We start from the raw sequence: 72,089 nt of genomic DNA, 5'->3' as shown, positions 1-72,089 counted from the left end.
CCTGTAACACCTTGCCGGTTTAATAGAAGGCATTTTTTTGGGATCTTTGCAGTCAGGAAAAACATCTGAACTTGTGTATAGTGGTACTGTGCACAAGTTCAGATGTTTTGCCTGCCTCCAAAACCCCCCAAAAAATGCCAGCAAAAACACACCTGGGCATTTTTTTTTTGACGCTAGCGTTTTTTTGGCATTTTTTTGGGTTCTTTTGAGGCAGGCAAAACATCTGAACATGTGTATAGGGGGTATATATACACATATATGTCTGAATATATACCCCTAGACATATATAGGTGTGATAGTAGCAGAAATATATTACTGTAAATGATTTCATTAGCGCAAGCATTTATTTCTGCTACTATCACACCTATATATGTCTAGGGGTATATATTCAGACATATATGTGTATATATACCCCCTATACACATGTTCAGATGTCATGTCTGACATCAAACATGTCCTCAAAAAAGCACTGGCAGTGGCAGCCCCTGCAGCATAAAAAATGCTTGGCTGGTGAGAAGCCATATGGGTGTGCCGAAGCAACTCAGAGAAATGATCATTTCTCTATAGCGGTCACCCTGCTATGGAGGGGTTTTGTCACCCTGCCATAGCAGTCACTGCCAGTTAACCCTACACTACACTACGGTCCCCTGACACTTCATTCTTTCCCTACAGAAACTCAATTTTTGAAGCTAACTTAAGTGTAAAGGAGCACTCTAACTACACTAGATATCCCTTTCCTTACACTAATAAATAGCTAAATGACACTTTTAAAGTAAAATTCACAGAACTGCTTCCACTCTCTTCCATGTCCAATATAACAATGCTAGGAATATGGCGGGGCGATCTTATATACTGGGGGGCCTATTCACTAATGATTGGTCTAGGGACCCCCTAGTCACTCCAATCACATTCCTAGCATTCTCCTGCCCCCTCAATTGGCTTTTGCTAATGGTTCTGGTCCAATCACGGGCTTTTAAAGCCCATTTCCTGAAGCATTGCATTTTGGGCGGTTCTGGTTGCCGAATTCCGAACTTTTTGGGAAAAAAGTTCTAAATTCGGCCGAACCTCGAACACCCAATGTTCGGGCCAAACCGATGGTGGACCCGAACTGTTCGATCATCCCTACTCCTAATCACTGCAAACCACATTCATACTGAGACAAACACTTTTGATGTGCTCCCTTCACCACATTTCCCAATTATCCTAGGACTCCCTTGGTTACATCTGCATCAACCTAAAATTTATTGGAACAAACAAACATTATCATTCCCTTCCCACTACTGTGAAACCACATGTAAACTCCAGTCTTATCCTAAAAACCTCCTATGGTATCTAACCAAATCACACCACCCTCATGTTACCAAGATTTGCTGAGGTCTTCCTAGAGAAAAATTCTCAGGTATTACCTCCACATAGAATTTATGATTGTGCTATTGATTTACTTCCAAACAGCAAATTACCATTCGGTCATGTGTACCCCCTATCTCAGGATGAACTCTCTCATCTTAAAGAATATTTGGAGGAAAACCTAGCTAAGGGATTCATTAGACCCTCTACATCTCCAACAGCTGCAGGACTTTTCTTTGTCCGCAACAAGGATCAAAGTCTCAGGCCTATCATTGATTATAGGCAATTAAATAATATCACTGTGAAGGATCGTTACCCCTTACCCTTAATACCTGAATTAATTGAACAGGTGCGTGGAGCCAGCTACTTCTCCTAACTAGATTTAAAGGGTGCATATAACCTTGTGCGTATTTGTGACGGGGATGAATGGAAGACGGCTTTTAGAAACAGGTATGGGTTGTTTGAGTATTTGGTAATGCCGTTCAGATTATGCAATGCCCCCGCAGCGTTCCAGCGATTCATTAATGATATCTTCAGAGATTTGTTGGATGTCTGTGTGGTGGTATATCTGGACGACATACTTATATACTCTCAATCCTTGCCTAAACATGTGAAACATGTACGCATAGTCCTTTCCAGATTACTGACACACAACCTTTATGCAAAATTGGGGAAGTGCCTGTTCCATATGGAAGAAGTCCCATTTCTGGGATATATCATATCCAAAAATGGCATCAAGATGGATAAAAGTAAAATCTCCTGCATATTGTATTGGCCTACACCTACTACACGTAAAGCATTACAGCGGTTCCTTGGCTTCTCAAATTTCTATAGCAAATTCATTAAAGATTTTTCTACCATAGTAAGACCATTACATCAACTTACTAGTATGAAGAAAACTTACAGTTGGACTGAAGAAGCTAATCAAGTTTTCTGCTTGCTAAAATCAAGATTTACCTCTGCTCCCATACTGCGTCATCCTGACCCAGCTCTGCAATACATCTTGGAGGTGGATGCTTCCAACACGGCTGTGGGGTCAGTCCTCGCCCAAAGGCCAACAAGTACAGCTCCTCTCCATCCAGTAGCATTTTTCTCTAAAGCACTAAGTGCTCCTGAGGTCAACTATTCAGTGGGTGAAAAAGAATTACTGGCCATAAAATTGGCCCTTGAAAATTGGCGACATCTACTTGCAGGTACTCAATGACCAGTGATTATATATACTGACCATAAAAATCTTCAATACCTACAAACCAACAAGACCCTTTCTCATCGCCAAGTTCGCTGGTCCTTGTTCTTCCTACGGTTTAATTTCCTTGTAACGTACAAACCAGCAGAGAAAAATAAAAAAGCTGATGCATTATCCCGTTTGGCTGAAAATAGCTGTGTAGATTTCCCTCCTCGGTCTATAATACCTCAAGATCGTATTGTTGGGGTAGTTCGATCTTTGAAGGATGAAATCCTACACAGATTAAAATCAGATTCACCACCACCTCAATTACACCCTGATTCAGAGGGGTTTCTTTATCTTGGTACTAAGCTCTATATACCCCCCAATGTTCGTACAAGAATTTTAGAGCTAACACATGATGTACCCATGGCAGGACATATGGGGATGACCAAGACATTAAATCTCCTCACTAGACAATTTTGTCTCTTGTGAAACCTGTGCTAGATCCAAGTCTGACACTACAAAACCATTTGGATTACTTTGTAGTCTACCCATACGTACGGTTCCATGGGAGGTATTATCCCTCAATTTTATAGTCAAGTTACCTCCTTCTAAAGGTTTTACTACAATATTAGTGTCTGTAGTGTCATTTAACCAAGATGGCACATTTTTTTCCTGTTCGGAGGTTACCCTCCTCTAAGGAGACAGCCGAGTTACTCGTAAAGCATGTATTCAAATTACATAGTATTCCTAAAACTCTCATTTCAGATCGAGGGTCACAATTCATTTCATAATTCTGGCAATCTTTATGTCGTATCTTATGCATTGAACGAAAATTAACATCACCATACCATCCACAAACTAATGGTCAGACTGAGCGAGTTAACCAGTGCATAGAGCAGTATCTGCATTGTTATACTTCATACCTGCAAGATGATTGGGCAGATCTTCTCCCTTTGGCAGAATTTGCCTATAACAATGCAGTTCATAGTACTACCAAGCAAAGCCCTTTCTTCCTCAACTATGGGTTCCATCCAACACTTCTCCCTCCTCATATTCTACCTTCTAGTAATCCAGTAGCTACTGATTACCTAACACAAATCAAAAATTCACTGGATCTACTCAACACCACCATTTCTCACGCCCATAGTCAAGAAAAACGTTACTATGATCCCCTCTTCTCAATATACTATTGGTGACCTTGTTTGGTTATCCACAAAAAATTTAAGATTACGGATTCCCAGTAAGAAACTTGGACCTTTATATTTGGGACCCTTTCCTATTGAAAAACTTATTGGAACATCTGCAGTTCGTCTTACCTTACCAACAGACTTAAAGATACATCCCATATTTCATGTATCATTACTAAAACCCCATGTTCCAAATCAGGGTATTAGAAGTACAGCCATACCTTCACCACCTGTGCAGGTAGATGGAGGTGAAGAATATGAAATACAAGAGATTTTAGACTCTCGAAGTTATAGAGGGAAACTACAATATTTACTAAGATGGAAGAATTATGGTCCCCAAGATGACACCTGGTTGGATGCCTCAGGAGTTCATGCACCTAGGCTTATTCAGAGGTTTCATACCAAACACCCTGAGAAACTGAGCTTATAGGCCTTCTGGAGCCGGCCTTATGGGGGGGGGGGGGTACTGTAAGAATTCCGACTACCTCTTCCTGGTTGCGTTCCACCCCTCGGTCAGGTGGAACGCATGTGCGCGTCATGACGTTTGACGTCGCGCGTGACGCCATTCTCGGGCGCCGCTCGGGCGCCTATTTCAACTAGCGGTCTGCACAAACAATTTGTTCGTGCAAACGCTCATAGCAGTCACCTTACCGGACGTCTCTACTGTGCCTACCCAGTGACCCCACACCGCTGACTTACTCATCGGACCGGAGCTTCTCTTACCAGCTGCTGCCAGTCTCCTCTCCTGAAACCCTGCTTGCCACTGCCTCTGCAAGATTACTACTACTGATAAGTACCCCACAGGGGACCCTCTGCAAATACCATTGCTTCTACCAATATTACACCTCTACCCTGCTTACATGCACTTTGCACTCAAGAAGGATACATTCCCTTGTAATGTCTGCTTGCTAATCTGTGTGCATATCTACTAGTTTGTATGATCAACCAGTACTACCTGCTACTCACACTGCTGCATATTATCAACCATTACTACCTGCTACTCACATTGCTGCATATTATCAACCATTACTACAGTGGCAGAGCCAGAGGGCTAGCTGGGGTGGCAATTGCCACCCCAGGCGAAGTCCTTGCCACCCCTGTTGCCACCCCGCTGAAAACATTACACTGTTTGATTTAGGGCTGAAACAACGAATCGATTAAATCGATAGTAATCGATAATGAAAGTCGTTGTCAACGATTGTCATTATCGATTAGTTGCTCCGTCGATTAGTTGCGCTGCGTTCTGGACTTTCCCTGCCTGTCAGCGCCGTCTCCTCTGTAAAGCCGCCGGCTGCACTCACTGTGTCCTTGCCACCCCTTTGCCACCCCTGTTTTAAAAGTCTAGCTCCGCCACTGCATTACTACCTGCTACTCACACTGCTGCATACTACTGTTGTGCTGTGCTTCTGCTAGCATTTGTGCTTGCGTGTCCATAAACAGTTTCCAACCACTGTGATGAGTAAGGAGAGTTAAGTCGGGTGATTTAACATAATCTCTGCAATACTACTGAGTGGTTTCCTGCAGCTGAAGATCCAAACCCCTAATTATAAATAGCAGAGCGTTACACGCATACGTGTAGCTCTCTCAAAGCTGTTTGTATATAGATGAGAATTGTAACCAAGAGAGCTCTCAGTTTGCTTCAACACATTACATGTTGACCTTTGTTTGACATGTGACATTTTCTGAGGTTTGTTATTGAAACATTTTGCAAAAGAGTTCCGTGGTCGAGATTTTCTCAAAGCTAGATGCAGAAGTAAAATCGCGTAAAAGAAGAAATTGTTACAGTATCGACCTTTTGACAAAAAATATCCTTATTCAGAGACACCAGGAAGATCTATGGTGGTCATTCTAATGCAGAAGTATTTGTTTCCCAGCCTGACACAGATATTGTATTCTGTTAAAGCAGAAGTTTATTGGTCATTACATAGTTACATAGTAGTTGAGGTTGAATAAAGACAATAGTTCATCCAGTTCAACCTGTGTAGGTGTGTGTGGCCGTAATCATCTCACATACCGCTGAATGTTTTGATCCTTGAGATGTAGAGTCTTTTAACCACTTAAGCCCCGGAAGATTTTACCCCCTTCCTGACCAGGCCCTATTTTGCGATTCGGCATTGCGTGAATTTAACGGACAATTGCACGGTTGTGCGACGCTGTACCCAAATGAAATTGACGTCCTTTTTTCCCCACAAACAGATCTTTATTTTGGTGGTATTTGATCACATGTGCAATTTTTACTTTTTGCACTATAAACAAAAAAAGAGCGACAATTTTGAAAAAAATAACAATATTTTTCACATTTTTTTATATGAAATTCCCCCAAAAAATGTAAAAATCAAAATTTTTTAACATTTTAGGCCAATTTGTTTTCTGCTACATGTGTTTGGTAAAAAAAATTGCAATAAGCATATTTTGATTGGTTTGCGCAAAAGTTATTGCGTTTACTAACTAAAGGAAAGATTTCTGTCATTTTTGGTGTTTTTTTTTTAAACGAGTAATGGCGGCGATCTGCAACTTTTTTTGCGGGACTGCGACATTGCGGCGGACAGATCGGACCCTTGGCATTTTTGACACTTTTGGGAGTACCAGTGACATTACTGCAGTAATCAGTGCTATACATATGCACTGTTACTGTAAAAATTACACTGGCAGGGAAGGGGTTAACTTTATTGGGAAAGGAGGGGTTAAGTATGTCCCTAGGGGTGTGTTTCTAACTGTGCAGGGATGTGGCTGTTTGTGTAACAGCAGAGATCTACGATCCTACATAGCAGGAGCGTATGATCTCTGCTGTTACACAGGGGAGAATGACAGGCGGCTTTGTTTACATTAGCCGCCTGCCTTTCTCCCTCTGTAACTGACGATCGCGAGTGACCGGCGGACATCGGGTCCGCCGGTCACTCGTGCTGAGGTGTCCGTGAACGAGCGGGGGCGGGAGCCTCCGGCGGCGCGCGCTCGCCCCCTATTGGCTCACAGGCTAGTGATGTACTGGTACGTCACTTTGCCTGCACGGGGCTGACCGCCTGTAAGATCCTGGTACCTGCGGTACCCTTCCAGCCTATTATTTGTACATTACGTTCCACCATATAGATAGGTGGAACACATCTAGTACCTGTCCCTTTAAATTCCATGACCTCATCAGTGAGTGCCGCTCTGAGCGGCTATTTCAACCGCCGGCATTCACTCACATGTGTTCGTGCAAACCGCTTGCTACAGCATTACCTAACGCTGCCGAATCCTCCAGCTATTCCCTAATACCTGGATTGACCGAAGACTTGCTACAACATCTTGTATCTCGCTACAAGATCATTACCTCACCGCCGGAACCCTCTCCTTACAAACCTACCAGTGATAAGTACCCCACAGGGGAATACCTTCCTAATCTACTTTCACTACTACTCTGCTTACTAAAGACTATTGCTACTCTAAGAACTATACTGTTACATCTAACATCTGCACCGCTACTTAGATTGCAAGCTCTTGAGCCTATTACCATCTTGTCACTGCACTAGCCTAGCATCTCCTGTACACTTCATCTGCTCTTCACTACCACCTGTTACCTGTACATGATTGCTATCCTAAGTGCTTACTATCACCATCTGTTACCTCTTACCATTGCTATCACTATCCACGCCTGTCCCCTCAGTATCACCTCTATACTTTCACATATAAACATATCACTCCAGGAACATCTTTAATGAGTGTCTGTGTTTGTGTATGTGCTTGCTGAGACAGGCTGATGCACAATGATGAGTCTTGAGAGTTGGATATGGTAGTTCAACACATCTCTACATGACTACTGAGTGTAACTTCCGCAGCTGCAAATCCACACCACACAAATAAACGCCGGAGCGTTACAGATTGCACGAACCAGAAAAATGGATTCAGCGGAAATAGCTACACATGTGATACAACTATCACAAAAGGTAGATTCATTAATTCTTTCACTTACTGAAGTGAAAAATGAAAACCAGACCTTGAGTCAGCAGATAGCCCGTGCTTCACAGCTCACTGCTGCCCAACCCCGTGAGCCCAAAATAGACCCTCCACAAGTGTGTACGGGTGATCGGAAAAAATTCCGTGAATTTAAAAACGCATGTCAATTGCTTTTTAATCTAAAACCTCGTACTTACACTACAGACCAATTAAAAGTCTGCACCACTATATCATATATGTCAGGTGATCCATGGGCTTGGGCAGACTCTCTTATTGAGAAAAATGACCCTCTTCTCAACTCCTATCCTACGTTTTTAGCAGAGCTCTCTAGCCTATATGAAGACTCTAATAGGCAGAGTACTGCTGACAGCCAATTGAGGGCTTTAAAACAAGGAAGGAGACCTGTTGAAGATTTCGTAGCAGAGTTCAAGAGATGGACCCTTGATTCAGGGTGGAATGATGCATCTCTGCGAACCCAGTTCAGGCTTGGGTTATCTGAAGCCATAAAAGACGAGCTCGCCTGAGCAGATTTACCTGGCACCTTGGATGCCTTGATACAACTTAGTATCAAAATAGACAGACGATTGCGAGAGAGGAAGGCTGAGAAAATGGGAATCCCATTACCCAACCCTTCTCGGGAGTCGTCCTTCGATCCTACTCCTATGGAGGTAGGAACCATCCGCCCACCAATATCGTCTACTGAAAAGGCCAGGAGAAGAACAGAAAATCTCTGTATGTACTGCGCCTCCGCCGAACATTTGATAAGCGTTTGTCCCCTTGTCCACAAGAAAAAGGGTGAGTGTTCACAGGTCTTGCTGGGGGGATTAACGACTTCTTTTACTAATCCCTATCTCTTTATTCGTTTAATCCTACAGTGGGACCAAATTAGGATCACCACCAAGGCCATGATCGACACAGGATCTTGTAGGAACTACATTGACACTAGTTTTGTTGCTTTAAATAAAATACCTATTATTTCAAAACCCAAACCTGTCTCTGTTAGTTTGATTAACTGTATTCCATTATCTTCTGGTCCAATTACCACTCAGACACAAGCACTCCTTGCTACTGCTAACGAGTCTCATGTTGAGACCACCACGTTTGATGTGTTACCCTTACCACATTTTCCCATTATTTTGGGACTTCCCTGGTTACATATACATCAACCAACTATTGATTGGAAGACAAGGTCCCTAACCTTCCCTTCTCACTATTGCGAGACCACGTGTAACCTCCAATCTCAAAAGAAAATCCTGTCCATGGTGTCAGAGGAAATTACACCACCACCATGCTATCAGGATTTATCAGAAGTCTTCCTTGAGAAAAATGCTCAAGTGTTGCCTCCCCATAGGGACTACGATTGTTCTATTGACCTACTCCCTAATAGTAAGCTACCTTTCGGTCATGTTTATCCTCTTTCTCAGGATGAACTTTCTCATCTCAAGAAATACTTGGATGAGAACTTAGCGAAAGGGTTCATTAGACCCTCTACTTCCTCTACAGCTGCAGGACTTTTCTTTGTCCGCAATAAGGATTTAAGCCTTCGGCCTATTATTGACTATAGGCAATTAAATATTATTACGATAAAGGATCGCTATCCCTTACCTCTCATCCCGGAACTGATTGAACAAGTGCGTGGAGCCACTTACTTCTCAAAGTTAGACCTTAAAGGGGCTTACAATCTCATCCGCATCCGTAGTGGGGATGAGTGGAAGACGGCATTCAGAACTAGATACGGACTATTCGAATATCTAGTGATGCCGTTTGGGTTGTGTAATGCTCCCGCAGCATTTCAGCGGTTCATAAACGACATCTTCCGAGATCTACTCGATGTCTGTGTCGTAGTATATCTGGACGATATACTCATTTACCCTCAATCCTTGTCTGAACATAAAAGACATGTAAGACTTGTGTTGTCCAGATTGCTCGCACACAACTTGTACGTAAAACTGAAGAAATGCCTATTCCATAAGGAAGAGGTGTTATTCTTAGGATACATCATATCCAAGAACAGCATCAAGATGGATATGAGCAAGATATCCTGTATTCTGGATTGGCCTGTACCAACAACTCGTAAGGCCTTACAACGATTTCTTGGATTCTCAAACTTCTATAGGAAGTTCATCAAGAACTTCTCGTCTATTGTGAGACCACTCACACAACTTACAAGTGTTAAGCAAACATTTAAATGGTCTGAAGAAGCAAATAAAGCGTTCAGCTTGTTGAAATCAAGCTTCATTACCGCTCCCATACTACGCCATTCAGACCCATCCCTCCAATACATCCTGGAGGTAGATGCGTCAAATATGGCTGTAGGAGCAGTTCTTTCCCAATGACCTACGAATACTTCACCACTTCATCCAGTTGCCTTCTTCTCTAAATCACTAAGTAACCCAGAGGTGAACTCCCCATTGGGTGAAAAAGAGTTACTTGCCATGAAGTTGGCACTGGAGAATTGGCGACATCTACTTGAGGGCACCCGGTTGCCAATACTCATATATACAGACCATAAAAACCTCCAATATCTCCAGACCAACAAGACCCTTTCCCACCGACAGGTACGTTGGTCGCTATTCTTCCTAAGATTCAATTTCTTAGTGACCTATACACCTGCAGACAAAAACAAGAAGGCAGATGCGTTATCACGGTTAACCGAAGATAACTGTGCCGAAATTCCTTCATTACCTATAATACCCCATGACCGTATTATTGGTGTTGTTCGTCCCTTAAAGGAAGAGATTCTGCACAGTCTAAGACTGGATTCACCACCACCTCAACTAAGTACTGATGCAGAAGGCTTCCACTACTTTAACGACAAACTCTACATACCTCCCGGTATGCGTACCAAAATCTTGGAGTTATCCCATGACGTACCTATGGCAGGACATATGGGTATGACTAAGACATTTAATTTGTTCACTAGGCAATTTTGGTGGCCTGGGATGAAGACGTCTGTACAAAAATTCATTTCTTCATGTGACATCTGTGCAAGGTCCAAAATTGACACTACAAAACCTTCTGGTTTACTTTGCAGTCTACCAATACCCAAAGTTCCATGGGAAGTTGTTTCTTTAGACCTCATAGTGGAATTACCACCGTCCAAGGGATTCACTACCATCCTAGTGTCAGTGGACCATCTGACAAAAATGGCACATTTCATTCTTCTTTTCCTTCATCTAAGGAAACAGCGGAATTGCTAGTAAAATATGTGTTCAAACTACATGGAATTCCAAAGACTCTTTTATCTGACCGGGGCTCGCAGTTCATCTCTAAGTTTTGGCAAGCTCTATGTCACATACTGCGCATTGAGCGAAAACTTACTTCCCCCTATCACCCGCAGACCAACGGACAAACTGAAAGAGTCAACCAGTGTATTGAACAATATTTGCGTTTCTACACCTCATACCTACAGGATGATTGGGTGGACCTCCTCCCTCTGGCAGAATTTGCTTATAACAATACAACCCACAGTACTACTAAGCAAAGTCCGTTCTACCTGAACTATGGGTTCCATCCCACAATTCTTCCACCACGCATCCTACCATCAAGTAACCCAGTAGCCTCTGACTATCTCACCCAAATAAAAGACTCTTTGGGCTTACTTAACACCACCATCTCACATGCTCATAGCCAACAAAAGAGGTACTATGACCTCCGCAGAAGACCTTCACCTCAATATGCTATTGGGGATCTTGTTTGGCTATCTACGAGGAACTTGAGGTTGAAAATTCCTAGTAAAAAGCTTGGACCTCTATTCCTGGGACCTTTCCCAATTGAGAAGCTCATTGGGGAATCTGCAGTTCGACTCACTTTACCGGCAGATCTTAAAATACACCCCACGTTCCATGTATCTCTATTGAAGCCACATACACCCAACCAAGGGATTAGACCTACCATCGTGCCTCCACCTCCAATACAAGTTGAAGGTGGAGAAGAATTTGAGATTAAAGAAATTTTGGATTCTCGTATCCACAGAGGAAAGCTCCAATATTTCATAAGATGGAAAAATTATGGTCCACAAGATGACACCTGGTTGGATGCTTCTGACGTCCACGCACCCAGGCTTATACGAAGGTTCCACTCCAAATACCCGGAGAGACCAGTGTTATAGGCCTTCCGGAGCCGGCCTTAGGGGGGGGGGGGTACTGTAAGATCCTGGTACCTGCGGTACCCTTCCAGCCTATTATTTGTACATTATGTTCCACCATATAGATAGGTGGAACGCATCTAGTACCTGTCCCTTTAAATTCCATGACCTCATCAGTGAGTGCCGCTCTGAGCGGCTATTTCAACCGCCGGCATTCACTCACATGTGTTCGTGCAAACCGCTTGCTACAGCATTACCTAACGCTGCCGAATCCTCCAGCTATTCCCTAATACCTGGATTGACCGAAGACTTGCTACAACATCTTGTATCTCGCTACAAGATCATTACCTCACCGCCGGAACCCTCTCCTTACAAACCTACCAGTGATAAGTACCCCACAGGGGAATACCTTCCTAATCTACTTTCACTACTACTCTGCTTACTAAAGACTATTGCTACTCTAAGAACTATACTGTTACATCTAACATCTGCACCGCTACTTAGATTGCAAGCTCTTGAGCCTATTACCAACTTGTCACTGCACTAGCCTAGCATCTCCTGTACACTTCATCTGCTCTTCACTACCACCTGTTACCTGTACATAATTGCTATCCTAAGTGCTTACTATCACCATCTGTTACCTCTTACCATTGCTATCACTATCCACGCCTGTCCCCTCAGTATCACCTCTATACTTTCACATATAAACATATCACTCCAGGAACATCTTTAATGAGTGTCTGTGTTTGTGTATGTGCTTGCTGAGACAGGCTGATGCACAATGATGAGTCTTGAGAGTTGGATATGGTAGTTCAACACATCTCTACATGACTACTGAGTGTAACTTCCGCAGCTGCAAATCCACACCACACAAATAAACGCCGGAGCGTTACACCACCGCAGTATATGTACTTGCGGCGGTCGGCAAGTGGTTAAGACCATGGTGAACCCAAAGACTTTGCCAAATTTATTAATGGGGCCCATCAAGGTTTGTAAAAAGAGCCAGCCATATCTCTGAGATATAGTAAGGATATTTTTTCCTCTAAAGGGCTCTTACAAAAAACTACTATGGCAGGGTCATTACCGATCAGAATGGTTAAGGGTTCAACAGCTAGTGCGAACATAAAGGGAGACAATGGGCACCCTTGAGGAGGGATTGAGAGAGAGTGATTGATGCGGAACCTAGCTCAGGGTTCAGAATAAAGGACTCATACCCAATTAATGAAGCTTTCACCCAGCCCAAACCCAGCCAGGACCTCCTAAATTTAAGGTCATTTAACATTGTCAAAAGCTTTGCTGCATCTAAAGAAAGAAAGGCCCTACCTTCAGGATTATCCACTGGTACCTGTAAGTTGGTACCTGTAAGTTGAGAAACAACCACCTATTATCAGCTGTTGACCCAGTAGGGATGAATCCTGACTGATCCCGAAGTATTAGTTTACCAATAACCTTAGAGAGTCTGGTGGCAAGAATGAGAGTGTAGCACCCTCCTAGTCAGGTGCTAGGTAAAAGCATTTGTTTTGCTCCATCTGCTTATCAGGGGAGCCTGATCGTTAGTTGAGCCTGCTCATTGTGCTCAGTGTGTATTCATCTGGTCTGAGGGAGTGTCCCCACTGTATCCAATAGGGAGCCCTGTTGGACAGTGGAGGAAACCTGGCCAATGTTACACAGGCTTTTGTAACCATCCCAGTGGGTTGGCACCTGGAGAGGTGCATCATGGGAATGGAAATAAAAGCTGAGAGCACATGAGGCAACGTGTCTTTGGGCGGGAAGCCAGGCCCAGGAGGAGGGTGATGGCTGTCTCTCCTCTTGTCAGGTTGGAAAGTGGTCACAGGCAGTTGGCCTTGTGGACAAGAAGTGTGGGGCTGAGCTGTGTAGTCCGGTGGAAACTGATAGTGGAGCAGTGGTAGAGATTCCTGCGAAAAACAGTGTCCATGAGTACCAGGGAGCTTGCCAAGGGTCTGCCCAGGAAGGAGACCACTCTAGGGAAAGTCAGTGGACAGGAGCCAGCACACACAGTGAGTAAGGAAAGGGGGTGCCCAGTTAGACCCTGAAGAGAATCTCAACATATAGTTCAACTTTGAAATCTTCACCTCAGTGGCAAAGCGAAGCAGCGGCCTTGCCGCAAACACCTCAGATAGTTGTCCTCAAATGTGTGCATAGTTGCTAGTTAGAGTATCCCACTCATTCCTTTTCCCATACCAGTTCCAAATAAATACAAAACAACCAAATCCCCTGGACTGTTCATTGACTGAGCCGAGGACTTAAAGCGATAAGTTTATTTGCCTGTTGCTATGGGTGACCCAGGGGAATGCATTCTCAGCAGCTCCCACGGGGGCAGTGCTACACGAGCAAGGAGTTTCACGTCCGTATTCTGTAATATGTATGAGTCCAGGAGGAGTTTGTCCTTCCCATGTTGGGGATAACTACTACAATGACCTGGAGGGAGAAGGACAGTTCCATATCAGGGATATAACTCCGCTGGAAGACCATCGGAGCCTCGGGACTTGTGTGGGGGGCACCGGCCAAAGCGGCAGCCAATTCTTCAATGGCAATAGGAGAATTCAATACAGCCCTGTCAGATGAAGACATTAGGGGAAAAGGGCAGTATTGTAAAAAGAGTGCCATTTGAAGGGACGTAGCTTGAGTTTTAGAGGCATACAGATTTGTATAAAAGCGATGAAATATGGAATTAACAGTATGTAAATCTGGACATATACTTTATCGAATCAATAGTGATTCTGCTGCGCTCTAGCCACCAGGACCAGAAGGTGTCCAGCATTTTCTCCCTCCTCAAAATAACTCTGTTGAAGGAAATATTGATTTTTCTCCTCTGCTGACAAAACCACAGAGTTGTAAAGGGACTGGGTCTCAACCCAACTACTGTGAGCAGCTGGAGTAGGATTTGCCACCAGCTCTACCTCCCTACACTGCATTTCATTCCAGACAGCATTTTCTCACTCCCTTGACCTTCGTTTGATACCAGTATTTCTCGAATGATAAGACCTCTTAAGAATGCCTTGAGTGAGTCCCAAACAATGGCCTCAGTAGCGGACCTTGCATTAGGCTGGAGGAACTCAGCCAATGCTTTAAGGACAATATCATGGGTTTGGAACAACATTAGCCAAAATGGATTAACTCACCACAAGGGCTAGTAGAAAAGTCAGCTGTAGCCAAATGCACCCAGAATGAAGAGTGATCTGAGAGGAGGCAAGGTTCCTATGCAGAATCCAATACATAAGGGAGCAGGGCATTATTACCTAAACCAAGGTAAATTTGAGATAGGCCACCATGCTATGCCGAGTGGCAGGAATAACATTTGGCATCTGCATGTCTCTCCTACCACAAATCCATCAAACTCAACTCAGAAAGTAGATGAGCATAGGCAGTTCTACAAACAGTTGAGGATGCCTGGCATGGGGTAATAGACAATTGATACAAGCGAGGGTTGAGAACATTATTAAACTAACTCAGAGTTAATACAGGCACACTGGGGTGCAGGGTAAGAAAATGAGCGGGTTTGTTATCCACTTAAGCCCCGGAAGATTTTACCCCCTTCCTGACCAGGGCCTATTTTGCGATTCGGCACTGTGTGACTTTAATGGACAATTGCGCGGTCGTGCGACGCTGTACCTAAACAAATTTGACGTCCTTTTTTTCCCACAAACAGAGCTTTCTTTTGGTGGTATTTGATCACCTGTGCGATTTTTTGATCATGCGCTATAAACAAAAAAAGAGCGACAATTTTGCAAAAATAACAATATTTTCACATTTTTTTATATGAAATTCCCCACAAAAAAAAAATGTAGAAATCTATTTTTTTTTAACATTTTATTCCAATTTGTTTTATGCTACATATGTTTGGTAAAAAAAATCTCAAAAAGCGTATTTTGATTGGTTTGCGCAAAAGTTATTGTGTTTACTAACTAAGGGAAAGATTTTTGACATTTTTGTTGTTTTTTTTTTTAACGAGCAATGGCGGCGATCTGCAATTTTTTTTTTGCGGTACTGCGACATTGCGGCAGACAGATCAGACCCTTGACTGACATTTTTGACACTTTTGGGGTTACCAGTGACATTACTACAGTAATCAGTGCTATACATATGCACTGTTACTGTAAAAATGACACTGGCAGTGAAGGGGTTAAATTTATTTGAGAGGGAGGGGTTATGTGTATCCCTAGGGGCGTGTTTCTAACTGTGATTGGCTGTGGCTACTAGTGTAAGAACAGAGATCAACGGTCCTACATAGTAGAACCGTGTGATCTCCATTCTTACACAGGGAAGAATGACAGGCGGCTTTGTTTACATTAGCCGCCTGCCTTTCTTCTGGTGTAACAGAAGATCGCAAGTGCCCGGCGGACATCGGGTCCTCTGGGCACAGGCGCGGGGGGTCAGTGACCGTGCGGGAGTGCGCCTCCGGCGGCGCGTGCTCGCTCCCTAGAGCCTCACAGGCTAGCGACGTAGACCTACGCTGCTTTGCCTGTGAGGGGCTGACTGCCGACGTAAATCGTCGTGCGGCGGTCGGCAAGCGGTTAAAAGGGTGCAAGGAAAAGCTTAGTGGAAATAATACATATAAAACCATTTAATTTGCAGAGCAAAAGGACAAATCTCCTGGCCTTGTCAATCTGCTGCCTTAAGCATACAAGATAAATTGTATTGGTAATTAGTACACTCACACCTCTAGGGAAAGAAGAGTAGGTAGAGTGAAATCGCACAGGAAATTTACATGAGCACAGCAGGTGGGCAGTATCCGGTTACAGATGTATCTCTTGTGGACAAACCAAGTGTGTTGCAATCTAGAAAAATATATAAAGATCCCTCCACACTTAGTTTTGTCACTCATCCCTCTTTAGTCATTGCCAGAAGTAAGAAAAGCAATGTAGTACGTAGACTCAGGTTTACTATATCAACTAGGAGCAAGGAAAATAAGGGTGATGCACCACCTAGTGGTATACAGGAGAGCAGTCAGCAATGGATATGGATATAAAAGTCCCACTTGTTAATAGAGAAAAATAGTGCAATCTGGCCTAACAGGGCATAACAAACACCCCAGTGGTGGGGGAAAATGGTCCACACAGGACCAAAAAGTGGAGGCACAGATGTAGCCCCAAGGGCATACTACCCACAGAATGCGAACATGTTCTACATCACTGCTGGCCAAGTAGACCAGAGTAACACCAGCAGAACAAAACAAGAAAAAAGAAAAAGTGTTCACGTAATGGATGGGGAAACAAAACAGTCTTGACAATCCCTTCCAGGTAGTAGAAGATCATTAAAGCACCATTGAAGGAGAAGGGACATCTCACCATTACGAAGGTGGGTGTCTCGCCAGATTCTGTTCCTCTCTGTTAAGCCAGTACATAGCCACCGTGGAATTAGCAAAAAATTGTGAGTTGCCATTAGCAATGACCTTTGGCTTAGCAGGCTATAACATAAAATATTGAACATCAAGGGCTGGCAGCCTTTTCTTGATATCCAGTAATTTCGCTCTCTGACTCTGGACCTCCACTGAAAAGTCCAGAAAAAGGGAAATTTTGGCATTATCCACTCTAAGATTTTCAGTCGTCCTGGCTTTGGACAGGATAACATCCATATCTTTATATTTAAGGAGATGAAACAAAAAGGGACGTAGCGAAGCTCCTTGTGGAGGGGGTTTGCTGGGACCCTGTGAGCTCTTTCCACAGTATCTCCCGACCAAATGTATCAGTCAGCCATGCCTCAATAAATGCCAAAGGGTTCTTGGCTTATGCACTTTCTGGGATAGCGACCACTCACACATTATTCCTGCTGGAGTGATTTTCCATATCTTCCAGTCTGGCAGCCTTGGCAGAAGCCACTGACTGGACATATCTCTCTGCAGGGGCTGCCAGTTATCCTTCAGGGTACTGAGATGCTCTTCTTGGGCAGAGGTGCGTTCTCTTAGTCTTTGCATGTCCTACCTTACCAGGGCTATCTCCACCCGCATGCCCTTTACTTCTCCTGTGAGGTCAGCAATAGATGAAGTGCAGGTGGTGACAGCAGCTAGGAAATCCCTGAGTGTAGGCTCAGGATCAGAGTTAATATGATGTGCAGCCAATGCCACATTATCATGATGTGCAGCCAATGCCACATTATCATGATGTGCGGCCAATGCCACATTATCATGATGTGCAGCCAATGCCACATTATCATGATGTGCAGCCAATGCCACATTATCATGATGTGCAGCCAATGCAACATTATCATGATGTGCGGCCAATGCCACATTATCATGATGTGCAGCCAATGCCACATTATCATGATGTGCAGCCAATGCCACATTATCATGATGTGCAGCCAATGCAACATTATCATGATGTGCGGCCAATGCCACATTATCATGATGTGCAGCCAATGCCACATTGGCATCATGGGGATGTGTACTCACATGTGGGACATCTGGATGATCAGTCATCTGCAAGGGAGAAGCATCATTCTCACCAGGATCCACATCCAACTTAGCATTGTCCGGCATTTGAATCAGCGGTGGATCTCTGTCAGATGCCTTTGCAAAGAGGCATTGTGTTGCCTCCTTTACTGAGTGGGCCAGAAGGCCGACATCTTGGCCGGGAGTGTTGGGTGGTAGTCTAAGTCCTTGTCTTCTCCTGGGCATAATATTGCCACAATATTACCAGAAGAAAGGAGCGGGGACTCAGCGGCAGCGGGCAAGCTTCTTCCTGAGCCAAAACAAGGTAGGATGGCAACCAGGAGGACTGTGCAGGATTCACAGCAGAGTTACCCGGAACACGTCCTACTGCATGCCGCACTTGGCCATGCCCCTATGATAGATGAACATTAATTGCACTTTTTTCTATGAAAGGACTTGTATATTTACACTTTACATTTGTTTGTGGAATAGTAGGGGTACTCTATATACCTTTTACTTTTTCACATGGGCGGGGAGTATTGGGGTGTACCCTTGTTTTTAATGGCTAAGACTGGCCATACATTATTCAATTCGCTTGTACAATTTTCCTTTAGATTTACCAAAACCATATAATATGAGGTCAAACCTAAACAATTTGTTTGCAATCAGGCAGACCCTCACATTACATAGTTGAAGGTAAATCTAAAGGAAATTGAATAAGAAAAGTGTAAAATGTATGGTCAGCTTTACTTTCAGATTCCAGTGAGCCCCTCACCCACCACCTCAGAGAAGTGGGATTTATCTTTTCTAGGAATGGTGTAGGTCGCGCTGAAAATGGGGTACCTGCAAGATTTGAAAGCAACTTTTTTGTGTGTTATATGGTTTAATTTGTATATTGGTCCTTATAGCAGCACCAACCTGAGAATTGTGTGTTTATGGTTTGCCCCCCAATATCTTTGTTATTTTCTTTTATTTCACCTTTTATTTATTGGCTCATCATTCAGGACTCATACTTTGGTACTCTAAAGGTAATACACAATGTTTCCAAAGTTGGACCCCAGCTGCCCAATTTCCGATGTTTTCTGCAGTGTAAATGCTGCATTGTGCCCCAGATTCTGCAGCCTATTCCAGTGTTCCAGAACTGTAAGGGCTCATTCAAACATGCGTCTATAGTGTCGCGTCTCTGAAAAGTGTTCTGTGGTGGATCATTCTTCAGAAGGCATTTTACAGGCTGAGAGGAAGAACCACCTTTTTTAACCATCAAAATGCCAATCCCCTCCACAAGCGCATACTTTGCACAGAGTTGCGGGGCTGTTGCGGCACAACCCTATTAACTTGAATGGTTAAGAGTTAGATGGTGGTACCGCCTGCCTAATGTAGCATGACATTTCATTTTCGCTGCGGCCATGAAGCAAAGCATCATGGCCACTGTACAGGTTTAGCCCTAAACCACTGCATTTCTGTGTTTAGATGGGCAGTCAGAGGGCTGTAAAACCGTGGTTCAACCACTTTTTTTTAAATTGTAGGTGTAGAAACTTAGGAAAAAACTGCCCACTGGTATAAGTGGGGGTAGGGTTTTAACCCCTTGAGCTTGAGAAGGTTTTTACCCCCTTCAGGACCAGACCATTATTTTGCTATTTAGCACTGTGCTACTTTAACTGGCAATTACGCGGTCATGCAAATGAAAATGTTATCTTTTTTTCACACAAATAGAGCTTTCTTTTAGTGGTATTTGATCACCACTGGGTTTTTCATTTTTTGCTATATAAATTAAAAAAGACAGAAAATTAAAAACAAAAAACCCTTCTGCACAGGGACCCTGAAGAGGACCAAAAATGCTGGTGGTGCAGTCGCTACAGACATATATTCAAAAATGTAGGTGGCCTGGATTCAGGAACCCCTCCAGGCCAGCTTCAAACTACTGACTCCCGGGGCAGAGGGACGACCTCGGGAACAACAACCTAAAGTCCCAGCAATTCAAAGGATATGGTCACACCAAGCCCAGTGGTAGCTGCCTTATTAACTGGCAAGAAGTTCCATGCCTGATTGGCACCGGGTTAGAGGTCAAAGTCATGGTGTATGATTTATCTGTGCAGAGATTTAAAGCCCAAGAACAGTTAGACCCCAGCTGGCTATCCCTCCACACGGCCAACAATCTACCCATTTCGGTTGAAGGCATCACCTGGGTAAGGATCCAAGTAAAGGCCAGGTGGTGGAGTGGGTAGGGGTAGTGGTTGACATGTGGCTCAGTCAACCCAGCAGTGCCTGTCACGCTGGGCATGAATGTCTTGAAAGAGCTGTATTTACCCTACCTGTTGGTCAAATATAAACATTTCGGCTGGCAGGCTTTGTCCTGCGAGCTGTGTGGCTCTGGGTACTCCAGGCCTACGAAGCCCAGAGCAGGGCCACCAAGAAATAACTGGAGCAATTAGAAGTGGTCTGTACACCCCCCAGACAAAAGTTAATCTTGGCACCACTACAGGAAGTGGTATGGTCACTCCCGATTGGGGCCTACCAAAAATTACAAGGGGCCACTATTATGGTCTTGGTGCAATTCATCAATCTGGGAACCACACCAGTACGACGGCCCAGACAAGCCAATTTAGTTAAAAGTGATTGAAACCCAGGTATTGAGGATTCTGGATTAGAGAGTCAAGATAATGTCGTCAGTAGAGATGGGGCGAACACCGCCCGGGGCAGTTCACAATGCGTTTAAGCTCAAACGTTTGCGAACCGCAAGTTTGCGGCGAACCCCTTTGACTTTAATGGCAGGCGGACTTTACAAACCTACAGGTCATATTTGCAGCCCCCAAATACTTCCTAGCTGTGCACACATAGTCCCACCGCCTGGACAATCATATAACAGAAGTATTTAGCGCATTTGTGATTTCATAATCTCATATTTTGTGTTACAGAAAAAATAAATTCTGCAGTACCCAAATACACTATTCTAAAAAGTATATATATCACCCTGCTGGTTCTCTAAGCCCTGGTTCTCCAAACTCTGGTTCTCTAAGCCATGGTTCTCTAAGCCCTGGTTCTCCAAACTCTGGTTCTCCAAGCTCTGGTTCTCCAAGCCCTGGTTCTCTAAGCCATGGTTCTCTAAGCCCTGGTTCTCTAAGCCCTGGTTCTCCAAACTCTGGTTCTCTAAGCACTGATTCTCTAAGCCCTGGTTCTCCAAACTCTGGTTCTCTAAGCCCTTGTTCTCTAAGCCCTGGTTCTCCAAACTCTGGTTCTCTAAGCCCTGGTTCTCTAAGCACTGGTTCTCTAAGCCCTGGTTCTCTAAGCACTAGTTCTCTAAGCCATGGTTCTCTAAGCACTGGTTCTCTAAGCACTGGTTCTCTAAGCACTGGTTCTCTAAGCCATGGTTCTCTAAGCACTGGTTCTCTAAGCCCTGGTTCTCTAAGCACTGGTTCTCCAAACTCTGGTTCTCTAAGCCCTGGTTCTCCAAACTCTGGTTCTCTAAGCCCTGGTTCTCTAAGCCATGGTTCTCTAAGCCCTGGTTCTCCAAACTCTGGTTCTCTAAGCCCTGGTTCTCTAAGCCCTGGTTCTCTAAGCACTGGTTCTCTAAGCCATGGTTCTCTAAGCACTGGTTCTCTAAGCCCTGGTTCTCTAAGCCCTGGTTCTCCAAACTCTGGTTCTCTAAGCCCTGGTTCTCTAAGCCCTGGTTCTCCAAACTCTGGTTCTCTAAGCCCTGGTTCTCTAAGCCCTGGTTCTCCAAACTCTGGTTCTCTAAGCCCTGGTTCTCCAAACTCTGGTTCTCTAAGCCCTGGTTCTCTAAGCCATGGTTCTCTAAGCCATGGTTCTCTAAGCCCTGGTTCTCCAAACTCTGGTTCTCTAAGCCCTGGTTCTCTAAGCCCTGGTTCACTAAGCCCTGGTTCACATCTACATATGTCATTCTTTGTAGTTATAGTATCGCTGCAGAACCACACCAGTCCCAATGCTGCACAATACAAATCCATTATAATATCCTTTCTATATTAGAAAGTATATTATAAGTGTATTACACCCCTAATACTGCACACCAAAGAATAGTACACCTATACCAGTCCTTAAAAGGACTTTTGTGGACCTATTACCTAGCAATTTGTGTCATTAAAAGTCTGTCCCTGCTCCTCAGCAACCTCTCCCTACACTGACAAAATACTGAATGTAAAATGGCAGCCAGTTCAGGTCTATTTATAGGGTAGGGGGTATGTCCATGTGCTGAAATGTCTCAATTGGCTGGCCTGTACCACCTGAGGGATGTGTCATGGGTCAAAGTTTTTCAGAATGTAAAAGAAAATGGTGGTGCGAACATTAGCGCGAACATCAGCAAAAGTCTGCATTTTTGCGAATTTGCGAACACGGAAAGTTTGCCGCGAACGGCAAGGCCATCTCTAGTCGTCAGCAAAAGTCCCAGTTTGTGATCCCTGGGGCTGGTGATACCCTGGATGTTTTTATTGGATTGAATATATTTTGCTAATGGTTCGATGACAAATGAGAAGATGATCAGGGATAACGGGCATCCTTGACGGGGGATTTCAACACTGCACTTAAAAAAAGAGCATACTGTATATGGTGAAGCATAGGGGATGGGGTGGACACAGATGGCAGATCTTCCCTTTGCTTTACCATTTATTTTTTTTACACTTTTCTTGGCAGAGATTTCTTCATCCACATCGTTGTGAATGGAGGAATCTGTTAGGTTCTCTTTTTTTCATTTAGATAACAGGCAGCATGAAAAAAAACGAACTTTACAATATATGTCCAACAAGGACCAGCAACATACTGGTACGTCGCTGAATTTTGAGTGGTTATACCAAGATGATGCCTGCAGGTTTCGGCATCATCTTGGTATAATTGTTTTTAGCCGGCAGTTGGTTTTTATTTAATAGTTATCCTAGTGGCTAACTAGCCTCTAGACTGCTTTTACAAGCAGTGGAAGGGGACTCCCCCCCTCCCACCGCCTTCCACGGTTTTCTCTGGCTCTCCTGTACCACCGGGTAATCTGAGAATGCAGCCGGTGGTTCCGCCAGCTGACCGTAGAGCTGACAGAGACCATAATGGCTCCAATCATCTCTATGGCCTAAGATACTGGAAGCTATGAGCATTTTATCACGTCAGTTTCACCGGATATAAACAGCTCCATTTTTAAATTGGAAAAGCATCTTATCACACCGATATTGGTGTGGTCAGATGCTTTAAGGGCAGAGGAGAGATCTAGTCTAATAGACACAAATTTTTTTCAAAAAAAAGAGTACCTGTTACCACTTATTGCTATCATTGCTATCATTTAGATTTTAAAAAAGTGTTTTTTTTCCCCAAAAAATTGCGTTTGGAAAATCGCTGCGCAAATACTGTGTGACAAAAAAATATTGCCCACCCACCATTTTTTCTGTAGGGCCTCTGCTTTAAAAAAAATATATAATGTTTTTGGGTTCAATGTATTTTTCTAGTAAAAAAACATTTTCATGTACACAAAAAGTGTCAGAAAAGGTTTGGTCTTCAAGTGTTTTTTTTGTACACAAAGTGTCACTTAAATGATATATTGCTCACACATGCCATGGGTATATGTGGAATTACACCCCAAAATACATTCTGCTGTTCTCCTGAGCACAGGGATACCACATGTGTGAGATTTTTTGGGAGCCTAGCCACGTACGGGTGCCAAAAACCAATCACCGCCTTCGGGATTTCAAGGGGGGTAAATTGCCCATTTCACTTTCTTACTACCTATCACAGTTTAAGAGGCCCTGAAATTCCAAGATAGCACCCCCCCCCCCCCTCAAAATTACCCGTTTTCCAACAGTAGACGTCCCAAGCTATTTGCTGAGAGGTATGTTGAGTCCATGGATTATTTTAGGTTTTGCCACAAGTTTAAGGAAAATGACTTTCCACAAGGGTAGTTTGGAGGGGGGGGGGGGGGGGGTTGTACTGCCCTGCGTAAAAGCTGTGTAAATTTCAGTATTTACACCATAGTTTGTAAACGCTATAACTTTTGCGCAAACCAATAAATATATGCTTATTGAGATTTTTTTCTACTAAAGACATGTAGCTAAATACATTTTGGCCTAAATGTTTGACAAATATTTAGTTTATTGGATATTTTTTTATAAGAAAAAGTAGAAAATATTTTTTTTTTTATTAAAGTGGTATCTATAGATAATTTTAGTGGCATAAAAATTTGTTTTGCAGGTTCCCACAGCTTTAACCGCTTGCCGACCGCCGCACGACTATTTACTGCGGCGGTCAGCCCCTCACAGGCACAGCGACGTAGGTCTACGTCGCTAGCCTGTGAGGGTCTAGGGAGCAAGCGCGTGCGCGCACGCCCCCGCGTGGTCACGGACCCCCCCCCGCGCGTGTGACCGGCGGACATCGCGATCGTCGGTACAGCGGGAGAAAGGCAGGCGGCTAATGTAAACAAGCCGCCTGTCATTCTCCCCTGTGTATGTAGAAACAATGATCATACAGTTCTACTATGTAGGATCGTTGATCATTATTCCTACACATCAAGTCACAGCCAATCACAGTTATAATCACGCCCCTAGGGACACACATAGCCCCTCCCTCTCAAAAAAAGTTAACCCCTTCACTGCCAGTGTAATTTTACAGTAACAGTGCATATATATAGCACTGATTACTGTAGAAATGTCACTGGTAACCCCAAAAGTGTCAAAAATGTCAGCCAAGGGTCCGATCTGTCCGCCGCAATGTCGCAGTACCACAAAAAAAACGCAGATCGCCGCCATTACGCGTTAAAAAAAAACAACAAAAATGACAAAAATCTTTCCCTTTGTTAGTAAACGCAACTTTTGTGCAAACCAATCAAAATACGCTTTTTGCAATTTTTTTTACCAAACATATGTAGCAGAAAACAAATTGGCCAAAAATGTTAAAAAATTTTGATTTTTAAATTTTGTTTTTTGGGGAATTTCATATAAAAAAATGTGAAAAATGTTGTTATTTTTGCAAAATTGACGCTCTTTTTTTGTTTATAGCGCAAAAAGTAAAAATCGCACAGGTGATCAAATACCACCAAAAGAAAGCTCTGTTTGTGGGAAAAAAAAGACGTCACATTCGTTTAGGTACAGCGTCGCACGACCGCGCAATTGTCCGTTAAAATCACGCAGTGCCGAATCGCAAAAAAAAAACCCTGGTCGGAATGGGGGTAAAATCTTCCGGGGCTTAGGTGGTTAAAGACTGTCACATTTAGTAATTACTTACTTGACTCAACCTCGTCTTTTATCTTTTACAAAAATGATGGGGATTAAATGAAATAAATATTCTTGTGAATATATCTTCAATTATTGGCTCCTTCAAAGTCCTATGCTCTAGATCAGGGGTGTCAAACTCAATTTAATCGCGGGCCGCATAAGCATTATGATTGCTCTGAAAAGGGCCCGTTGTATCTGTAAGACTAGATGTCTAGAGCATTCCCTACCCTTACCAGAGATGTATAGTAACGAAGTAGAACTACTTAAGTACTGTACTTAAGTACCGAAAGGCGGTATCTGTACTTTCCTAGAGTAGAATTTATTTCTCCTACTTCTACTTTTACTTCACTACATTTTTTCGATGATTTTGATACTTCTACTCAAGTATTTTTTTTTTGTGCTGCATAGTTACTCGTTACTTTTAAAAAAATTACCACTGCCAGAACAGTAGATGGCAGGTTGCATAAAGCTCAAAAAATGTGTATAATGTCATTTGTAAATCAGCGCATACGAAAATAAAGGCTGTGTATAATAAAAGCTGCTATACCAAATCTTTCCAATAAAAAGAAAATATGAAACAAACAAATAAATGGTGCTACAGCGCTTAAAGTGCATCAAGAAACTACTAACAAACACAGGTTAATCATTTGAATAAATCATTTGAAATAATAAAAAACAATATGATGTTCAAACTTTTGACTTCTTTCGTTAATAACTACATAACACAGTACTTGTACTTCTACTTTCAGTACTTGAGTAGAATTTGTTTTTCAAAACTACTGGTACTTTTTACTTTTAGTACTTAAGTAGCAATTTTTTTGAAAAAACTACTTGCAATACTTAAGTAAAAAAAATGTTGAATACTTTAGTACTTCTACTTAAGTAACTTTTTCTGCGAGCACTTCCACTTCTACTCAAGTCACTTTTTGATCAAGCACTTGTACTTTTACTCAAGTAGAAATTTTGAGTACTTTATACAAGTCTGACCCTTACATAACACGTCAAGAGCCTCTCCACCATCAGAAGTTGAGTCCCCCACCCTCCCTTGTGCTTCTGCTGGGAAGAAGCTGGAGGCAATGCTGGAAAGCAGAAAGTACAGGATCTGATCTGGGGGAGGACCAGAGGAGGGCTGGAGCTCTTCTGCAGCTGCAGGAGAGGTGTGAGGGCCACATGAAATGGCCTGCAGGGCCGGATTCAGCCCGCGGGCCTTGTGTTTGACACATGTGCTCTAGATGGTATCTAATATCTTTTTTTATTATCAGCTGCAAATAAACTTTGCTCCCTCCTCACCACTGGCTGAGTTCCCATATGACATTTTGTGCTCTTTGTTTATCTAATAGGCGTTTGTATTTCTACTTTCATTTTCACTCTTTTCCTGTTCTCAGCAGTGAAGACAAAACCAAGAAGAAGCAGACACGGTGGAAACGGAGACACTGACACAAATCTAATGGGTTCGATCGGCGGACGGGTATGACATTGTGTGACTGTATTTGGTACAACTTTTTAGGATAATGCTACAAATTACTAGAGAGTTGCTGGGCATGCACATTGTGTCACTGCTGAAGAACATTGTATCAGTAATAAGGTGTCAGATTTTTGGTGTTTCCTATCAGTTGTTGAATTGTACATTGTTGACATATCACATAAATACAATTGCTGTAAAACTAGTATGTAGATCAGGCATGTCCAACCTGCGGCCCAGAACCGCAGGCAATGCGGCCCACTGCCCCCGGACAATGTTTTATTTATTTTTTGCTGGGGAGGAAGGAAGTTGAGTCGGGGGCATGGCTACAGCGGCTTCCAACTAACTGTAGGCAGAGGCTGCCTCGGAAGGGATCATCCTCTAGTTGTGTTAAATTAGTGCTGGTGGGGGAGCGGCAGCGCGGGAAGGGCGTGGCAGCGGTTTATTACTTATATACCTTAACTATAGTATATATTTTATATGCGGCCCGAGAAAATTTCTCTACACTCAATGTGGCCCAGAGAGGCCAAAAGGTTGGACACCCATGATGTAGATCAGTGGTCCTCAACTCCGGTCCTCAGGGCCCACTAACAGGCCAGATTTTAAGTATTACCTTGGGGAGATGCAGACTAGAATACTGCAATCACTGAGCAGAAAATTATATCACCTGGGATGTATTTCAGTTATCTTGCAAACCTGGCCTGTTAGTGGGCCCTGAGGACCAGGGTTGAGGACCACTGATGTAGATGATCCAAATAAAGGAGTGGAGTCCTTGGTGTTCCAGGTGAATGAGAGGGAGCAGAGCCAAGGAGAGGAAGAGAGATAAAAATTCACAAGAGAGATCCTTCGAAGGGCTCATTGACATGTGCAATAGGCATAGCCTCCCCTCTGAAATGTGAACTGCAGTGGGTCACTTTTCTGGCACAATAGTTTTTACTGGGTTAAAAAAAAGCCAAAATACAGCGTGAGGAGAAAGAAGGCAAAATGATCCTGTGCAGGGGAACAAACATCAAATTACTTGTGAATACAAACAAAACATATTTCTAATGTTTTAAAGTGAATAGTAGAAGCACCCGGCACTAGTATTAGAGGTGGTAACGAGTAACCGGGCATGGGGGCCTGAGACAGCAGGGGTGGGATTGTCATCCCACGGTGGAGGAGAGGGGAAAGGGTTAAGCCTCGTACACACGCAACGACTGTTGGCTGTGAATTTTCGGCCAACGTCCGATCGGTTATTTTTGCAAAATTGTTGCTCTTTTTTTGTTTATAGCGCATGATCAAAAAATCGCACAGGTGATCAAATACCACCGAAAGAAAGCTCTGTTTGTGGGAAAAAAAGGACGTCAATTTCATTTGGGTACAGCGTTGCACGACCGCACAATTGTCCGTTAAAGTCACGCAGTGCCGAATCGCAAAATAGGCCCTGGTCAGGAAGGGGGTAAAATCTTCCGGGGGTTATGTGGTTAATAAATTTGAGTAACATGGAAGTTTTAACTCCACCAGCAGGAATTTAAGCCTCGTACACACGCAACAATTGTTGGCCGTGAATTTTCGGCCAACGTCCGATCGGCCGATTGTCGGCTTGTTAGTATGATGCTTCCGACAACCGACTGCGACTTCAAAATCTGGTGTGCATGCTATAAAATTTTTGTTGGCCAACACCAGAACGGCCGATTGTTCCTCAGTCAGTACAGATTTCGGCAGACAAAAATCAGTTGAGCAAGACTGGGCATGCTCAGAGAAGAAAAAACACACGGAAAGTAGACCAGCACATGACATCACTTCTGAAGTTGGTTGTTGTTGGCCGACAAAATTTGTGTGCAGTCTAGAGCACATTTCAACCAACACAACAACACTGGACAAAAGACGGCCGATCGGTCGGCCAACAATTGTTGCGTGTGTACGAGGCTTAAGGTAAAAAAGAAAGAAAAAAAAAGGGGGGGTGGAATATGGAGGGATGGGGAAGCACATGGTGAGGTAGGTGAAGGAGGAGGAAGGGTGAAAACCAAGTAGAATAAAGAAGGAAAGAAAGAAATACAGGGTTAGGCAGGGGGGAGAAAAAGAAACAAGAATAGAAAAATAAGATGTAGGCTTAGGCGTAAGAGAGAGTGAAGCCTGCGGGTTAGATGGTATACTAACTCGGTCTGGAATACCCAAGCTGGCCGGGGAACTTTGAGGAACTTAGCATGAGAATCATGAAGTATACTAGACTAGTCATCTTCTCATGCAACATGAGGGTAATCAGAATGCTCTTCACCTCTGCAAACCCAACTGAGGGCTTCCTCCAAGCTCTAGCAATAGCACGCTTTGTGGCAATGAAGAGGTAGGTGGCCAGCTTTTGTTGATATGAGACGATGCCTGGGAGGGGCCAGTGGAGAAGTGCATGCCGGGCGTCCTTATGGAAGGGTCATGAAGGGTGGTAAACAAACATGTTATACTAACCTGCTCTGTAAAGGTTTTGCACAGAGTAGCCCTGATACTCTATTTGGGGTTCCCCATCTGTGCTCCTGGCTCCTCCCACCCACAAAGGGCCCACTATAGCAAGCTGCCTGCTATGGGGACACTTATGGGCCATACACACTATAAGATTTTCTGAAGACTTTTTCCTTCAGACTTACCAAAACCAGATAATATGAGGTCAAACCTAAACACTTTCAATTTGTATGCAATCCGGCAGTCCCTTGCACTACATAGAAAAGGTAAATCTGAAGGAAAAAGTCTTCAGAAAATCTTATAGTGTGTATGGCCCTTTAGACTGGCTTGCTCTCGAGGAGGCTCTGTGTATCCATAGATGCACAGAGCATGGCTCCTCCCCGTCTTCCACTTCCACCTCATTGGCTGTGATTGACAGCAGGAGCAAAAAGCTCCCTCTGCTGTCTTTGAGTCAATGAGGAAGGAGAGCTGGTGCTCTTGTGCACATGGATGGATCGAGTTTGTGCTCTATGTGTTTATAGACAGAGCGTGACTTGGCCCCACCTCCGCTCCCACCTCATTGGCTGTGATTGACAGCAGCAGCAGCCAAATGGCTCCTGCTGCTGTCTCTGAGCCTATGGAGAGGGGAGATTGCTGAAAGAATTCCAGCTCTTGTGCACATGGATGGTTTAAAATCGGACTCAGGTAAGTATAAGAAGGGCTGGGAGGGAACTGCATAGAGAAGGTTTTTTTTACCGGTGAAAAACCTTCAGCTTTAGAACCACTTTGAATCAGTAAATGTTGCCCCACTGTACTGCAATTGTGTATGTTGCACAGGCTGTGGGGTGGTTGCTGGGTAGCCCCATAGACTTGCTTTGGTTGTGTTTGGCATCTACAATGCCAGCAATATGTTTGATTTTTTTTTCTGTGGCTGTTATGCTGTGATTCTTTTTTGGCTGCAGCTTGTGTGCAGCCCTGAATAGCCACATGCCAGCTTTAACCACTTAAGCCCCGGAAGATTTTACCCCCTTCCTGACCAGGGCCTATTTTGCGATTCGGCACTGCATGACTTTAACGGACAATTGCACGGTCGTGCGACGCTGTACCTAAACAAATTTGATGTCCTTTTTTTCCCACAAACAGAGCTTTCTTTTGGTGGAATTTGATCACCTGTGCGATTTTTTGATAATGCGCTATAAACAAAAAAAGAGCGACAATTTTGCAAAAATAACAATATTTTTCACATTTTTTTATATGAAATTCCCCCCCAAAAAAATGTAAAAATCAAAATTTTTAACAATTTCGCCCAATTTGTTTTATGCTACGTATGTTTGGTAAAGAAAATCGCAAAAAGCATATTTTGATTGGTTTGCGCAAAAGTTATCGCGTTTACTAACTAAGGGAAAGATTTCTGTCATTTTTGTTGTTTTTTTTTTATTTTAACTAGTAATGGCGGCGATCTGCAATTTTTTTTGCGGGACTGCAACATTGCGGCGGACAGATCGGACCCTTGACTGACATTTTTGACACTTTTGGGGGTACCAGTGACATTACTACAGTAATCAGTGCTATACATATGCACTGTTACTGTAAAAATGACACTGGCAGGGAAGGAGTTAACTTTATTTGAGAGGGAGGGGTTATGTGTATCCCTAGGGGCGTGATTCTAACTGTGATTGGCTGTGGCTTGAGCTGTAGAAACAGTGATCAATGGTCCTACATAGTAGAACCGTATGATCACCATTCATACACAGGGGAGAATGACAGACGGCTTGTTTACATCAGCCGCCTGCCTTTCTCCCTCTGCAGCGACGATCGCTGAGTGACCGGCGGACATCGGGTCCGCCGGTCTCACGCGCGGGGGGGGTCCGTGACCACGCGGGAGCGCGCCTCCGGGGGCGCGCGCTCGCTCCCTAGAGCCTCACAGGCTATTGACATAGTACTACGTCACTTTGCCTGTGAGGGGCTGACTGCCGACGTAAATAGTCGTGCGGCAGTCGGCAAGTGGTTAAGGCATGCAGTCAGATCCATAGTTGCACTGCTCCCCTGGGCGCTCATGTGAAGAAGCCCTAAGGATGGTGTTCAGTGTTACATGCATAGGAAGTATAGCAAAAAAGGTGTGGTAAACATTCATACGGTTGCTGAATGCCCATCTTAGGGTCAAGCAACCCAATTCGGCACATGTGGAGACTCACACTTGATGCTACTCTGGGTTATCAGGAGATTCCTGCACTGAGCAAGGCTGATCACATTCTAGTAAATAATGGTAGAAGGAATAAGGCACCAAAATGGAACCAATGTGTGGTCAACAAAGATGCCATTAAATAAAAAGGTGCTTCAAAAAGATTCTTTAGTAAGGTAAATATTTTCCAGTCATTAGAACAGGTAAAACACACCATCAATACATTTATGGCTCTTTAGTGGCTACTTTGTCAGAGAAAAGAGTACACTTTAATGGACGGGATCTGTCCAGTACATCCTGGGCAGAAGGATTGAGCACCGATCATGTTCACTAAAATATACTTTACACCTTTCCTGAGGAAGTGGTCACTGAAGATGTTGTGTTTTTTTTTCCATATAGAAGTTTTATTTAACCACTTAAGCCCCGGAAGATTTTACCCCCTTCCTGACCAGGGGGTATTTTGCGATTCGGCACTGCGTGAATTTAACGGACAATTGCGCGGCCGTGCGACGCTGTACCTAAACGAATTTGACGTCCTTTTTTTCCCACAAACAGAGCTTTCTTTTGGTGGTATTTGATCACCTGTGCGATTTTTTGATCATGCGCTATAATCAAAAAAAGTGCGACAATTTTGCAAAAATAACAATATTTTTCACATTTTTTTATATGAAATTCCCCAAAAAAAATAAAGTAAAAATCTAAATTTTTTAACATTTTAGGCCAATTTGTTTTATGCTACATATTTTTGGTAAAAAAAAAAAAATCGCAAAAAGCGTATTTTGATTGGTTTGCACAAAAGTTATTGCGTTTACTAACTAAGGGAAAGATTTTTGTAATTTTTGTTGTTTTTTTAAACGCATAATGCCGGCGATCTGTGCTTTTTTTTGCGGGACTGCGACATTAGGGCGGACCCTTGACTGACATTTTTGACACTTTTGGGGTTACCAGTGACATTACTACAGTAATCAGTGCTAAACTTATGCACTGTTACTGTAAAATGACACCTGTAGTGAAGGGGTTAACTTTATTTGAGAGGGAGGGGCTGTGTTTGTCCTAGGGGAGTGTTTCTAACTGTGATTGGCTGTGTCTTGAGGTGTAGGAACAGTGATCAATGGTCCTATATAGTAGAACCGTATGATCACTGTTCTTACACAGGGGAGAATGACAGACGGCTTTGTTTACACTACCTTTACACTGCCTTTCTCCCGCTGTCACGGACGATCGCATCGGGTCCGCCGGGCACACGCGCGGGGGGGTCCGTGACTGAGCGGGAGTGGGATTACTTTTTACAGGCCATGGAAAGTGATCCCCCTCCCGCCACTGCCACCACCTTTACCAGGTTCTCCCGCCTAAACAGAGACCCCGGTAAGGATGCAACCAGTGGCATGTGTTTCCCTGGACATAGTGAGAGGAACTGACATTGTTCCTTCCACAGTGTGACATCAGAAACCCGGAAGCGATGAGGATTTCATCACTTCGGTTTCTAATGTAAAGATGCCGTTAGCTGGCTTGTAAAAGCATCTGATCAAATCGATCTCAGTTTGATCAGATGCTTTAGAGACCAGAGGAGAGATCTAAGGTCTAAAAGACCCCCGATCTCTCCACAAAGAGGACCTATCATTGCCCATGCTATCGCAAGTAATGTTGTTCAAGTTGATCAAAGTTGATTAAAAAAAATAATAAAAAGCATTAAGAGCCGGTTCACACTGAGGCGATCCGACTTCAGGGGGGCGACCTGAGAAGTCGCGTGCACCGCTGTGTACCGCGACTTGCAGGGACTTCACATAATGGAAGTCTATGCAAGTCGCTCCCAGGTCGCCCCAAAGTAGTGCAGGACCCTTTTTCTAAGTCGGAGCGACTTATGTCGCTCCTATTAGAACGGGTCCTGTACTACTCAATGGACCGCGACCGACCGCGACTTGTCAGGTTGACAAGTCGCCTGACAAGTCGCGCTAGTCTGAATGGGCTCTAAAGGTACAATGTAAACAAAACCTTAAATAAAATAAATAATTAACATGTTTTAAAGCAGGCATGTCCGACCTGCGGCCCGGGGGCCGCATGCGGCCCAAAACTGCAGGCAATATGGCCCACTGCCCCATGACAATTTTTTTTTTTTTTGCTGGGGAGGAAGGCAGTCAAGTCAGGGGCACGGCCACAGAGGCTGCCTCGGAGGGGATCATCCACTAGTTGTGTTAAATTAGTGCTGGGGGGGCTTTAGCACGGGAAGGGCAAAGCAGCGTTTTATTACTTATATACCTTAACCATAGTATATATTTTATATGCGGCCTGAGAAAATTTCTCTACACTCAATGTGGCCCAGAGAAGCCAAAAGGTTGGACATCCATGTTTTAAAGAATTTAACTTTTATTATTTGCATTGCTGTTATAATAGCAATTGTTCAATGTGTTGCTTTTGTTTGTAGCAGAAGACACATTCCAACCATGTATGTTCCCTTCCTACTAAGACGATTTTACTTTATAAAGGAGATACTCTTAGGCCTCTTGCACATGATACTCCTGTTTGAGCATCTACTTTTCAGACTTTTTTTTTTTTTATGTATTTCCGCGCATTTTCGCGTTTATGCGTTCGTGCAATTTCGCGCGCACGCGCGCATTTTTGTGCAAATGCGCAGAAACGTATTCTCATGTTCTTGTTCTGCACAATATGCAAATGGACATTTATGCACATTTGTACATATTTGCGCTCATTTTCAGGCATGAGGCGTAAATTACTGATCAAAAAAGCAGATTTTTTTTCCTTTACTGAAGAATGCACGGCGCTTGTTTACGTACCCGTGTGCATAGGCACACTACAACTAATAGGTTGTATTTTAGCTCAGTAAAAAAAAAGCTGTACTGAGCTTTTTCAAATTGCGGTGATCAAGAGGCCTTAAGCCGGCTGTAGATGGATCAAAATTCAGCCACTTCAGCAAGCAGGGATTGTCAGAATTTCAATCCATCTATCCATTGACTTTTGTACCTGTTGGGGTTTTTGTGTTGATGGGGGAATCCGATGATTTTTTTGGTTGAATGAAAAAAAAAAATGCATCATCTATGGCAGGGGTGAGGAACCTTTTTGGCTGAGAGAGCCATGAACATCACATATTTTCAAATGTAATTCCGTGAGAGCCATACACTATATTTCAGGGGTTGGGAACCTTTATTTAATATTCATATTCATGGGTAAAACAGTTAACACAGTATGTTTGAAACTAAATACAAGTCAATGTGTGCATTTTATGTAAGACCAACACTTTTAGCCTCCGTTCACATTAGGTCGCTCCGACTTAGGGGGTGACCTGTGAAGTCGCGTGCAGCACGACTTCGGCGCGACTTGTACGGACTTCACATAATGGAAGCAAATGCAAGTCGCCTCCAGGTTGCCCCGAAGTAGTACAGAACCCTTTTTCTAAGTCGGAGTGACGTGTGTCGCTCCTATTAGAACCGGTCCTGTACTACTCGCGACGGTGTATGACTTGCCAGGCTGACCAAGTCGCGGTCCAGTCGCAGTCCAAGTCGTACCAGTGTGAATGAAGTCTTAAAGTACAATAAGGCTCTGAATTCTTTTTACTAACGTTTTTATGCTATTGCTAACCAGTGATGAATAAAGTACTTGATTAATGTGACTTCTGATGCTGCATGACTTCACTGATGGCTTCATAGTCTGGTTGATACGTGGTGAGGTTAAGCTTCATGCAAGGCCCTCAGATGCAGAGCACATGAGCCGGCGGCGGTACCGTGAGTAGGCAGCGGGGTCCGTAGCACGGCAATACGATCACCCAGAGACAAACTGAGGGTAGTGGTGGGTAGCCCACAAAGGGTACCATCGATGGGTGCAGAAATCTCCTTGGCACCGGGCACAGCTAAGCGGATGGCACTGGATTGAGTGGTAGACGCGGCGGAGCTCTGGGGCTACACGTTCAGCGCGGCTCGACCCCCTTTTATCACGTACCTGGAGGTGAGCCTGAACGGTGAGGAAGGCCTCTCTTACGCCTCTGACTCGGGGCCCCTGATAGTGCAGACAGGAGGTGCCGGAGTATAGAGTAGCATGAGTGCCTGATGTAACTGAAAGCAGGCTGATGTCCACAGACAGGGATAGCCGGGTAGGTCCAGAGGATGAGCAGGTATGCAGGCAACTAGTGCTGGTGGCAGGAGCGTAGTGAGACAAGCCGGGTCAGAAGCCAAACGGTAATGCAGGAGCCAGAAGGAGCAGACTGGAGCGGAGGTCAAGGGATAAGCCGGGGTCGGTGCAGGCGGAGAGCAGAGGATAGTCAGGACAAGCCGGGTCTGGTACTGGTAAGCAGGATACAGGTTAGCAGGTTCAGGTCAACAAGGCTGAAGACAAAGCAGCACTGGAGCTGAGCAAAGGCTGGGTTAAATAGCCCATTTGGCGCCAGCATCTGTCATGTTGCGTGCTTGCGTGTTTGCGTGCGGGCGTTCACGCATTCGCGCATGCACATTCGCCAAGTCCCGGCGGGATTGGACAGAAACACAACTTTGAACAGCAAGCCTCTTCTTACACCTTTATTAAAGATTTGTCTGCGAGCCAGATGCAGCCATCAAAAGAGCCACGTCTGGCTCACGAGCCATAGGTTCCCTACCCCTGATCTATGACCTGCCTAAAGCTGGATACGCATTATACAATTTTTGTTGTTCAATTTACTTTAGATTTACCTTCAACTCTATGTAGTGCAAGGGTGTGCCTGGTTACATACAGTTTGAAAGTGTTTAGGTTTGATCTCATATTATATGGTTTTGGTAAATCCAAAAGGAAAATTGTATACAAATATAGTGTGTAGCCAGCTTTAGAACTGAGAGAACACAATGGAGGTGTTATCTGTACAGATGGTGTGTAGTATCACAAATATCCTTTTCTCATTCTTGTTCTCTTTTCAGGTGTTTGCAGCTCTTTTGCTATTTCTGTTCCCATTTGCCGTTTTGGGTTTCACAATAAAATTCCTCTGTTCTCGGGTAAGTACAATTACTCTGAAATGTAAAATCTATTAATAGGAAAATATCACATTAATTTTTCAGCTGTAGGTATATAAAACCAATTTACCCCAAAGAAATACAAACTGGAGGCTAAATTCCTGCTGGTGGACTTCCATGTTACTCAAATTTATTAAAGTAGAACTAAAGGTATACCTTTGAGCAGAGCTTTTTTTCTCAAAGAAAAGGTGAAGGAACTCTCCCTTTCTGAGTTCCCCCTTTTCCCCACCCCTATTTACCTCCGAGGAACGTTCCTTGGTTCCACCCCTTGCCCATCTATCTTTTTGTGGCAAGTAATTTGTTAATGAGAACAAGATAAGCAGTAAAGTAGATCCCCTGCAGCCAGCAACAACAATAGACCCCCCCCCCTCAAAAAAAATAAAAAATGGACCACCCGCAACAAATAATCTCAAAACCCCCAGCAACAATAGCCCCCCAGCAACTTTAGACCCCGGCAGCAGCAACAAATCTCCCCACAGCCATCATCAACAGACCCCCACCCTCAACAGTAGAACTCTCCCAGCAACAAATGACCCCCAGCAATATAAACGACAACAAAACAAGGGCGCACCGGCCTAGTGCATTATCTCTTAGACAGGTTTATTAAAATAATAGATTAAAAGTACTCACAAACGAGTTTCTTGATAAAAAGCACATCAAATAAAATAAAATCCTCAGCAACAAGATCGGGATTGAATCGTCCCCTGAAGCTGTGCAGGCTTACGCGTTTCGAGGCAGCGCCTCTTCCTCAGAGCCTTTTATTCTATTTGATGTGCTTTTTATCAAGAAACTCGTTTGTGAGTACTTTTAATCTATTATTTTAATAAACCTGTCTAAGAGATAATGCACTAGGCCGGTGCGCCTTGTTTTGTTGTCGTTTATAGTGTTTTCCGGACCACCCTGGTCCAGCGAGGGACTGCAAGGCTGAAGTATTATCAAGTTGCCGTGTCATCTGTTCTCATCTACAAGCCTGCAATCAGGTTGGACAAGAGGATTGCACCACTCAGAGCGCAGGGAATAGGTGCTGCATCGACAGTACATTTGCTTGTTTGACCCCCCAGCAACATAAGACCCACCCCACCAACAATAGATCCTCCACCAATACCAATAGACTTCCAAAGCAACAATAGACCCCCCCATGCAAAAATGGATCCCCTCCAGCTACAATAGATCCCCCCAGCAGCCAACATCAGTAGACCCTTCAGCACATCCTAGCACCTCTTGCATACATTCCGTACTGGAGGTGCCGGGACTGCGTTCCCCCGCGTTCCTGCTGAAAAATAAGCCCTGCCTTTGAGTAAAGGAGGGTTAGAACCCTTGTCAGTTTCTGTTGCCTTCCCATTGAAGAGATGTAACCTTTCTTCCTGTTCCATAGCTAAAACAGGAAGTGAGAGAGAATTCCTCCAAAGTGAGGTTATCCCTGGTGATCACCAGAACTAGTCTCTCCATTAAGAGATTTCTTCTCTATGCTTGTTCTGGAGACAGCCCACATTTGGGATTTTCTTTCACTTTTGGTAATAACGGTTGCAAAGACAACTAGTGAGGTTGAATCTTCCTAATGAGGGTACACACAACAATAAAAAAAACTTATAATAGAACCAAAAAGCAGTGCCAATAAGGAAAAATAACAATAATAACAATAAAGTCCCAAAAGAGGAGTCTTTAAAAGAGGTAAGATGGAATTGAGGTCCTCCAATCACCGGTGTGCAGAAGTGGAAAGATGTTCAGAGACACCCCGCGACCGTTCAAAACTGCCTACCAGAGAATCTGACCCTCCTTTTACAGAAACGGCAGGGATAACACTGATAACAGTGACTTGAATGGACCTCCCTCCTCCTTCACCAGCCAAAAGCGCCTCCAGAAAATCCTAACCTCCCTTCCCAGAGGGGTCAGAAATAGCAGGGACACAATAGGCATAAAGGCAGAATGGACCTTCCTCCTCCTTCATAGCAGAACGCCACCTCAGAATAGAAAGCAATCCAATAGTGCAGTATGTCCAATCAAGAGTATTTTTATTAAAAGTAATGCACTTATATATGTGGGATGGATAAAAGCATATATGTAGAGGAAATAAGAACCGCGGTGCAGGAAGCGTGCTAGTCATTCGAATGCCCAGCTGATGGGACCACCTATAAAAAAAAAAATTGACAGGGGTTACAATCCCTTTCTACTTGATCCAAAAATAAAAAAGAGTTATATTTTAATCTGCCGGTCATGGTTGTGCATATAAATAGTGACATGAACATTTTGTCATGGGCTTTGTAGAGGGGTCCATGAGGATTGCCATGCAGTGAGGGGTGCCAGTTGATATCAAGGGGGGCTGACACAAAAGATATGACCTGGATCTCTGGTCTCAGCATGGAAGAACTAGGGAGCATCTTCAGATTTATTTTAACTGTATCACCAGTGAAGTTCCAGCCATAGACAAGGCAGGAGAATAGACTTTGTCTTCTGGTCCCTGGCCATTCTTTCTGTGCAGTAAGATGGGGTCATTTTAAGTAAATCTGTCCCTGTATATGAGGACAACTTCAAATTCCAGTACACTTGGAAGCTCTAAACATGAGTTTATGAAGCTTTGAGGCTGGGTTCACACTGCAGCATGGAGGGACTCAAAGCAGGGGTCCAGTGCCTCCCTGTTCACTGATTCAGGTCTGATTTCAGTCCAAATTTTTCACTGAATTCGGACCTGAAATGGACCAGATGTACAGGACTCCTGTGCAATTCGCTCCAGAGCCGCTCCGGAGATATGTGAACCGGCTGCATAGAGATTCGGTCACAATTTCCTTCGCAATAGTGTGAACCCAGCCTAAATGTGAATTCAAGTCCTTAAAAATTTGTGTAGTCAGTCTTAGAGTTAAGCCGGCCATAGCCAGTTCCAATCTTGACCGGTTCAGCAGGGACTGGCTGAGATTTGAGCCGTGTATGGACAGACTTAAAGTAGAACTATAGGCAAAACTTTTTTTTTTTTTTTTGGATAGAGTAAGAAAGGGTTATAACCCCTGGCACAAAAATTCTGTGTAGTCAGGCCCATACCCCGAAGTAGTAATATTCCAAAAAACAGAGAAAAGATGGGGCTTTGCGGGCCAATGGGAGGAGAAGGATCACAACCACAGCACACATAGAACTAAAAAGATAATTTTATTATACATCTTTAAAACCATACATGAGCATGTGTGCCCATGTCAAACATATTAAAATAAATGCATAAGGTCACAATGCAGAAATACTTCCCAACAAGGGAGAGCTGATAGCCTGTATGACAAGGTGACCTTGGGGTCTCAGGTGGAGCACGGTCAAGGGAGGTCCCCAGCAAGCCGAAGCGTTTCGCACGAGGCTTCCTCAGGGCCAGAGAGACCAAGACAGAACGATATTTCCGATGTGACTCAAGCAATGGCAGGCAACAACAGGACGCAAGAGAGTGTCCAAGGTACATGTAGATATAATAAAGGAAAAGGCATTGGCAGCACTCCAGGTTGAGTCAAAATCCAGATTTATTGACTGGACATCCAAATATGACAATCGTGACAAGGTAGACGTGTTTCACACACTGACTGCGTGCTTAATCATTATCATTATAGTAATGATTAAGCACACAGTCAGTGTGTGAAACGCGTCTACCTTGTCACGATTGTCATATTTGGATGTCCAGTCAATAAATCTGGATTTTGACTCAACCTGGAGTGCTGCCAATTCCTTTTCCTTTATCAAGTTTTCACGGAGGTGAGCCGGGGCATGCACCGGTGTGAGTCATCAGGCAATTCCACCACCTTGAGCAGTGAGTTCTTGTCTCTTCAATTACATGTAGATATAATTGCTATGTAATCACCCCCAAATGACAGCAGTGACTTGAAGCTTCACTATCAAAGCATGTATAAATATGTATCCATCTCCATATTCCAGGCCTGACTGGCTACTTAATATGTCTATGTAGATGGTATACAGCCATAACAGCTAGGAGCATTCCAACAATAGGATATCCTAAAGGTCCTATGTATTATAGGCTCTATAAACAGCATGTAGCAAATATGAAGCAGGTAACACTTCAAGTCTATCAAATGTCAAAAGGGGGGGAGGGCTTTATTCCTCCTATAGATGCCAGATTAAGTGGGCCTATAAGCAGTATATAGCCAGCATAGGGCAGGTAGCACTCCAAAAATCATCATGTATTAAGGAGGGGGTTCCATATGGACACCAGGCAACAATAGGCCTCTAACGTATCCTCCGTGTGTGTGCCTGCCTATAACCCCTGTCAATTTTTTTTTCGCCATCTGTGTCTCATTGCGGAGATTTGCCTTCCCTTCCTGTCCTATAGCCAAACAGGAAGTGAGAGGAAATCTGTCACGTACCTGGTCGGTGAGCCTGAGGTGTAGAGGAGGGCCTCTCGTACAACTCCGACTCATGGACCACTAATAGTGAGACAGCAGTCACAGGAGCATAGTGACGTAGGAGTGCCTGTAATCAGTCCAGTAGTTTGCGTGGCCGCAATGAACAGGCTGGTAGAAGGCAGCTGGAAGCAAGACTTTTTGGGCTGATAGTTGTAACAGGCTGGATGAGCAGGGTGCAGGGTCAGACAAGCCGGGTCAGTAATGGTTGGGCAGGATGGACATAGACGATAGGCAGCAGAATAGTTGGGTCACAAGCCAAGTCGGTACCAAGAGAGCAGCAAGGCAGGATCAGGAGGCAGAAGCAAAATCCAGAAGACAAGCCAGGGTCAGGGTATAAAGCAGACAAGCACAGGTTAGGGATAAGCCAGATCAAGATTAGAGGTCACACAGAGTCAGGAAAAGTACACAGAACTTGCAGACCAAAAAGCAATGAGTCCATGCAGGGAGTCAGTTTAAATAGCCAGCCTGGCATCAACATTAGTGACGGGCGCGTGCATTAATGTGTGAATGCACGTTCGGCAATGCGCAAGTGTGCATGCGCCTACATTTATGCGCACTCCCTAAACCATAAACAAGAACGTCTGCTTGATCAGTTGCTGGTCTGCATATGCATGCGCCGAGGAACTCCATCTATCCTATGGACCAGACTTCTCTAAAATATCCCTGCAAGTTAAGACAATTCTTTGGGGGCAGGTTCTCACGATGTCTCCCCTCATAGATCGCATTGTCGGTCCACGGCCTTTACTAACAGCCAAACGAGCACAGAATCTTAAAGATAACCTGTGCCACTCCGAATTTACACGCTCTCGGAGGGAAGACAACTGGTTAACCTCATTGCCTCCCCTAAAAGAGATGTTTCCCTGTGACAGATGTAATATCTGTAAGTCAGTACTAAAATGCAAAACCTTTTCTAGCTGTGACGGACAAAGGGAATACACCATCAACAGTTTTATAAACTGTCAGACAGAGCGCGTAATTTACGAATTGATTTGCCCGTGTAACAAATCTTATATCGGTAAAACAAAACGCCAACTGAAAAGTGCACATCTCTGAACATATTTCCGACATAAGAAAAAAAGTGGACAATAGGACCGTACCCCTTCACTTCCTGGAGCACCACGATGCTAATCCAGAAGGCCTTAAAGTAAGGGGCATTTATGCACTTAAATTACCAGCGAGAAGGGGGGACTTTGATAACGTCCTCCTCCAAAAGGAAAAGATGTGGATATATACCTCGTGGCTTGAATGTGGAGTTTAATCTCCAGCCCTTCCTAAATCCATAACCTAGCCCTCTGGACGTCGTGTTTACCCAGGTAGTGAAGCTGGAGGCCCTGCTGCACCACACTGTATATAATTCACAGTCTTTTCCATACTAACTTGCTCATGATAGAATTAAAAGCATGTATCCAGCTTCTCTTCGTGATTTAAACTGCACCATCTAGTTGGCAAAACCATCCACCCAGATGGAATAAACACCAAATAGACTTATAGATATTAAGGCACTAAATTCTCAATGCAATTTTAGCTGTTTACGTGTTTCCTTTGATGTTGCAAAAACGCACAGCTCTGACCTAGGTTAATCCTCACAGAGATGACAATTTCGCTGATATTAATCTTTACAACCCTTTGTGTTCGCAATAGGGTTTCTTTTAACCTGTTCACTATGCAGTACTTTTTAATTGAATGTGTTTATGTTTTGAACATTTGTCTGCCCCACAGCTACGGCTTTATACCCAGTTGGGTAGAAGGATTGACATCCCTATTTGAATATATGGAATTTTTTAGACCATGTTGCTACCCTGTGGGACAGACATAACGCCGCTGTACCAGGTGATGCCATTACTATTGGTGAATATATCAATGTATTAACTGGCTATAGTGGATTCTGAACCAGTATGGAAATAACATGCACTTTGACCCATAGAATGGGTTAATTACCATACCGGTCATGAAACAGTTAAATCCTTACAGCCAATCACGGTCACTATATAATATGGCACCCCAGGCAATTACATCAGCTCTGAATAAACCGACTTGCCCGTCGGTGAAACGCGTCAGCGTGTGGCGTTGTGGCACCCCGCACTCTGTGCCCCCCTTTGTCCACAATTCTGCCCAAGTATCTGCAACCCTACAGGATGTGTTGTGCGGCTGTTCCCCTTTAATCGCCGGGAGGACTCGGCTATCGGAAGTGACGTCGGTCACTCCGTTCAGGAAGTAGAAGTCCCCAGGCTGTGGCGGCTTAGCTGAGGGTTGAACGCCGCAGCCAAACACCGGACCGGGCAGCGAATACCGGTGAGACCAGGACAGAGCATTGGACCTTCACGAGGTCAGGACGAGAATCTCCACCCGGACTCCACATATGGAAGACACTCTCAGGTAAACTGTGTCTTCATCCCCATGATACAACATCTCCCAGGGTGCTTGTGGGACATTGCATATCCGGGGTCTCCCCCAACATTGGAACCGGCTCCGGAGCTCTTACAACAGTGTCCTCCATTCCATCCCCCCTATTGTACTCCAGCTGGGATCTCCTGTGTTCCCTTTTTTCTTTCAGAGCAAGCAGCAATCCTGGACCCCTATCCGTAGAGGACTATTGCCATTTTGGAACCAACTTACGGTCCATATACACAAACAAGTCCACTCCAGGGACAATCCACAAGGCGTCAGGTCCTGTCTCCATAGGAGTACTCCATAGGGTATCTATACTGGATGCATCCTCGGTTGGTCCACTCACACCACCAGGCACACATACCGACTTTCTTGTCGATATCTGCCTGGCGTTGTGTACAACTCATACATGGCCTTATGCACATCAGCTGTGGTTTAGGCTTTATTACTACGTTAGTTGACGTGTGAGCCATCCCAGCTCACTATCTGGGCTAATTCCATTGTATCTGTTGCATGCACTTCACCTTATCATGCTGGGTGCCACTTTTTAACATTTTTAATGTGTTATTGTACAGTGTGTCCTTCATCACCTCTGTATATTATTTTTATATTATATATTTTTTTCTCTGCACAGGCACAAGTGCCTTAATAAAATTGATATTTTTTCACTTCATCCATTGGCAGTAGTGTCCTTAGTTGGTTTTCAGTGGATATGCCCCGCCTTGGCAGGACATACCACAAAACTTTTTTCACAAATTCTTTGGGGGCCCCCAAGTCACAAGAAACCAGTGTCCCCATTGGAAGATTTCCCCTCTATTAATTTTCTGGGAAAAACCCAAAATGTGGGATTTTTTTTAACTTTCATTTTTAATGGTAATGGTAAAAAGACAAATAGAGAGAGGGTGAATCTCCCTAATGGGGGCATAGACAGCAATACAAACCAAGAGGGGCTCAAAACCCTCTTCACTCTATCCAAAAATTTAAAAAAAGTTTAGAAAACCTAAAAGTCTCCATTTCAATATATAGCATAGCAAGAAGAATTACAGTAAAAGTCAAGAATCCAGTATGGATAACACAAAATAAACAATGGATTTATAAGTGAGGACACCTTATTTCTTGAAGATATTGTTTTCATGTGATCTCTTGCCTTAGTTCAAACAGATCTTTTGTGTTCTGAGACGAGTCATTGGGATCTTCTCTTACTCATCCCCTGAAGATTACCACTGGATCACACAGGGCCTGGGATCCCAAATGTTTAAAGGTTCTGTAAAGTCAACTTTGCCCTCAGTCATCTCAAATAAGAACAAAATGAAATTCAAACAAGATGTTGAGAAGTGTGATTTTGCCATCTTATATCACACGAAGAATCGAGGACGGATTAACGTCACCAATGTGACAGACTCCCTTTATGACGATGAGATCGAATACATGTCCTCATGTAAAGGTATAATGTAAAGCTACCGTCCTGGTCTTTGGTATGTAGATAAAAACCCAAACTAAGGTGATTGTAACACTCAAGGGTCTATTTATAATAAATTCTTGTGAAATTGTTTTAGCATTCGCACAGAAGTCCTAAATAATCCTTGTGAAATATCAATGTCTATTTGTTGCCTTTAGCAGGGTGAATGTAACATTCCCTAACATCCGATTGTAAGAGAAAAAAGCCTTTATAGCAGGGTTCCGGCCACAGGGGTGAAATTTAGCTAAAAATACCCCCGGGACAGTCAGGGATAGTACATTCCACAATGGAAAGCCTCTGAACTGTCCCGGGTCGCACTTACTTGTAAGAAGAAATACTTACCTTGAAAATTTCTTCTTCAGCGTTGCCATCTCGGTTGTGGGCAGCTGAAGCCAGCGCATCCTCTTCTGCGTCCTCTTCCGTGTCCTCTTCTCCCAGAATGCGCCTGCACCGGCCCTGCTCATCACTTTCGGTGCAGGCGCGTCATCCCTCCACAGCTTCTGGGCATGCCCAGAAGCTGTTTAGCAGGGAATGAGGTGCCACACCTGAACTGACGAGCGGGGCCGGTGCAGGCGCATTGATTCCTGGGAGCGATGACGTTCAGCTCCCAGGAATCATTGCAAAGAGGAAGTGATGGCGCGGGCCGCAGCCGCAGAGGGAGGAAGTGGAAGAAAGGTGAGTATATTTTTCTTCAATAACAAGGTAAGTAAACAAAAAGAAAAACCGTAATTATCCATTTCTTTTTCAGGTGACCAAGAGCAAGCGGATGGCCCAAAATCGATTATGTCGATTTTGTGGCCGGAACTCCGCTTTAAGAAGATTCGACCAGAGGCGGTAAAGAACATTTAACCAATAGAATAAATAGCTTACCAGCATAGGCTAAGAGCATTCAACCAGAAGAGGAAATAATTTGAGCAAAACATTTGCCAAGTGTATGGAGATTTGTATGCTCACCGTTCTGCTACCACAGAGAGGGAACTGCTATACAGAACTGATACAATATTGCAGGGATGGAACTCCATTGTTTACCCTAGGTGACCTGTGAAGAGTCTGGTAAACCTATCAAACAATCGAATTCTATCTCTTCAACAGTGTATCAATTCTGTATAGCAGTTCCCTCTCTGCAGTACCTAAATCATCACTTAAAGCAGGCATGTCCAACCTGCGGCCCGGGGGCCGCATGCGGCCCGGAACGGCAGGCGATGCGGCCCACTGCCCCTTGATAATTTTTTTTTTTTTTTGCTGGGGAGTAAGGAAGTTGAGTTGGGGGCACGGCCACAGCGGCTTCCATCTAACTGTAGGCAGAGGCTGCCTCGGAGGGGATCATCCACTAGTTGTGTTAAATTAGTGCTGGATAGGGGGCGCAGCAGCGCGGGAAGGGTGCAGCAGCGTTTTATTACTTATATACCTTAACTATAGTATATATTTTATATGCGGCCCGAGAAAATTTCTCTACACTCAATGTGGCCCAGAGAAGCCAAAAGGTTGGACACCCATGACTTAAAGTAAATACATGAACATGTAATGGTCATAATGCAGTACTTTCACGATCCACTCTATTCATTTAAATGCAAAACAATCGAACTGGATAGAAAACAGCCCAATGACATTAAAGCGGAGTTCCGGCCTCAAAAAAAAATCGATTTTGGGGCATCCGCTTGCTGAGTGTCACCTAAAAAAGAAATGTATGCTCCCGAATTTTTTTTTTCACTTACCTTGTTATAGAAGAGAATATACTCACCTTCTGTTCACTTCCTCCCTCTGCGGCCGCGGCCCGCGCCGCCTCTTCCGGCTTGCGATGATTCCTGGGAGCTGAACGTCATCGCTCCCAGGAGTCAATGCGCCTGCACCGGCCCCGCTCGTCAGTTCCAGTGCAGGCGCGGCATTCCCTGCTAAACAGCTTCTGGGCATGCCCAGAAGCTGTGCAGGGATGACGCGCCCGCACCGGAAGTGACAAGCGGGGCCGGTGCAGGGCATTCTGAGACTTCGACGTCACCGAAGAGGACGCAGAAGAGGACGCACTGGCTTCAGCTGCCCACACCTGAGATGGCAGCGCTGGACAAGACATTTTCAAGGTAAGTATTTCTTCTAAAAGGTAAGTGCGACCCGGGACAGTTCAGAGGCTATCCATTGTGGAATGTACTAGCCCTGACTGTCCCGGGGGTATTTTTATCTAAATTTCGCCCCCAAGGCCGGAACTCTGCTTTAAATTTGCCCTTACTCACAAAAAAAAATGTACATTCATGTTCTCAAAAAGAATGGCTATTTTTTTTCTTTAAATACCCCCCCCCCCCCCCCCATTACAGTGCAATGGCCTCCCTCATATTATATCATATTATTCCCACTTCTGGTCCAACGTTTTTAGCTTATAGTGTTAGTCTATTTTCTCTATTGTTCAAATAATGTGTAAAGGAGTTGTAAAGTCAGAAGGTTGCATTCTATGCATTAAGATAAAAAGCTTTCTGTGTGCAGCAGACCTCCACAGCCCCCCTAACACTTACCTGAGGTCCCTCTCTGTCCAGCGATGTCCATGAGTGTCCGAGGTTCTCCCTCCTGATTGGCTGAGACACAGCAGCGGTGCCATTGGCTCCTGTTGCTGTCAATCAAAGTCAGCTACCCAATCAGGAGAGAGAGGGGGTGGGGGCGGGGCCAAGGTGCCATGACTGAAAGGAAACAGGGAGCTACGACTCGGCTCGGGTGCCCCCATAGCAAGCTGCTTGCTGTGGGGGCACTGAAAAGGAGGGAGGGGCCAGGAGCACAAAAGAGGGACCCGAGAAGAGGAGGATCCGGGCTTCTCTGTGCAAATCCACTTCACAGAGAAGGTAAGTATAACATGTTTGTTATTTTATGGCCCCTTTCACACGTACGGTCCGTTTGTCCTTTTTTCATCCATCCGTTGACAGATGAAAAAGGGACATCAATGCATCTCTATGTAAAAACGGATGACAATGGATGATCATCCCTTAACATCCATTTTCATACACTTCCGTCAATGTCCGTTTTTTGGAACGGATGAATGCCTTATTTTTCATCCGTCAAAAAAAACGGATCGGACGAAAAACAGATGTAATTGGACAAACGGTCCGTTTTACATCCGTTTTTGCATTAGTAATCTTTATTTGCATAAAAGATATACAAAAAACAATACTTTTGTCGGGGTACATTCTCCCCTGTACTGCGACGCAGCGCATAAATACACTACATTACAATACATTTCCGGTCATACTAATAAATACATTCAATCACATCCATTCATTCTGCGGTATGATGCCTGATGTGGTGTGCGGAGTAAGGATACCCCGTGCCATCACATCATGCATGACGCCGCAATACCCCTGAAGCATGAAACTAAATAACAGTGTCTATACGTTACGTTACTCAAACTGTATCAATACTAAAACATTTCAAAAAAGCAACAGGTGTGATGGGGGTTGGGAGAGTGGGGGTAGGGGGAGGGGGAATGAAATCACAGGCCCGAAGCTTTATTGAATGGACAAAGACACACAAGGGAGAGTGGGGGAAGGGGAAATCTTCAGACCTCCTCTTCCTCCATGAGATCCATCAGGTTATAGTCTCTGAGCAGACTGTGGATCAGTCTGCGACAGTCCTCAATGGACATCCTCTCCCTCTGGTGGATAAGGCGCTTTCTGGCGCACCATAAAGCGTCCTTAAAGCAGCACAACACCCGCCAGGCGTTGTCAATGTCCTCTTGGGAAAAAGTCCCATGAAAAAGTCCATTCAGCACAGCAAAATGTGTGATGGCAGTCTGTGGGACAAAGTCTCTCAGTTCAGGTTCCAAGGCCCTCAACAGGCTCTGTGCAAATGAGCACTCCCAGAAAACGTGAAATGACGTTTCCTCGTGGATGATACAAAAGGGGCAGTGCCTGTATCTGCACAAGTTTCTGGCATGCATAAATGTCCTGAGTGGCAAACCCCCCTGGACAGCCATCCACGCCAGATCTTTATGCCTGTTGGTGAGTCTCTTTGAAGAAACATTCCTCCAGACCACTTTGCAAGTGGCTGAAGGGAGGCCTGGAACAGTCTCAGCAATGTCCGATGCTCTGATCAACTTGTAGATAGTTTTTGGCTTCCACAAGTCGGGCTTAACTCCATGCAGCCCCAGCTCCTTGATGAACTTGAAAGTGTCCAAGTAGTACCAAGGAGTGTCCCAGTTGTAGGGGATGGAGCTGTCCCATTTGTCCCATCCAAGGGACCTCCAGAGAGGCAGGAGGAAAAAACGGGACATGGAGTTGCCTCCAGAGTCCGAAGTTCTGTCAATCAAAGTTCTGCGGATGCAGTTGCAGGCAAAGAACACCCCCAGTAACGTTGCGATGTCGGGCACGCCCTTACCGCCCTTGAGGGGTTCCTTTAGCATGACTGCACGCTTCACTCTGTCCATCTTGGAGCCCCAGATGAAGTGGAACACCGCCCTGGTGATGGCCTTGCAGGTGTTGACCCGGGGGGGCCAGGCCTGGGCGAGGTACTGCAACACAGGGAGGATCTCGCTGCGGAGTACCAGTGTTTTCCCTTCGATGGTGAGTTCTCTGAGGCTCCATAGTCCAAACTTTTGTCTCATCTTGGACAGTCTCTCCTCCCAAGACTTCAGGGCTGCGCCCTCAGCTCCAAACCAAACTCCAAGAATTTTGATGAAGTCCGCCTTGATGCTGAAAGGGATTGATGCAGAAGAAGGCAGGAACCACTTTCCGAAGAGCATGATCTCTGACTTCCCGCAGTTGACTTTTGCCCCTGAAGCTTTGCCGAAGTCCTCACAGGTCTGGACGAGCGAGTCGATGGAGCGCTGATCAGCACAGAACACCGTTACGTCGTCCATGTAGAGTGAGCACTTGACAACCCTTCTGTCCGGTCCCGGTGCAGTGATCCCTCTGATCTCTGGGTTCTGTCGAATGCATTCGGCAAAGAGCTCTATACAGCAAACAAAAAGCAGAGGTGAGAGAGGGCAGCCTTGTCTGACCCCAGAGAGAACAGGGAAAGGGTCAGTTTTCCAGCCATTCACCAACACCGTACTACAAATGTCATTATACATCACATTCACATACGAACAGAACATGTCCCCAAGACCAAACCTGCGCAGAGCTCTGCACATAAACTCATGGGAGACACGGTCAAAGGCCTTTTCCTGGTCAAGACTGACCAGGGCCGCGTGCACACGGCGGCCTCGAATGTACTGGACCGTGTCCCGGACAAGCGCGAGGCTGTCCGCAATCCTGCGACCAGGAATGCCGCAAGTCTGATCCGGGTGGATGATCTGTCCGATGACAGATTTCAGCCTGTTGGCCAGAACCTTGGCGAGGATTTTGTAGTCCACGTTCAAGAGAGAGATGGGACGCCAATTTTTCAGATCCCCTCTCTCCCCCTTACGCTTATACAAAATCGTGATCATCCCCTCCCTCAGCGACGGAGGCATTGTGCCCTCCACCACCATCTCCTCGTACAGCTCGAGCAGGTCCGGGCCAACGAGATCCCACAGCGCTACATAGAGCTCCGCTGGGAGACCGTCGCAGCCCGGGGTCCTGCCTTGCCTAAAGGATCTGACGGCAGAGTGCAGTTCCTCCAGCGCCAAGGGGGCGTTGATTGCCGACATACCTGCAGGATCAATTTGGTTAGTGATACCTGACAAGAACCTGTCGGCCTCAGCCGTATCTGTTTCTTTCGGGGAGTAGAGGTTGGTGTAGTAGTCGCTGACCACTTGCATCACAGCCTCCTTCCCCTTCTGGAGTGTTCCGGTCTCGTCCCGCAGCTCAGACAAGGGAGTGTGTCCTGAGTGGAGTTTCCTGAAAAAGAAAGAGTTACATTTCTCACCTTTCTCAAGGTTCTCCACCTTGGAACGGAAGACGAGGTGCCTGGATTCTTCCTCGTTTTTGCATTAGTAGTGGATGTAAAAAAAACGGATGAAAAATGGATGCAAAAACTGATACGTTACTTTACAATCACTTTAATTCTTCCTCGGGGCAAATGCTCTTATGGCAATTTTTAGTTAGGATTGCATGTTAGCAAATGTTATATTTGCCTGAATAAATGCAACAAATAAAAACTGGCATTTCAAACATATTTAGAAACATTACATTTATTATTCATGACTTTTGCCTGACTAAATTTTTTTTTTTTATAAATAGACCCATTGAACATTGGTTTTCTGGGTATTTTGTGAGATATGGCACATATGGAGAAATGTTTAGTGATAGTAATGTTTTGTTTAAGGCAATGATCCCAATCATGCAGATAGCTTTAAAGTAAATGTAGATGCTAACTGAAAAAAAGATATAATAAAATATTTAAATAAATGTGAATGTAAAAGGTGTAAATATCGAAAAAAAAAAATCCTTTAAATGATATGCACTTGTGTAGCAGTACCAGGCACTCCTCGGTAGACAGCAAAGAGTTTACTGTCTGGTGAGTGCCTCCTTTGTCACTATTAGAGAAGTAACAGCCTAAGAACAGAACAGGGTCCACATACACTATAGTTCACAAATCTTTCTTTACAGGAAAAATCACTGTACAGTAGATCCATTAGAACCAACCTTCACTTGATCCAGCACTATCACACACAAAAGCCATATTGGGGAAAAGACAGCTTAAAAAAACAGATAGTTTAGAGGAAGTTATAAAGAATTGCTGCTGCAGGATAATATTGAGAACTCAGGATAAGGTAGTTCACTGAATGCTTTCCCTTGCTGCTTGGAATTGCTCTTTAAGTTCCTGAGTAACAGAACATCTCACACCACGTTTACCTGAATGGCGGCCATCAGAGGATTGCGGCAGCAATGGTCTTTATGTTGGGTAAACTGTTAAACTTACTTTTTGAATGAAAATGATGTTCCATAAGCCACAGACCAAGCAACCCCCATGCATCAAAGAGAAGAGAAAATTCGGATTCAGTGGTTCTCCTGGGATTTGCCAACATCCCTAATATTAGACCAAAAGACAACTCCCCTAGAGGGTGGGACTTTAAGACCCCGTTCACACTGGGGCGATGCTACTGGCCGGGGCGACCTCACAGGTCGCGGTGCGCAGCTCGCACCGCGACCTCGGAGCGGCCGGCACGGACTTCATATCATTGAAGTCAATGCAGGTCGCTCCAGGTCGCCCCAAAGAAGCTCCGGACCCTTCTTCAAAGTCGGAGCGACTTGTGTCGCTCCTATTAGAACGGGTCCACAGCTACTCTATGGCAGGCGACCTACTGACAGGTCGCCCCAATGTGAACGGAGTCTTAATGGCAATGACCAGGACTTGAGTAGTATGTGTATTTAAATATTTATTATTGAATATATTGAATATACCAAGTTGTATGGACAAAAAAAACATAATATAATATAATCAACAAAACACTTAAAAGCAAGTGGCCATGGGTTACGTCTCAGAAGCTAGGGATGGCTGAGATGTCCTGAAGGAGACCAGACGCGTTTCGGCAAATCACCTTTCTCAGTGGTCCAAAGGAAAAAAGATCTCAGACTAGAGGTATAAGAACATTGTAATCAATAATAGGTAATAATAGGTAATGGTAATATAACCACTATACATTATATAGTGTATAGTGGTTATATTACCGTTACCTATTATTGATTGCAATGTTCTTATACCTCTAGTCTGAGATCTTTTTTCCTTTGGACCACTGAGAAAGGTGATTGACCGAAACGCGTCTGGTCTCCTTCAGAACATCTCAGCCATCCCTAGCTTCTGAGACATAACCCATGGCCACTTGCTTTTAAGTGTTTTGTTGATTATATTATATTATGTTTTTTTGTTCGTACAACTTTGTATATTCATGTAATAAATATTTAAATACACATACTACTCAAGTCCTGGTCATTGCCATTTAAAGTCCCACCCTCTAGGGGAGTTGTCTTTTGGTCATGCATCAAAGAGATGTCAGCAACCTCAGTCTATCTCCGTCTCCAATGCATTTTACCCCATCCACAGACCTTAGTCATTAAGCTGCTGACAACGCTTCCATGCACGGGGTTGCTGGGTGCGCCGATTATGGGACATCATTTTCATTCTGTGGCTTGGAAATTAGTATAGATGGACTTTAGATCTAGCCTGCACCCTTAATGTCATCCACTAGACATAGCTGCATAAGCCAGAGCCTGGACCCGAAGTTAACCTACTTTGTGAATATTATTTTATTTCACTGTATTTCACTGTCTTTTTTTTTTAACCCAATTGAAGTGTTGTTTTCTCTACTGTAACTCTGAAGGTAGGCTGAACGTCATTGTTGTGATTGATGACCTGGAGAAGAGTAACTATGAGGATAAGTGCCGTATTCTGGACACCCAGCCAGATATCTCCAAATATGCCCGAGATTTGATACTTGTCAGTAGTGAAGACAAAATGCATCAACAAGGCATTAACAACAAACTCCAACTGATCGGAGATCTTATGTCTGATGGTAAATGACCTTCTGCGCTGATTATGAGTTGGAAATCTCGATGATGATTGGTTGTCCTCAGCATTCTAATACTAACACAGAAGAAATTGACTTCTGTACAACCAGCCCATCCACAGATGGATTGAAATTTGGATGGTCCCTGCTGAACCCGCTGAATTTCGATCCATCTACAGACGGCTTTAGGCCTTACTGTGTGAAAATGCACAAGACCTGCAATGATTGAAAGTGGCTCTAGTGGTGGGAGTGGCAGGACAACACAGCGAGAAGCCACAGTATGAAAAGAATGTGTTCAAAGTGAACCTTTAAGTAACTTTACAAGTCTGCATATATAAATTCCTTCCATGTCACAATATACAGTATTATTTTTCCAGAAAAGCCTCACCTTTTATCTTCCAAAAGCCTTTTCTAAGTTCCTGTCAGTAAATGTCTATAAGCAGTGATGATGTCATCAAGCTTCTGCGAGCCATTGAAACGATTTCCTCTGTCTCCTTTCTCCCAGTAATCAGACTGCAACATTGTAACTTTATAACAAGTCAAAATGTGAGAGGCTGCGGCAGGGTCTAATCAACTGCAAAGAGAGGTTTGGGACTTTATATGAGGCATCACCTAAACAAGGCTAGGTGCCTCCATCCCTGGTCATTAATGACAAATGGGGGAGGGGGATGTAGTTAAAAAGTACATAGGACAATCGGCATGTATGTATATCATACGGTAGAAACAGGTAAAGTGTGGATGAATCCATGCCACAGTAGTATTTTTGAAAAAGCCGAAGGCCTAGCAACCCTAACACTAAGGGAATACAATAAGGAAGGGGAACAAGTGGGACTTTATATGAAGTGCATAATGGTTGGGGTGTATAACATGGCTAGAGTAGGTAAACAAATGGGTGCACAACCAGGTAGCAAAAAGAAGAACAACAATTTAATAATTGTCACCAGCCGTACAAATATCCACAAGAGGCATAGGTACATGAATAAAATGTTGAGTACAATAATAATACAATAGAAACAGCATATATGTACAATCGTGAGAAAGTAATAAGGCCTAGATAGATGAAGCCATGGCTAAAAATGGGCATATAAAGCCAGATCGGTAGAATGTAGATCAGATAATGAAAGGAATGCATAGTAACTGCATAGTAACTGGCTCTACGCATTTCGTGGGTCTAATCAACGTCAGACATTTGTAGACACAGCCAAGAACAGTTGTGTTGGTTCAAAATATTGCTATTTGTTCAAATTTTAATCCCAGCCTAGGTTTCTTGCTTTCTTACAACTTTTTTTTTTTTTTTTTTTTACAGAATCCATGAACCAGATCCAGTACTGTGATTATTTGGTAAGAATTTACAGCTGTAAAAAGCCATGAAACATTCATGTATTAGTTAAGATGAAAATAAAAAGAGAGTTGTTTTTAAGTTGTCCATAGATTGGAACTGATATTATATCATACTAGTCCACAGTAAAGGACTTAAGACATTGGTCAGCAGCTTATTCATGTGCTTCATGATCATGTGATTTGTGGCAGTCAGTTAAAACTGTAAAGATGATGAACCGAAAATGTGAGATTGTCTTCTTATATAGGCCTGTTATTTCTATCTAAATATTTTATTGTATCACTTTTCCTCTTGAGGTATTTGAGGATGACCTCTCCAAGTGGTGTGGTAGGCTAACATTTCTAACTAAGGGCAGAATTCTTGACTTATTGTGGGGTAGAGTTAGACACCAGTCACATTTTTGGTTTTATTTGCCTAATTCACTGTTGGGAGATAGGATTAGGGTTACATGATACCCTCCAAAAAAGAACAAGATAGTCCAGGTCTTCTAATAGAAGTTAATGTTGTTGGCCCTAAGAATTATTTAAGAAGATTGAGATGAGTCTTTGAGAGGAGAAACCAGTAAGGGCAATGAATCTTCCTTCTTCTCTAAATAACATTTAGGCCCTTGACCCTTTACGAGCAGCCACAGGTACATTGACTGGTGAGCAGTGGGATCTTCATGCAATGTTCAGACAAGCAGTTTCTACTCAGCTTTTTCATGGATGATTTTCTGCATTTAAGACTTCTACATAGATGTCCCACTCAGCAGGCCTGGACTGGCCATAGGGCAGACCGGGAATATGCCCGGTGGGCCGCCGAGGCCTCCGCTCCAAGTCCGGGCACATTATGATGTGACTCAGTTAGAAATCTTCCTGATTTGCATTCTCTAAATATACCCTCCAGCAGGACAGCTGAATTTCTTGAGCCTTTAGTGTATTTTCCCTGCAGGGACAAAGCCCCAAAGAGAATGACTCTTCTGAAAGGTACGTTTTAATGTTTGTCACCATCCCTCATCTTACATCGCTGGAAAAAAAACTCTCAGTGATTAGCTGGGATATACAAAGATCCATAACTCATACACTGTTTCCTTTCACACCAACTGCTGGAGACAACCCATCAGCAGGCAGAAATAGTCAACACCCCAAGCTTGGGATAAACCTATTAAACACAGAAAATGCAAACAAAGTTCTATCTTTAACTAGGGACCCTCCAGTGTTGGGGGTAACGAGTTACAATGTAACGCGTTATGTTAATAACATTACTTTTTTTGGTAACGTAGTAACATAACACGTTACATTCCTAACATTTGTAACTGCATTACTTTGCTCGGCTTTCGCGCTTTCCTGCGTTACCCAAGCCATTGACATCTCGCGCGGGACCGAGGAGGAGGCGGGAGGACTCGTCGAGGAGACGCGGGGAGGAGGAGGCGGGAGGGGGCACGCTGGGGTCACTCTGGCATTGAAAGGGGGCACGCTGTGGTCAATCTGGGGGCATGCTGTGGTCACTCTGGCATTGAAAGGAGGCACGCTGGGGTCACTCTGGCATTGAAAGGGGGTACGCTGTGGTCACTCTGGCAATGAAAGGGGGCACGCTGTGGTCACTCTGGCAATGAAAGGGGGCACGCTGTGGTCATATATATATATATATATGAATAAAACAATAAATATTGTATTGTTTTTTTGTGCACTACAAATAAATATGCACATTGGAATTTGTTCATATTTGTTTTCTAAAGTAAAGTAGTGAAGTTACTTTTCAAATGCAGTAACTAGTAAAGTAATTTCATTACAGTTTACAGAAGTAACTAGGAACTAGTTACATTTTTTGAGTAACTACCCCAACACTGGGTCCCTCCAGCTTAAGGCAGGGTCCCTATATAAACAATACAAAAAAGAATGGCTTGTGCCATTTCGTTCCCAAAGGCAAAACACATCATGGCTCATTTGTAATACCAAATGCTGAACTAACTTCACAAGTATTCACGCAGCTGTCACAAATTCTGACAATATTTTTCTTAATACATTGATTTTATATGATCATCAACTCCATCTAGAGGCCATTATGTGGTATTTTCCAGACTGAAGTATTTCAATAAACTAGCTTCCATTGATGAAGGTGACAATCAAACATGGTCAGAATTTGTGGCAGCCGGGTGAATGCTTGTGACTTTTGTCCAAACAATTTTCTATAAATAGACCCCATAAGTTGTGGCTATTGTTATACAGAACACATCCAGAAAAAAAAAATGTTCTGGCAGATTTAGACGTGTGAAGCCCATTTGTGCTCCAGAAGCCATTGACAGGTGGTGAGGAAGCCATGTGATGCCTTCTCACTGCCTTTTTTAACCTAATTTTTGCTGACAATTGCACTTCAACTGCATGCAGTGCATGCAGTTGTAGGGCAGTTGAACTCTTTTTCCCCATTGACTTGTAAACATCCCCCTCTGCTGCCTTTAAAGGATAATGAGACGAAACCGTCCAGCACCCAGCTTGGGTGTTTTCGTCAAGATATAGTTTTCTCCAATCTGAACCCAAGAACCAGGTATTATAGCTGAGCACCCAAGAATCTAGGCGACACTAGCTTAGGTGCTCTGGGACTGGGACTTACAGAAAAATAGCTTGTTATGCAAACAGTAAGATAATTAACATAGCTAGGGAACAGCCTACAGTCAGTATAAATCAGTCTAATTAACATTAACTATTTAACCACTAGCCATCCAGACCAGGGGGCCTTCAAACAATGGCCCTCCAGTTGTTCAGGACCTACAATTCCCATCATGCCTAGTCATGTCTGTGAATGTCAGAGTTTTACAATGCCTCATGGGATGGGTAGTTCTGCAACAGCCGGAGGGCCATAGTTTGAGGATCCCTTATCTAGACAATACGCCACCCAGCCCACAACCCTGGATATGCAAAGTGCATTACATATTATCATCTTCATAAATACATAGCATCCCACATTGGCTCCATAACAAGGTAAAGTGGACACAGTATTCTTTAAGAGATGATCAGACAGCCAGAAACAGTAGGTGACCCAAATAACAATGGGAATTCACATCTAGGCAATGCTTTGATTAATCAGGGATCCCAGCAGGGGTGGATCCAGAGTCTAGTCTCGATAGGGGCACTGTGGTTTTTTGCGGGCAATTTGTCAGAGCAATGGCTGGTTTTGGCGTTTCAATCATCACGGCACCATGTTTGATATGCTGTCAGGATGATTGAAGCGCATTATTACTATTATTACACTGTAATATAAAATTAAATAGTTTAACTCACCATAATGCAGAATCCGTGTGAGCTCTGAGCGTGTCACTAGCCACCAGATGAAGCTTGTCACTAGTCATGTTGCCTGCCATCAGATGTGGATTGCAACTTGCCACGTCGCCTCCCACCAGATGCAACTTGTCACTTGCCCCCGTTGCCTGCCACCAGATGCAGCTTGTCACTTGCCATGTTGCCTGCCACCAGATGCAGTTTGTCACTTGCCGAATTGCCTGCCACCAGATGCAGCTTGCCACTTGCCACGTCGCCTGCCAACAGATGCAGCTTGTCACTTGTCAAGTCACCTGCCACCAGATGCAGCTTGTCACTTGCCATGTTGCCTGCCACCAGATGCAGCTTGTCACTTGCCACGTCGCCTGCCACCAGATGCAGCTTGTCACTTGCCATGTCGCCTGCCACCAAATGCGGATCGTCAGTTGCCATGTTGCCTGCCACCAGATGCAGTGTGCCACTTGACACTTCGCCTGCCACCAGATGCAACTTGTCACTTGCCACCTAGAGCAGATTGCCACTTGCCAGTGGCTGTGTCTCAGAGTGAGGGCAGGCAATGAGAGATAATGTAATCTCACTGCTGCCCACGGCTGCACAGTGAGACCGGTGCTTTGTCACAAGCTGGACAGCGGTGGTGTAGGGAGGGTGGTGAGAGATGTCATCTCTCTGCTTGCTCGCTCCACCGCTCACTTGCCTGTCAATCCGATCACTGGCCTGCCTGTCTGCTCTCTTAGTGCGCTCACCTGCACTGCTGGCCTGCCAGCTCAGCTGCCTGTCTGCCCTCTCAGTGTGCTCACTCACGCCGCTGGCCCGCTCGCTTACGGCCAGCCGATCACTATTTTCTCGGGGGGGGGGGGGGATTTACCTGTTGCCCCCCTCCTTGATTCCTTGATCCACCCCTGGATCCCAGACTGTCCAGCTCCTACATTGGAGTAATTTGAACTGAAGCCAATGTAACCAGCTCTTTACTGAACTTGTATAGTTCAGAATCAAACAAACCAGGAATTGTCTTTAGGGCAAATACAAGAAAACAGTCTCTCAAAAATGTAACAGAATTTGTAATAACAAATAACAGGGTGAATATGGGAAAAAAGGTCCCTGTAGCCAGTGTACGTGACAGATATGTTCACCTTTCCCAAAAAAATTATAATAAATACCCATCTTCTTGCAGGTAAAAAAAATGTTTTACTTTTTTATTTGGAGACTGCAAAGCATTACACCTGTGATCAGCAGATCGTGGATGCTATGCAGGGCTCTTGCAGACACTGTAAGCTGTGTGCTCGTGCAAGCATTCAGTTACACACTGACAGAAACTTTCAATGACCTACCACAGCGCTAGTTGAGAACCACAACCCGACAGGCACAAAGTATGTCAGTAGTTGTAGTTTCCTATTCACAGAATACTGTGAATGAGTGACACGGCCTGGTGGGCGAAGCCATGCACGGCCACATCATTTTTGAATTGTGGCAGCACATGGTGAGAAGATCCCCAGTCTTCTGTTACAGCAGGGATTGATAGGGGGCGGAGGCCGTGGGCAGCCGCAGCACAAACATGTAACATATTGCATCCTGCATACGGATGTAATATGTTAGAAAAGGTGATCTTATCCTTTAAGGGGAGGTGATTGGCAGCAAAAATGCAGCTCAACCCACCATGAATCTAGAGGCGCTTTTCCACTGCATTAAACCGAACGGTTCGGCTTGCTTTTGCGATTTTCCACTGCATGGTACCGCATGGTACGGTGTTGGAACGGTTCGGAACGGTACGGCGGTGCTTTTCCACTACATGGAACTGAACGGTACGGCTCGCTTAAACAGTACCACCTCGGTTGTGGTTCCAAGAGGGCCGTACCGATACCATATCCCACAATCCTTTGCATGCAGCCTTGACTGTTTGTCACTACTAGCCACTGATTGGTCAGAGAATCGTTGTTATCCCACCCACTTACTACTTTAGTGGAAAAGCAAACCGTACCAAACCGTTCCAACACCATACCATGCGGTACCATGCGGTACCATGCGGTACCATGCGGTACCATGCAGTGGAAAACCAAACAGAGCCAAGCAGGGCCGAGTGGAGCCGAGCCGGTACTTGCAGTGGAAAAGTGCCATAAGCGGGGACCTAAAGCTTCACCCTTGCTGTTTTCCAGTCTCCTGCGTTAGTCCTTTAAAGTGAAATACTTTCTTATTCACCAATAGAGAAGGTTGAGTGCATTTACAGGGATTTGCATATCATTTCATCTGTCTGTAACAAGGACCTAATAATGTTTTTTACACAAAATTACCCCTGCTAGTCAATTTGGAATGCTTAGGTTGGTGACACTACACTTTAAGGTGAAAAGGAATCTAGTATAGTCCTTTTAGGGTCCAAGTGATAACGTCAGAGGAAATCTCCCATGCCCTCTGATTTGCCAAGTATGTCCCTCACTTTTCCAATCCAGATTGTAGCAGCCTCCACACAGTCCATCAAGAACCTGCAGATGTTCAGAGCTGAATGAGCAAACCTTAGACTTCCAGCCTCTAATTTTCTTCCTTGCAGACATCTCCTGCACCTAGTTGCCGTAAAAGGTAAGCCCCTCCTGAATTTCCCTAAATCTAAGCCAATGGAAATGCAGTTTGTTTGTTCACTGATTTCAGCACTACCCCCTAATCACTGCAGATTCATCCACACATTGTAGCCCCAAAAAGACTGTACAGCACAAGATCATGTAGCAGAAGGCTGCAAACCCAACCATGAGCAAAGTGGAAAACCTATTGAATCTGACTGCAGTGATATAAAATTTAGAAGGAATTAAACGCATTTAGCAGGTTATTGATTGGTGTTCCTTGAAGCTTTATTTAAACTCGTTTTCTCTGTTGTAAAACTAGATAAATAGTGGCTTCCTGCTGTGGTTTCCTTGATATGGTTTCTCATGACCTTTCCCTTCCTCTTTTTAGAGCTCCATGGCACGCTGGATCTGCTACACTGTGAGTTTCTCTGAATATACATATTTTTTTTTTGGTATAGTTACAGTATAACATCCAGACTGATAATTGTATTAGACTTGTCATGAGGCATATATAGACTGCCATTACTAGCTACCTCCCCATACTATGTATATTTACCAGATAAGGAAAAATGTATCAAACTGCGCTAACAAAAATTAGATAAATAGAATATGCATTGTGAAAGTGAAAATGGCTGCTAGCACTCCAACCGACATAGATGGTGACAAGATAAAATTATAAATATAGTGCAGCGCTAAATAGAAATAATACTCAAATGTGCACAATTAGAATGGTTGAACACATTAAATGAAATTATAAAAAAATGTGAATAAAAACTCATAGAGTTAATTGGAAAAGAAAGTCCAAAAAAAATGTGCAAGTGACAAAAAGTCCAATGAATCCACACGGAAAATAGTGACTTGAAGAAATGATAGGTCCCACACCATAGAAATTCAAATGTGCTCACCAGATGGTATGGACCCAAATTACTGTACAGCAAATGGGTCATACAAGCTGAATGTGATGATGTCCACATCACCGAATGATGGGAACCTCTGCAGCGTCTCTGGATCACAGGTTGAGTCTAGATGAATGTTCCCCAAACAGCTCCAGAAAGAAATGTCAAGGAATCCCCAATCATGGATGTATAAAGAGGGATAAACCAAGGGACAACATAGTGTGATACCGTATGGATGGTTTATTTAAGGATACAAGAAATACACTTACAGAGTTTCCAATGGTAAGAGGCATTCAGTTAAGGTCTGGCACTCATGATACTCCTAATTCCTTTGAGGATGTTAATTTTAATAAAACACACGTTAGGAGTATCATGAGTGCCAGACCTTAACTGAATGCTTCTTACCATTGGAAACTCTGTGCCTCGTTTCCACTAAGTGGTACGGTATGGTACGGTACGGTTCGGTTCAGTACGGTACAGTACGGTTCGGAACAGTACACCTTTCATGATAGCAGGAAAGCTTTGATAGACGATTCTCTGTCAACCAATCAAAGTTCTGCAGAGTGTAGCTCCACCCTGTTGGTATGGTACTAATGTGCTTGGTACCCCAACGAAAGGGTCCCAAAAAAGTGGTACAGTACGGTTCGGAATTAGGGTACCATTCACAATGGAAACTGCATAAATAGCGTCCCGTACCGAACCGAACCGTACCAGAAAGCTCAGTGGAAACGAGCCATTCGTGTATTTCTTTTATCCTTAAATAAACCATCCATAAGTTATCACACTATGTTGTTCCTTGGTTTATCCCTCTTTATACATCCATGATTGGGGATTCCTTGGCATTTCTTTCTGGAGCTGTTTGGGGAACATTCATCTAGACTCAACCTGTGATCCAGAGACGCTGCAGAGGTTCCCATCATTCGGTGCTGTGGACATCATCGCATTCAGCTTGTATGACCCATTTGCTGTACAGTAATTTGGGTCCATACCATCTGGTGAGCACATTTAAATTTCTTGGGTGTGGGACTTATCATTTCTTCAAGTCACTATTTTCCATGTGGATTCATTGGACTTTTTGTCACTTGCACATTTTTTTTGGACTTTATTTTCCAAATAACTCTATGAGTTTTTATTCACCTTTTTTATCATTTCATTTAATGTGTTCAACCATTCTAATTGTGCACATTTGAGTATTATTTCTATTTAGCGCAGCACTATATATATAATTTTATGTATATTTACCAACTGCGTATAACAAGAAAGCCTGTACAATGCTAACACGCCATGTTAGAATAGCTTATTCTTTTTATGAGTGTATCCAAAATATCTTTAATTACCATTATACTTTCAAACACTGTATGTAAGTGATGCTAACATTAGGATGCGTATAGACTTTTGTTTGAACCAAAACGGCTTTTCTCCAATTATTATGACTAGGAATGCAAAAGCACCTTAGAAAGAGGTCAAATGTTTGTCAGAAAGAGGTCAACTTCAGGTCAAAATAGGCCATCTGGAGGTCAAATACAGGGCAAAGGGAGGTCATCTATTTTACAGGTCAATGGAGGTCAGCTCAAGTCAACTGCAGGTCGGAAGGATGTCAGCTAGAGGTCAACTACAGGTTAGTTGAGGACAAAATATATTACAGGTCAGAGGAAGGTCAACTCAGGTCAGAGGAAAATCAACTACAGGTCAAAGGGAGTCTGAGTTGACTTCAAGTCAGTGAGAGGTTGGATGCAGGTCTGATACACTTAAAAATAAATTTAAATGGAACTCAGAGGGAACTTGTCACTTAACTAACAAGATAAAAATAAAAACAGCTGGCGCACAACGGGGAATGAAAGTATCACCAGGGACTTCACAAGTGTCACTAAAAACACAACAACCAATGTGGACAATGCTTAAGTCCATATATAAAAGGTCCACAAGAAAGTTTTTAGTATCTGGGGGGTCTAAAAAGTGTACCTGTGAAGTTTCAGGTCTGTAGCATGTCCAGAACCAGAAAAAAAAAGATCGTTTGTATTAGAAAACTTTAAGCACAGGAATATGGCTTCTCTGCTGTAACACCTTGCCGGTTTAATAGCAGGCATTTTTTTGGGTTCTTTGCAGTCAGGAAAAACATCTGAACTTGTGTATAGTGGTACTGTGCACAAGTTCTGATGTTTTGCCTGCCTCCAAAATTCCCCAAAAAATGCCAGCAAAAACACACCTATATAGTGCACAGTACTACTATACACAAGTTCAGATGTTTTTCCTGACTGCAAAGAACCCAAAAAAATGCCTTCTATTAAACCGGCAAGGTGTTACAGCAGAGAAGCCATATTCCTGTGCTTAAAGTTTTCTAATACAAACGATCTTTTTTTTTCTGGTTCTGGACATGCTACAGACCTGAAACTTCACAGGTACACTTTTTAGACCCCCCAGATACTAAATCCAAAGTAAAAATCAAAAAAATCTCTCTTTTTTTTTTTTTTTTTTTTAAATTTTTCAATAATTGGCTTTTTTATCAAAAATGACAATTTTTAAGAACTTTTTTTTGTGTGATTAATAGTTAATGGGGCATGACCCAGAACCCTAGGCACTTTTTAGGGGCATTTATTGGGTTTTAGGGCTTAAAAATGGTGTTTTTTGATTACAGAAGTTCGGGTCCCATTGATTTCAATGGGGTTCTGAAATCCGGGCCGAACTTTCGTGAAGTTCGGGTGTTCTGGTCGAACCGAACTTTTCAAAAGTTCGATCATCCCTACTGTTCATTCTCGCGCTCGCTGCCGCAAGAATACTCTTGCATGTAGGAAGGGAAACACATGGGCATTGGTAAGAGAAAGGGTACTGCTGAGAAGCTGGCCTGGATGAGGAGAATGCGAATCCTTCGCCGCCTGCTCCGCCGTAACCGTGAGTCCAAGAAGATTGACAGGCACATGTACCACAGCCTGTACCTGAAAGTCAAGGGTAATGTGTTTAAGAACAAGCGTATTCTCATGGAGCACATCCACAAACTGAAGGCAGACAAGGCTCGCAAGAAGCTGTTGGCTGACATTGCAGAAGCTCGCAGATCCAAGACAAAGGAGGCAAGGAAGTGCCGCAAAGAAAGACTTCAGGCCAAGAAAGAGGAAATAATCAAGATCCTCGCAAAGGAAGAGGAATCCAGCAAAAAATAAAGCCCTGAAATGTTGCTAGTTTATATATAGAGTACTGCTCTATGCTAAATAAATTTCCTCTCCCCTCCAAAAAAAAAAAAAAAGAGCTCAAGTCAGCACTGTCAAAATCCCCCTTAAATAAGTTGTTTGGTGTCACCCTGGGCATGCACACATTACTGGGCCCAGGTCTACACCCAGCCATGACTCTACATGCAGAGTCGAGACAAGCCAGATAGCAACAGGTAATCTCTGATACACATTAAGCCGATTTCTAACATCAACTGTATGCACCTGATAGCACTCTCCATTTGTCTATTTACCCCAGCTGTTATAATTAGTTAGATGTCTGATTGAGTATGGGTGAAGGAACTTTGCTGTATAGGGGCAGTGTGTGCTCTTGGAAGGGAGTAATTGTGACTCTTGAACATTGCTTTGGGTGGACCAATGGACCTTCTGTATCCAAACAATCTCAATGATGAAAGAAGCCTGTATCTAGACAGGAAAACTGAGGTAAGCTGCAATGGGGTGGATACACCATGTGTCTGGACATGGTAGCAGACCTGTGATCTGTGCTGGTGTTTTGAGCAACAACATACATGTGCTGTACATCTAAATATATTCACTGACAACAGAAAGCAGCATTGGAAGGTTTGTCCTGTTAATAAACACTTTTCCTTTTACATTGTAGGTCATGCACGGTCCTCGCCAGAGTTCTGGGGATGGATTGGATGCGGTAAGTTTTTGATATCACTGACAATAAAATGTTGCATCAAAACAAATCTGCAATCCTTATTTTAGATGAGTTTAATGTGGCAAAATTTAAATACCTCTATAAAAATATATCTAATAATAGCAAGATTTATACAAATAATTGTAAAATGTTATTTGTATTATTCTCCCTCTCCCCCCCTCTCTCTCCCCTCTCTCTCCCTCTCTCTCCCCTCCCTCTCTCTCCCCTCCCTCTCTCTCGCCTCTCTCGCCTCTCTCCCCCCTCTCTCTCCCCCTCTCTCTCCCCTCTCTCTCCCCCTCTCTCTCCCCTCTCTCTCTCCCCTCTCTCTCCCTCTCTCTCCCCTCCCTCTCTCTCCCCTCCCCCTCTCTCCCCCCTCTCTCTCCCCCTCTCTCTCCCCTCTCTCTCCCCCTCTCTCTCCCCTCTCTCTCCCCCTCTCTCTCCCCCTCTCTCTCCCCTCTCTCTCCCCCTCTCTCTCCCCCTCTCTCTCCCCTCTCTCTCCCCCTCTCTCTCCCCTCTCTCCCTCCCCTCTCTCCCCTCTCTCTCTTGCCTCTCTCTCTCTCTCGCCTCTCTCTCCCCCCCTCTCTCTCCCCCTCTCTCCCCCCTCTCCCCCCTCTCTCTCTCTCCCCTCTCTCTCTCCCCTCTCCTCTCTCTCTCTCTCTCCCCTTTCCCCCTCTCTCTCTCTCCCCTCCCCCTCTCTCTCTCTCTCCCCCCATCTCTCTCTCTCCCCTCTCTCTCTCCCCTCTCTCTCTCGCCTCCCCCTCTCTCCCCCCCCTCTCTCCTCCCCTCTCTCTCCCCCCTCTCTCCTCTCTCTCTCTCTCTCCCCCCTCTCTCCCCTCTCTCCCCCCTCTCTCCCCTCTCTTCCTCCCCTCTCTCTCTCGCCTCTCTCTCTCGCCTCTCTCTCTCCCCCCTCTCTCTCCCCTCTCCCCCCCTCTCTCTCCCCCCATCTCTCTCTCTCCCCCCCCTCTCTCTCTCTCTCCCCTCTCCCGCCCCCCCCCTCTCTCTCTCTCTCCCCTCTCTCTCTCCCCTCTCTCCCCCCTCTCTCTCTCTCCCCTTTCCCCCCTCTCTCCCCCTCTCTCCCCCATCTCTCTCTCTCCCCCTCTCTCTCTCCCCTTCTCCCGCCCCCCCCCCTCTCTCTCTCTCTCTCCCCCCTCTCTCTCTCTTCCCTCTCCCCCCCCCCTCTCTCTCTCCCCCTCCCCCTCTCTCTCTCTCTCCCCCCATCTCTCTCCCCCCTCTCTCTCTCTCTCTCCCCTCTCCCGTCCCCCCTCTCTCTCTCTCTCTCTCCCCTCTCTCTCCCCCCTCCCCCTCTCTCTCTCTTCCCTCCCCCCCCCCTCTCTCTCTCTCTCCCCTCTCCCGTCCCCCCCCCCCTCTCTCTCTCTCTCTCTCTCTCTCCCTCCTTTCCCCCATCTCTCTCTCCTCTCCCCTCCCCCATCTCTCTCCCCTCCCCCTCTCTCTCCCCCCCTCTCTCTCTCTCTCTCTCTCTCTCTCTCCCCTCCCCCCTCTCTCTCTCCCCTCCCCTCTCTCTCTCTCCCCTCCCTCTCTCTCTCTCCCCTCCCATCTTTAGAAATATTTTATTCTATCTTTTCACTTTGCTACAATGTAAAGTAGTGAGTGTACAGCTTGTATAACAGTGTAAATTTGTTGTCCCTTCAAAATAACTCAACACACAGCCATTAATGTCTAAACCACTGGCAACAAAAGTGAGTACACCCTCTAAGTGACAATGTCCAAATTGGGCCCAATTAGCCATTTTCCCTCCCCGGTGTCATGTGACTCGTTAGTGTTACAAGGTCTCAGGTGTGAATTGAGAGCAGGTGTGTTGTGGCATATCAGGGGGTCAGGAGGCCTTAAAGCAGAAGTTCCACTTTTGGATGGAACTCCACTTCAAACAGAATCTTAGTCACTGCACACTCATGCCAAAGTTGTTGTACCCACATAATACTCATTATTATTGTGCCATGAGGGAGAAGATGGGGGAGAGACAGGGAGTGGGGAAGATAAAGAGGAAGGGAGGGGGTAGGGGAGATGTAAACCCTAATAAAATGACATTTGAAATCCTGTGTATCAAACAATAATGCAATATAGTGCGGCACCAAAAAGAAAACATTACTCCACCCAAAACTGAAGTTCTGTATATCTCTGATATTATGTGCAATACTATTCCTACGAATTTTAAAAGGCCACCGGTCTCTGGGTTTAAAGTGTAACCAAAGAGAACGCTTTTATTTTGGATAGAGTAAGGAGGGGTTAGCCTGGGTTCACACTACTGAGATGCGAGAGCCACCGCCATTCCTGTCCCGGTTCCCGCATCGCATCTCCCCACAGGCAGTTCACACTCTGATCTGCGAACAGCTGCCAGTGTCAAAACAAAGGTAATGACAACCCCAGATTGGTTTGCAGATCGCAGTGCAAACTGTGAATTCGCACAGAAATTGAATCGCATGGGATCCGATTCCAGTGCGGGGAAAAAAAAGGTTCCTGCAGCATTTTCTTGGGAATGCAATGGGAGTTTAGCCATACAAAATGTATGGCTGAATTCGCATTGCACAGACATCCCATTTGATCTGCATAGCAATGTGGTGCAAATCGCATGCAATGTCTGTGTTTGCAATAGTCTGAAACAAGGCTCATATCCCTGTCAGCTTTCTTTCCTGTCTGTGTCCCATTGAGGAGATTTCTCTTCACTTCCTGTCCCATAGCCAAAATCCCTTCAAAGTAAGGGAATCCCTGGTTGTCACCAGAACTAGCGTCACCATTGGATGATTTCCCCTCTATTCCTTCTCTGGGGACACCCAAAATTTAGGGTTTTCATTTACTTCCACATTTGATGATAACAGTAAACAGAACAAGTAGAGACAAACAGAGAGGGTAAAGCCCCATTCACACTGGGGCGATCCGACTTGGGGGGGGCGACCTCCGAGGTCGCGGTACGAGCAGCGCGCAGCGACCTCGGAGCGGCCGCCACGGACTTCATAACATTGAAGTCTATGACGGTCGCGCCGGGTCGCCCCAAAGAAGCTCCGGACCCTTTTTCTAAGTTGGAGCGACTTGTGTCGCTCCTATTAGAACGGGTCCGCAGCTTCCCTATGGAAGGTGACCTACGGCGACCTGTGAGGCGACCAGGTCGCCTCACAGGTCGCCTTAGTGTGAACGGGGGCTAAATCTCCCTAACAGGGACATAGGCAGTGATGGAAACCTGACAGAGGATCTAATCCCTCTCCACTATCAACAAACTAGAAAAAGAAAATTGCATTTAGTTCTACTTTAACAATGTCTTAAAATGTTCTGTGAAGGGCTCCGCTTAAGTGTAGAAATTCACTTTTCACCTTATTTCAATTCTTTTTTTTAGGTATTCCATGTATAGAAAATAAGATGAGAGCAGATCGAATACCTAAAGAGAGCGACAGAAATAAGGTGGAGTTCAAAGTGAACCATACTATTACCTGCAGGAATTTGCATTTGGGGGGTAAAAGCATGCAGTAAAGAGGTATAATACCACCTCCTCACTGCCGGTCACTTTTCAGTTCAGTGGCAGTGCCTGCTGCAAGTGTATACAAGCCTTTGGGTTCACACTAGTGTGCTGCAGTTTGGCCGCATTGTTTGTGTATCCGCAGTTTCCTGCGTTTTAGCTGCAATCCTATTGATTTCTATTAGGTTGCAAGTTTTTGCTGCATTTTTTGAAAGTGTACCAAAGATGCAGGATGCAGGAATTTTGTTGCACTTTCAGAAAGTACAGAAAAAACATGCAATGTAATAGGAATTAATAAGACTGTGGCTTAAATGCAGGAAAACTGCGGATACACACGCAATGGGACAAACCATAGCAAACCAGTGTGAACCAACTTAAATGCACAAAGGACTAAGCACTACCATAGGCTGATGACACATTTCTAAACACTTTGGCTGCAGTTTTAACAGCTAAAGCTGGAGGAAAAAGTTAAAAAAGAGGGGGAGGGAGAGAAGAAAGGAGGCAGGGGGAGGAGTCCAGTCACTGATCTTACATATGGATGGTCCCTGGAGGCTTATCACTCACACATTCTGTTCATGTTGTATCTGTCGGCTGCTCTGTCTATAAATTCCTGCCCACACGGCTCCTTCACTTCACTGTATGGACTGGTGTGTGGGCACAGAGGGAGAGGGGCGGGAGAAGGCGGAGCCAATCCAGCCTCTCTCCTCTTCCATTTGTGCAGGGGGAACTGTGCTCTGTGACACTGTAATATTCACACTGAGTCAACACAGGGGCAGCCAGCCACCCCTACATTTACAAACAGCTTCTCCTGTCCCACAGACGTTTATGGACAGGAGAAATCAGGCTCATGCTGCTGGCTGGGTGGGCCTATCTTAAGGAAGTGGCCTGGTGCTGCAGCTCCAATAGCCCCTATGTTAATCCGGCCCTGGTCAGTGCTCCGACCATACGCCGCACACTGCATCAAAGTGGTCTGCTTGGCCGTCGTCCCAGAAGGAAGCCTCTTCTAACCGGTTGCGGACTGCGCACAGTATATTTACTGCGGCAGTCAGCACCGGCCAGGCAGAGTGACGTAGATCTACGTCGCTCACCTGTCACTGGAATTTAAGCCAATAGCGGGCGAGCCCGCCCGCCTCGGCTCGTTCAGGGAGGAATGCGGGCGTGTGACTGGCGGACCCGATGTCCGCCGGTCACACTACGATCGTCGGTACAGCGGGAGAAAGGCAGAGCGGCTTATGTAAACAAGCCGCCTGTCATTCTCCCCTGTGTAAAAATGAAGATCAGACTATGTAGAGCCGTTGATCTCTGTTTTTACAGTAGTAGCCATGTCCCACTACAGTTAGAATCACGCCCCTAGGACACACTTAACCCCTCCCTGTCCAATACAGTTAACCCCTTCCCTGCCAGTGTCATTTTTACAGTAACAGTGCATATGTATAGCACTGATTACTGTAGTAATGTCACTGGTAACCCCAAAAGTGTCAAAAATGTCAGTCAAGGGTCCGATCTGTCCGCCGCAATGTCGCAGTCCCGCAAAAAAAATATCGCAGATCGCCGCCATTACTCGTTAAAAAAAAAAAACACCAAAAAGGACAAAAATCTTTCCCTTTGTTAGTAAACGTGATAACTTTTGCGCAAACCAATCAAAATGCGCTTTTTGCGCTTTTTTTTTTACCAAACATAGGTAGCAGAAAACAATTTGGCCGAAAATGTTAAAAAAATTAGATTTTTACATTTTTTTGGGGGGGGAATTTCATATAAAAAAAAAGTGAAAAATATTGTTATTTTTGCAAAAATTTACGCTCTTTTCTTGTTTATAGCGCATGATCAAAAAATTGCACAGGTGATCAAATACCACCAAAAGAAAGCTCTGTTTGTATGAAAAAAAGGACGTGAAATTTGTTTAGGTACAGTGTCGCACGACCGCGCAATTGTTCGTTAAAATCACGCAGTAAAAAATCGCAAAAAAAACCCTGGTCAGGAAGGGGGTAAAATCTTCCGGGGCTTAAGTGGTTAAAGATGATGCACAAGAAAGTCCACAAAGAGTTTGCTGAAGACAAGCAGACTAAGGACATGGATTACTAGAATCATATGCTGTGATCTGATGAGACCAAGATAAACGTATTTGGTTCAGATGGTGTCAAGCGTGTGTGGGGGCAACCAGGTGAGGAGTACAAAGACAAGTGTGTCTTGCCTACAGTCAGCAACATGTACTGTGACATACTGAAGCAGAGCATGATTCCCTTCCTTCGGAGACTGGGCCGCAGTCAGTATTTCAACATGATAACGACCCCAAACCCACTTCCAAGATGACCACTGCCTTGCTAAAGAAGCTGAGGGTAAAGGTGATTAGGGATGATCGAACTTTTGAAAAGTTTGGTTCGACCAGAATACCCGAACTTCCCAAAAGTTCGGCCCGGATTTCAGAACCCCATTGAAATCAATGGGACCCGAACTTCGGTAATCAAAAAACACAATTTTGAAGCCCTAAAACCCAATAAATGCCCCTAAAAAGTGCCTAGGGTTCTGGGTCATGCCCCAGGGACTATTAATCACACAAAAAAAGTTCTTGAAAAAAATTAAAGAGCCAATTATTGAAAAAATTATTTAAAAAAAAAAAAAAAGAGATTTCTTTGGATTTAGTGTCTGGGGGGTCTAAAAAGTGTACCTGTGAAGTTTCAGCTCTGTAGCATGTCCAGAACCAGGAAAAAAAAAGATTGTTTGTATTAGAATTGCAGTAGAGCAGGCATAGGGCTCTGCTATTTTCACACCCGGCTTTTTGTTGCAGGCGTTTATAGGGCTTTTTTGTGAACGTGTTTGGAGGCAGGCATGACATCTGAACTTCTGTGTAGGGGTATATATACACACACACATGTATGTATATATACACATATATAGGTGGGAAAGTAGCAGAACCCTATGCCTGCGCTAATAAAATAATTAGCAGGAATAGAGCTCCGCTCCTATCACACCTATATGTGTGTATGTGTATAAATACATATAAGTGTGTATATATACCCCTATACAGAAGTTCAGATGTTATGCCTGCCTCCAAAGACGCCCAAAAAATGCCCAAAAAAACGCCTGCAAGAAAAACGCCCAGGTGTGTTGTTGCAGGCGTTTTTTTTGGGCATTTTTGTGGGTCTTTGGAGGCAGGCATAACATCTGAACTTCTGTATAGGGGTATATATATACACACACTTATATGTATTTATACACATACACACATATAGGTGTGATAGGAGCGAAGCCATATGCCTGTCAATTATTTCATTAGCGCAGGCATAGGGTTCTGCTACTTTCACACCTATATATGTGTATGTGTATATATACATACATGTGTGTGTGTGTGTATATATACCCCTACACAGAAGTTCAGATGTCATGCCTGCCTCCAAACACGTCCACAAAAAAGCCCAATAAACGCCTGCAACAAAACGGCAAGGTGTGAAAGGAGCTGAGCCATATGCCTGTTCTATTGCAATTCTGACATGGAAGGGTTTGGTCACCCTGCCATAGCAGTCAGAGTCAGTTAACCCTTCACTACACTACGGTCACCCTGACACTTAACACTTTCCCTACAGAAACTATATTTTTGAATCTAACTATAGTGGAAAATAGCACCCTAACTACACTAGATATCCCTTTCCTGACACTAATAATTGCTAAATTACACTTTTTAAGCAGGAGTAACAGAACTCTGTTCCACATCCCTGTATTACAATGCTAGGGATTTGG

General features: G+C 44.3%; 2 protein-coding genes across 2 annotated transcripts; one reads left to right on the top strand and one right to left on the bottom strand.

The window, feature by feature from the left end:
• Positions 1-20,185: 20,185 nt before the first annotated feature.
• LOC309558460 (uncharacterized protein) lies at positions 20,186-62,629 on the top strand (the record flags this gene model as incomplete). The annotated part of the gene is made up of 7 exons (XM_082261532.1): positions 20,186-20,299; positions 36,261-36,335; positions 44,279-44,570; positions 52,801-52,992; positions 54,293-54,327; positions 60,517-60,546; positions 62,462-62,629. 7 exons carry the CDS (start codon positions 20,186-20,188, stop codon positions 62,627-62,629), a joined length of 906 nt encoding a protein of 301 aa, XP_082117658.1.
• LOC309557627 (uncharacterized protein) lies at positions 48,118-49,497 on the bottom strand (the record flags this gene model as incomplete). The annotated part of the gene is made up of 1 exon (XM_082260418.1): positions 48,118-49,497. The coding sequence occupies exon 1, from the start codon at positions 49,414-49,416 to the stop codon at positions 48,118-48,120; it is 1,299 nt and encodes a 432-aa protein (XP_082116544.1). The 5' UTR covers positions 49,417-49,497.
• Positions 62,630-72,089: the final 9,460 nt, after the last annotated feature.

This window comes from Pelophylax lessonae, assembly GCF_965119305.1.
Source record: "Pelophylax lessonae genome assembly, chromosome: 6".
In the NCBI taxonomy this organism is placed as follows: Eukaryota; Metazoa; Chordata; class Amphibia; order Anura; family Ranidae; genus Pelophylax; species Pelophylax lessonae.
This window is presented reverse-complemented; position numbering and strand designations above follow the sequence as displayed.